The 60,948-nt window shown below is 41.0% G+C and overlaps 1 pseudogene and 4 gene segments (V, D, J or C); all 5 read left to right on the top strand.

Annotated features, from left to right (window-relative positions):
* The first annotated feature begins 5,743 nt into the window (after nucleotides 1–5,743).
* LOC119088476 lies at nucleotides 5,744–6,373 on the top strand (annotated as a pseudogene).
* Nucleotides 6,374–11,885: 5,512 nt separating this feature from the next.
* On the top strand, nucleotides 11,886–12,427 carry LOC114687487. The segment is given in 2 exon segments: nucleotides 11,886–11,962; nucleotides 12,108–12,427. Coding segments are annotated over 2 exon segments (372 nt in total).
* Nucleotides 12,428–45,079: 32,652 nt separating this feature from the next.
* On the top strand, nucleotides 45,080–45,590 carry LOC114687476. The segment is given in 2 exon segments: nucleotides 45,080–45,131; nucleotides 45,244–45,590. Coding segments are annotated over 2 exon segments (396 nt in total).
* Nucleotides 45,591–52,370: 6,780 nt separating this feature from the next.
* Nucleotides 52,371–53,073, top strand: LOC114687475. The segment is given in 2 exon segments: nucleotides 52,371–52,622; nucleotides 52,736–53,073. Coding segments are annotated over 2 exon segments (384 nt in total).
* A 5,143-nt stretch (nucleotides 53,074–58,216) lies between these two features.
* Nucleotides 58,217–58,745, top strand: LOC114687474. The segment is given in 2 exon segments: nucleotides 58,217–58,262; nucleotides 58,404–58,745. Coding segments are annotated over 2 exon segments (381 nt in total).
* The last annotated feature ends 2,203 nt before the right edge of the window (nucleotides 58,746–60,948 follow it).

Genomic DNA, 60,948 nt, shown 5'->3' with positions numbered 1-60,948 from the left:
TACAGCTTCTAACAGTACTCTAAATATTGATAACTACACACAGAAATAAGTGTAGTTCTCACACCTCATCACAGAAGGTTCATTTTGAAGCGTACAGAGGCCACTGTAGTGTTTGACAACTGGTCACAATGCAGAGAATAAGCGCTGTGACATTTCTAGTTCCAGTTAAGACATCTACAGTGCAATTCCTACAACTAAGGCTCATGGAACACCACAGAAATGTAGCAGTAGGGATTTTAAGAACCAAAGGACCAGGACACCAGCTAAGAGTGTGACATGAGGGAGAAGACTTAGTTATTGCTGATGTGAATGCAAACAGGTATAAACAATGTGGAAACCAGTATGGAGGTTCCTCCAAATGCTGAGAATAAATCTACCACACTAGCTATACCACTCCTGAGGAATTAACCAAAAGAATCTACATCTGTGTAAAGAGATACTTGCTCCCATCTGTTACTGGTCCTGCCTCAACTTGATATGCCCAACTTTGTCCATTCCTCTGGGAGGCCTTACCCTCTCTGAGGGGTGGATGGAGGGGGAAGGTGGGGAATAATCCAGAAGAGGGGAGGGAGGGGGAACTGTGGTTGATATGTAAAATGAAAAAAAAGCCTTTTAAATAAAAAAGAAAGGGGAAAAAGGAGATATTTGCTCTTCCAAGTTCATTGCAGCTCTATTTATAATCACTAGGAGTTAGAAACACTCTAGATGTCTCATCAGCTAATGAGAGAAATCTGAAAATGTGGCACATTTACACAATGGGGTATTATTCAGATGAAAATAGGAAAAGTGAAATTATGAAATTTTCAGGTAGGTGGTTGGAACTAGAAACAGTCATACTGAGCAAGATAACCTAGATCCATTAAAGAAGCATAGTGTTTTCTCAAATATGTGGATGCTAGACTTTATTATGTGTGCTTTATTTGGAATATCCATACGTGTTAGGTTTCAATAAGAGGTCATGAGGGAGAAGGGGATCTTCTGAGGAAGAGGAAACAGAAAAAAAACTGCCATAAATGGGAAAATGGAACAGGCAAGATTAACAGAGCTGGGGATGAGAGGACAGGGTAGAGGAAGGGATGTGGGGAGGGATAACTAGCACTAAAGGCAATCTGAAAAAATCAGTTGGAAAAATCTGTGATAGAAACTTCCTAAAACACATACTCCAAACAAAGTTGAGCCTAGTTATAATCTGTGAGGATAGACACATACTTAGAAGGACTTATGACATTGTTATTTAGCAAAATACCAATAGCAGTTCCCCTAGTGCCTAAGGCCTCTTGAACCATGGGATTTTTGGCCATGTTACAGTACTCGGCATGAATTCCCTCCTGTTGTGGAGGCTTCTAATCCAATCAGAAAGCAATGCTATTCTGTAGCAGTCAGGCCACAATTACACCACTGAGCACATATTACTGGACGTTCTGTACTGAACATTCAGGGTCCAGCTCTGGTTAATACTCTTGGGACCTTTCTTCCCCAGCAGCCTGCATAGGACCTTTCAGTGCTCTGAAACCTAACCAGCAAGGAAGACTTTCCTTGGTAAGTTCCGGGTTGACTTCTCTATGTCATGCAACAGTAGAATGTGGAGGCTTTAGACTTAGAACCTCACCATCTAGTTATAGTGGGCAGCCAAGAACCATGCCAATAACCTGTGTTGTTTTGTACACCTCTATGGCTTCCCTGAACAAAAACTCCCATGCCTGATACTGAGATTGTTGTTTAATAAGTTCATCTAATTTCTCCAAAACTAGATTTATGCACATAAAATCATAATACGAGTATTAATGTGATAAATTATTATACTAAGATATTCTTTTTAGAACATACAGGTGACAAATTATTCAGACTGGAAGAATATTTAATGTGGGCATAATGGAGCATGTGCTCCAGAGTCCCTATACACAAACAGACTCAAGGTCTAAGGAGACCCCAGTGGTATGATCACATGGTCCAGAGTTTTAAATTGTGTTTAAAAAGTAAGACATTTTGAAGACTGTTCTTCACCAAGTACTCGTTACAGTTTTCATTTTCAAGGTGATTATAAAGTTATCATAAACATCTTTTGGATCTGGCTAGAATGAATGACTGAGTTGGACTTATTTATGTTACCTACTTTCATTCATTGTACACATAGGTGATGTCATCAAGATTTCACAGGCTTTATCTAATGGTGTTTTCCATTATGTCTATTTTCCATTATGTCTATTTTCTTCTGTTTTTTTTTTTAACTCAAAGTAATGTTGATTATTTCCTGTTATTTTTCAATGTTGGAATCAGTAACTCCCCTCCCTATATTACTGAATATAATTTGATTCCTTTGGCACAAAATTGTCTCATTGAATGCTAACTGTTAAGGTACTCAATGACTTCATTTTGTTTGACAACATACAGAGAGAGAGAGAAAGAGAGAGAGAGAGAGAGAGAGAGAGAGAGAGAGAGAGAGAGAGAGAGAGAGAGAGAATTGTGGTAGTGGAATTGTAATGCAATGATCATAATTCCTGCCCCCTGGTGTCCATGCATGGCATAGTCTCCTCAGTGGGCAGGACCTAAAGTGTCAGGTGATACTTTTAAATTATGTTGTATTTTATAAGAAAAGCCAAGGGACTGAAGAGGAACAGAGTCTCTTATCAGTTCGATGTATGTTGAATTTAACTTTGAGTTCATCAAAGTGAAGATTGTCTGTAGCAGATTTGCTGGCTTTTTTTAAATGTACATTTATAATGCTTATTTGAGTTTGTACTTCTTAATTTACTCATGTGGTCACACATCTGCAATATTCCTAGAAACATCTACCACATCTTTTTCTTGGGCATTTTGATGTCATTGGGTAGAAATCTTGTAACTATGCAGTGTTCTGATTCCTATGTCCCTGGTCCTTGTTTTGAAATGTGTAAAATGCTGTAATTTTCTCACTCTAAAATATCTTATTCTCCTATTTTGGTTCATAACTTTATATTCTTCTTTTTCTAAAAACAACTTAGAAAGCATTGAGCTTCCTTTGTGCATGATGAAAGCCTTGGATTCACACTCAGAAGTCAGCAAAGACAGGGGGAAGTCTACTGCAGCTGTGAACTTGTTATTTCTCAAATGGGCCTCTAGAGGATGCTCCTTTCTAAAAGGTAAATGGTGTTTTCACAGATTAGAATAAACTCACAGAAACCTTCCTTCTCCACCTACCCTGCCTCGCCCCTCTCTGCTTAGAGCCTCTCCTGTCCCCTTTAACATTACATTACCTGTGTTCTACTACCTACCGCTTTCTCTTAAGCTCTCTCTTCTGGCCCTTGTGGCCATGTTCTAGTTTCCTGGCTTCTGCATGGAAGGGGAATTTAGTGGGTTCTGGGAGGAGTTGTAGGGGGAACAGGGTGGTGGTGGATACTATCAGAATACATTATGTTCTTGTATGAAGTTAAGAGATATTTGTTTTTAAACCTCCTCCAGTAATTCAGTAGGTGTTCTGACAGAACATATTTTATGCAGATGTTAGAGACAGGCCAAGGGAAAGACAGTGTCTCTTCTGGATTGTCTCCCCAGTGTCCCTAGGTTGAAGGTATCTAAATCTGTTAGAGCTTGGAGCAACTTCTCTGTCTACCTCTCCAACTCTTCAGGCTGTATTTGCTTGCTGGGAATCTTCAAGAAAAAGTGAACGGCTTCCTTCACACCTTGGTGACCTTCTGTGCACCCTGAGGCTCAGAGTATCTCTACTGCCTACTGTCACTCTGCTTTAGGGTCTCATCCATAGAAAGAGCACTGTGCTGTTTCACTGTGAACAGAGACCCTCCTTTAGGCTGAGATCCCTACACAGCACTGATGCTGCAGGAGAAAGCAGAGCCCAGATAGGGCCCCTGCCTGATTGATGGCTGCTTCTGTGCAGCTACAGTAGCTGCTCAGGCCCTGAGGAACAGCTACTCATTCCTTGTCCCTAAGTATCCTTTCTTGCATATTTAATACCCTCACTTTGGTCTCCAGCATCTCCTGAAGCTCACACTAAGAGCCAGCCTGTCTCAGGCTTGGAGGGCTTTCAGACTGAGTGCAGGAAAGATGGAATCTCCTCCCACCTGAGAATCCTCTGACAGGGGACTGAGGGAGTTGGGTGCTCCTGTGCTCTGAGTCACAAGTATAGAGCTGAACACCAACAACTGGAGACCTGCAGAGTAAAAAACCAGGGTACCAGTCTCAGACACTTTTAGGCAGTTGGCATGTCCCATAAATGCAACAGTAAAGAGAAAGTGGAATCTTGAGAAACGCTTCATTCCTATGGGATAGATCTTAGTTGCCAATTTTTTGTTTCTCATTTTGCAAAGAAATGTCTGGTTTCTCCTTTAGTAGAATTTTGACTCAGGTTAAAAAAATGTCCTTCACAGCATTTTTCACCTGAGTCAAAATTTCTATGAAATTATCCTACAGTATTTGAAGTCATTAGCTGGTCTAATACTGTTCGAGAGAATAGTGGGCTGAAATGGAATAAGGATGGGTGTGTGTTGTGGAATACTTGATCATTCTGTGTGAAGATGTGTCTCTGTCCTCCCTTGCCTGTCTAAGGCATCTTCTGATTGGTTTAATAAAGAGCTGAATGGCCAATAGCTAGGGGAGGATAGGCAGGACTTCCAGGCAGAGATAAGAACTCTGGGAAGAATCTGATGCAGGGGATTAGAAGTGAGACACAAAGAAAGTCACACATACAGTATGGAGGAGAGGTAATGAGCCACATGGCAGAACATAGCTTAATATAAATGGGTTAATTTAAGTTTTAGGAGATAGTTGGGAATAAGCCTAACATTAGGCCATGCTTTCATACTTAAGATAGTCTCTGTCATTATTCAGAAGCTGGCGGTACAAAGAAAGCAAGGCTATTGCTGTGAGTTATTATTGAGGCAATTGTGTATTTCTTATGACTAGTCTAATTTCTCCAGCAGTCATCTTTATGGGGAAAACCTTAAAATACATTCCTGCATTGTTATGAACTCAAGTGCATTGTCCCCTTCATTCACCACGTGCAATAGCACACCAGGGCTGCTGCCCTGTCACTCTGGATGCAGGACTCCCACATTAGCTTCCCCAGTCCACTTCCTTCTTACGTGGTCATATTTTAAACAACATTTAGAACAAACCCTGACTGTTGCAGGAGTGTTCCAGTTTTTAAAATGCATTATAAACCTATGAGACCATTACCTTACTCTATTGTTATGTTCCCATTTTTTTTTCTTTTACTGCCGTGATTTCACTTCAATACTTCACAGATGAATATTCTTTTTAAAAATGTGTATGAGAGTGTGTCTGGCCCATGTGTGCAGGATTTGAGGAGAACATAGAGAACGTCATGTCCCCTGGAGCTTGAGATACAGACTCTGTGAGCCACCTCATGTGGATGCTGGGGATGGAACTAAGACCTCCTGGAAAGTCAAGGACCCTTATCTGCTGAGCCATCCCTCAGGCCCTAGTAAAGTGTCCTTAGAACATGCATCTGTTTCCTGAGTTAAACTTTTAGTGTTGTGTCTCTGAGTGTGCCAGACAGTGTGAGGTCCTGTTCTGATTCCTGGATTCCTAACTTCCTACAACCCCAGGGTCATCTCCAAATGTTCCTCCTCCACATTGCCACCTCCACTATGCTCTGCCCAGACTCTCAGCCAGGTCTGGTTTGGGAGGGGCTTCAGGCTCACAAGGCTGGGAGAACTCTGCAGTGTCTTTCCTGGCAGGGTTCCTGGGTGGAGCTGACTGGTTGCAAGAGGAGGGACATTCAACAGCCATCCTGACACCACAGCCCAGGCCTTGGTTCCTTGCTTCTGTCTCCAGCAGCCAGACAAGCACCATGAAGAGGCTGCTGTGCTCTCTGCTGGGGCTGCTGTGCACCCAGGTTTGCTGTGAGTCTGGCTGTCCACATTCAGGGGACAGAGAGGATTCTGTCAGCACATGGAGGGTGGGGAAGCAGCTCAGGAGTCCCCACCTTCTCAGAGGACATGGGGTGTGTTCAGGGTTCTGTGGATGCTCAGTGACCCCATCTGTGTCTCTTTCTGTTTCTAACCAGGGGTGAAAGGTGAACAAGTGGAGCAGAGTCCTGTGTCCTTGGTTCTGCAGGAGGGAGAGCGTGCAGAGCTGCAGTGCAATTTTTCCACCTCTGCAACCCAACTGCAGTGGTTTCACCAAAGTCCTGGGGGACACCTCATCAGCCTGTTTTACAATCCTTCTGGAACAAAGCAGAGTGGAAGACTGATGTCTACAACAGTAGCTAAAGAATATCGCAGCTCTCTGTACATTTCCTCCTCCAAGACCACAGACTCAGGCACTTATTTCTGTGCTATGAGTGCACAGTGCTCCCCACACACCTGCAGCCAGTACACAAACCTTCAAAGGTGTGTGTGGCCCTTCTCAGTCATAAGACATCCAGAAACCACAACAGAACATCTGCTTGATTTAATATCCCTATTCTGTATAGGCAGAGTTTTAACCTGGGATAAGCTTTTGGCCATGAGGTTAAGGATTTGGATGCTTAAATTCTCAATATATATTCCCTCCTGAATCATAAACGTCCATCTTAGAACTAACAGAGAAGCTGATGGGAGGACAGAATCAATGTGATCATTTAAGCCGCAGTGTGCTGAACTCACAAAGAATGAGGAGAAAGGGAATAAGAGACAAAGGCAGGCTTCCAGGTGATGTTGCTGTGGACAGGGTCTGGGTCAGTGAGGAGAAAACAAATTGTAGCAACAGAAGAACAACAAGTCGTGGAAGACACAGAGTATGCAGACAGCTGGATGCTCCAGTATCCTTTCTGTTGCTGTGATGAAACTCTGAGGAAAAACTACTTATAAGGTGGAAGGATTTATTTAGCTTTCTCTTCCAGGTCATAGTCCATCATTGGTGGTAATTAAGGCAGGAACTCAAACAGGAGATTACAACAGAAATCATGGAGGAACTCTGTAGCTAGGTCACTCACAGACTCAAACTTATGCAATCCAGGATACTTTCCTACAGAATGGTGCCACCTACAGTGGGCTGGTCTCCATTCAATTCAAAATTAAAAACCAAAATGGTGCTTCGTGTTTTAGTGCTATTTTATAGAAGTCATTGGGGGATAGTGAAGGTATTGAATCTTCTAATTCACTCTTTTGAGTTATCTTTTCATATATTTAACTTTGCTCATCATTGCTGTGAAGTTTTTTAGACAGAAATCTGAATATCTTTAAGAAAATAAAGAGAATAGTAATTCTCTTTACTCAAACATGTATCTTGTTCAGATTCTTACAACTCAATTCTTACAACTCAATAAAAGAGAATGAATGACTCATTGTATACTGAGCCAAATCAGCAGGACCTATGCACAGGAATGAGTGTGTGATAAGGACAAATGATTAGAATGTAGTTAGGGATTGTGCTGTTTAGTAAAGTGCTGGTTGTAGGTTCTCCTCCACCATTCATGGCTTTCATAGAAGATGGAGGTTATTGAAGAAAGCCACAACCAATCAAGATGCAGAGTTGAGGAGTCTAGTCTCAATGGCGATGTCTACAATCTAACTCCTGCACCTAAGGCTCTGAAAACATTGACAAAAGAGGGGGGGGGATATTATAAGAAGCAGGAGATATCAAGATTGCTGTAAAATTGTGTCTGTTAAGAATGTCAGAAGCTATATACGTGAAGACTCACCAACATGACTGTCTAAACATGAGCTGAAAAAGAACAACAATAGACATGCAAGGTTTAATAGACATGGAAAAGCCTCTCTCCTAGCTAATGAGCTACTGGTAACTAAGGAATGCTGATAGTGGGAGACACAAATTTTCCCAGAGAAGAGTTAACAATTGGTTATCCAATACAGACTGGTCAGCCTTGAAAACATACATACAAGTCACATTATATAGAACAGTGGGTTGTATTTATATATTTAGAAATAAATTTATTTATACATACTTAGGCAACAATTATTAAAGAAAGAGGAGAGAAAGTGAAAAGAGAGATAAGGGGGAGTATAGGAAGTTTGGGAAGGAGGAATCAATATGATTATATTATACTTGAAAAAATAAAAGAACGGATAAAAGTGAGTGAAAAACTATAAATTTTATGGTTTAATAATCACCATGTCTACAGCCTATATAAGGGGTCAATAAAATGACTCACGTGAAATCCAAACATTTGCTTATTTTATGAGCTTTACTGTAAGTAACAAGCATTGTCATTTCCTTTTGTGTTATGAATGGCTTCTCCAGAACAAAGTAGTTTTAGGTAAAGTAGAAAGATAGGGAATCATGGGGGAGGCATGGAGAAAACGTTGGAAGGTGGAAGAAAGAAAACTAGGCTATAGCTGACTTCAACAATGACAAAATCTCTTTCCATCTTCTAACACTCAGCACACAGAAGCTGTGGCCTGAGGAGGTCAGGGATTCACTTCAATTTGGAAACCCATCTTGGCAATGTGATGCTGGTTTTGGCAGAAAGGAAGCTGCAGGACTGAAGGGAACAGGAAGAAGCTGAGACTAGGCACTGTGAGTTTGCTTTATCTGATTTAAGTGTGTCCTGATTCTTACCTCTAGGAACAAGAAGTTTGGGTGTGGTGGTGCACACCTTTGTTCCCAGCACTTGGGAAGTAGAGGAAGGAGGATCTCTGTGAGATTGAGGCCAGCCGAATCTATGGAGCTAGTTCCAGGACAGCCAGAGCTACACTGAGAAACCCCATCTCAAAAAACCAAAAAATGAATAAAAACAAAAGCATAAAATAAAAATTAATTAAATACAAAGTTTGTAACTATTTTAGATTTTATAGAAACTCACAGAAGATATTACTTATGTTAAAAAGACTTAGAACATTTTTTGTTATTTATTTCTTTGTTTGTTTATTTATTTATTTGTTAGTTTTTACACTCTACCCTCAGTGTCCTCTCCCTCTTCTCCTTTACTCCCTCCCTTCCACCTCCCCTTTCCCCCTCCCCACATCTACTCTTCCTCTTCTGCTTCTTTTCAGAAAAGGGCAGGTCTCTCATGGATATCAACCAGCCATGGTATATCAACTTGCAGAGAGACTAGACACCTTCTCTCCTGTGAAGGCTGGAGGAAGCAACCCAGTCTGAGGAGTATGGACCCAAAAGCAAGCAACAGAGTCAGAGACAGCCCCTGATCCTACTGTTAGGAGTTCCACAAGAAGACCAAGCTACACAACTGTAACCTAGATGCAAAGGGCCCAGGTCAGTCCATTGCAGACTCCTTGGTTGTTGGTTCAGACTCTGTGAGTCCCTATCATCCCAGGTTTGTAAGAGGAATTGCTGAACAGTTTTTTTTTTTAATAAAAAACCTAGAGTCAGAAATTAGGGTGGAAACTGAGAGATCAGAGAAATAGGACAAGCCACAGCCAACCTCACCTTACCAACTCCTCAGTTCCCAGAGAGACCTACTTCCTGTATACCCATGCCTATATCCTTTCTATGCCTGCCATCTTACTTCCTCTCTCCACCAATCTACATCACTTTTCTCTTTCCACCCAGCTCTATCACTTCCTGTCTGTCTGTCCAGATCTCCAGACCTCTATGGTTAACTAGTGTTGGAATTTAAAGGCATGTGCTATCACACCTGGCTCTGTTCCCAGGGTGGCCTTGAACCCACAAAATCTGGATGAATCTCTGTTTCTGAAAGCTGGGATTAAAGGTGTGTGCTACCAATGCCTGACTTCCATGCTTAATATATTGGCTGGCTTTTCCCTCTGATCCTCAGATAACCTTTATTGGGGTCCACAGATAAAATATCATCACATTTCCTCTTTTTTGTCTAATATAAAAAGTTATAACTAATATAAGAAAAACTGTATACAATAAGTAAAATAAATATATACAATATATACAGACAATAAGTACATCAACAATGTCTAGTACACTTGCATTTGACAAATTCAGTGAAAATATTCCATCACATATCTTATCTTTGTGAATCCAGGAAAGTTATTTAGCTTCTCTGAGACTGTGGATTGTAGCATAGTCATCCTTTACTCTACAGCTAATATGCACTTACAATGGGTACATATTATGTTTGTCTCTCTGGGTTTGGGTTACCTCACTCAGGATGATCTTTTCTAGTCCCATCCATTTGCCAGCGCATTCCATGATGTCATTGTTTTTAGCAGATGAGTTATGCTCCATAATGTAAACAACAAAAGTTGGTTATTTAAAAGTTGTATTATGGTTTATATTGTGATCTTAATGAGATCTTGGAGATGAACCATAAAGGAAAGATTATGGCTGAATAAGGCTGTTTGTCTGTGTCAGGGTGACAAGAGGTCAGCTGTGATGGTGAATTTGTCAACTTGATGCAAACTGGAGATACCAGGAAGAGGGAACCTCAATCAAGGACTTGTGTCACACTTCTTTGGAGGCATGTTTGTGGACATCTTCTTATTAAAAATTGACATGGGAGGGCCCAACCCCCAGTGAGCATTGTCATCCCTGGGCAGGAGGTCTGGGTTATATAAAAAACAAGATGAGCCAGGCAGGAGGAGCAAGTTAGCCAGCAGATTTCATGTATGTTTCTTACCACTTTTCCAGTTTGAATTCCTGACAGCTTACTTCAGTGATGGACTATGATCAGAAATGTAAACCAAATAAATTATTCCCTCCCCAAGTTTAATTTGGTCTTTATGTTTATTCATCTTAGTGACAGAAAGCAAACCAATTCAAACACCAAAAGGGGTAACCCATTCCTGGTACTGGCATTTTTATTTGATACCCTGTGGTATCTAGTAGATTTATTTATTCTTGTTCCAGGGTAACTCATTCTTAACTCTTCTTATTTGTGTGTGTATAATCTTCTAGAATGAAGGAAATTTTAAAATGATCCATTATTTTTTTCATTATAATTATAATAATAAACACACACTAATTGTACAAAGTAGTTGGGTGTTGCAAAATTTTAGTATAGGCATTTGCATAGATTTCCTGATATTCATCTCTAATTCACCCTCTGTTGTCCTCTCCCTTCCCCTGTCTCTGCTCCTCCTACCCTTACTCATTTGTCTAACTTCAATTTTCAGAGCGTCTTTACTTTCTTTTTTTCCTTCTTTTCCTTTTTTGTTAGTTTTCACATATGAGAACACATGTGTGGTGTGTCTCTACATGTCTGCTTTATTTTGCTTAACATCATGTCCTTCAATACTATCTGTTCCCCTACAGATGGCACCAGTTCATTTTTCCTTTCAGCTGCATTTTGCTCTGTTGTTTGAAGTACAATATTTTCTTCATTCATAAGTTGACAGGTTATACCTAGGCTGTATGTGGGCAATAGTGAATGGTGCTGTAATAAACATGTATATGCAGGTCTCTCACTTATGTGATGACATCAGTTTTCCTGGATAAATGCTCATGAGTAGTATTAGTAGGATCAGTGGTCTTTTTCTCTTCCTTCATTCCTTCTTTCCTTCCATCTTTCTTTCTTTCATTCTTTCATTCTTTCATTCTTTCATTCTTTCATTCTTTCATTCTTTCATTCTTTCATTCCTTTCTTTCTTTCATTCCTTTCATTCCTTTCTTTCCTTCCTTCCTTCCTTCCTTCCTTCCTTCTTTCTTTCTTTCTTTCTTTCTTTTCCTCTTTCCTTCCTTCCTTCCTTTCCTCCTATGTTCCTTCCTGCTTGATTTCTTTCTTTTAATACTTCAGAAGAATAACAGTGCTATTCTTGCTGGATTTAGCAACACATATTCCTACCAACAGTGTATAATGGTAGAATTACAATGAGGGGATCCCTGACTCTCAATGACTTTTTTCTGAAACACTAAATTTGAGCAAAATGGGAAAGTGTTTTCTATGTCAGAAATAGCTTAAGACAAAGTGTCTATGAGGGGTGGAGTCTGTTGAAAGAACTAAATGCCTGTGAAGGCAGATTCAGTGTTCTGTGGGGAGATAAAAGGCCACTGGAGTTCTCCCCAAGCTTCAGTCTAGGAGGAATGGACAAGATCCTGAAGTCATCATTGTTAGTCCTGGCCCTTCACCTAGCCTGTGAGTCACGGAAGAGAAAATTCGGGATGTGTAATTAATGTGGAGGGGTGAGAGAAGTGGGGACAGGACAAAACCATGAGTGCTGAAACCACAAGCAGGTAGTACAACCTGGGAAACTAATGGCATTTGTTGTGTCTCTACACAGGGGTGAGTGGCCAGCAACAGGACAGACATGACCAGCAGCAAGTGCAACAAAGTCCCCAATCTCTGACAGTCTTGGCAGGAGGGACTTCAGTTCTGAACTGCACTTATGAGGACAGCAGGTTTGACTACTTCCCATGGTACCGGCAGTTCCCTGGTGAAGGCCCTACACTTCTGATAGCCATACGATCCGTGTCGAATAAAAAGGAAGATGGAAGATTCACTGTCTTCTTCAGGAAAAGTGATAAACAGTTCTCCTTGCACATCACAGATTCTCAGCCTGGAGACTCAGCCACCTACTTCTGTGCAGCAGGAACACAGTGATCTCCAGGCACCTGCAGCCCACACCCAAACCCCAGCTGAGGCTCCAGCAAAAGCCTGCTGTGGGGCTGAGCCTGGCAGAGGTGCAGAGGGGTTTTCATTTGCAGGAGCAGGTGACAGGGGACACAGTGAATGTAAGGATTAGACTCATTCAGGCCACAGACAGACCAAGGTGAAGTCATGGCTTGTTTTTCTCCAGCATCCCTGTGCTCCTCAGGCACCACTGAAGTTTTAGATCCATTTCCTTAACTATCTTAGTCGAATTGTTTCCTAAGTGGTTGTACAAATGTTTTTCTGTATGGTTGGTTCACACCAAGTGGAAATTATAAAGTTCCCATCATCCTACACTCTTATCAACATGCTTATTAATGTGTAGATATTACAGCACAGTGTCAGCCATTTTGTGCCTTATGTGATAGAAATCACATAGAATTATCTTTCACCTTAATCTCCTCTGATTACCAGGGAAATGGTGATGTATGTGACCACTGACTACATCTAATTGCTCTTTTGTGCTTTTTATATTCCATCTACCTTCAAGAAATTCATGTATGGAAACCAGGATGTACTTACAAGGATGCAGGTGTGTTTACAATAGACAAATGACATGTGTGAGGGAAAGAAGAATTCAATTTACTCATATCATGAAAATATATAATATTTCACTATATAATAATATGTAAAAAATATATTTCACTAAAGAACTATTGTCATAAGTGTATTTCATAGATGAACAAAATAAGATTTTGAAGGTGAATTTTTTAGCTAACAGAAGCAGCTGCAGTCTTTATGGCCATTACCAGTGCACAGAATGGAAAAAGGACTTCTCATTGTGTAACACTTCCCAGGGTTTACTCACTTAATGCTACATACATACTAACAAGATTTGCACTGGAGAAAAATTTAATCAGCTTATAATTTTAAATGTTTTCATGGTACATAGCTGAAGGTTGTGGGAGCCCTAACTACCTAAGAAGCCAAGTCAGGAGGCATGGCTGAGCCTAGGATTGGAAGTCTAGCTGAGTCACATAGTGAAACTTTGTCTGACAAAACCTAATCCAGCCAAAACAATGCAGAAGATATTTAACTTAAGCATGTAAAGCCTGCAAGCTCTCCTTCCTATCCACAGTGAGTAACTTTTCAATATTCAAAAGAGAGGGTGAAGAAGGAAAATCAGTCAGTTGGCTCTTAGCAGTAGGAGATAAATCTCACAATACCAGTGGGTGAACTCCCCAAGTCTTTCCAAGTGTTAGATCCTTGTCAAGTTTAAACTTGAGCCAGAAGTTGGGAACAGTATTTGTATCAGATTGGAATAGGTGTCACTGAATATAAACACCTAGCTCAGCAGTCAGCAGGAGAGCAAAGGCATCCTTGAAGATGCGGAAGAGAGAATTGAGAAATTCTGGGTGCTTCAAGACAGAATTCTGAGCTTCCTACAGATTTAAATGCTGGAAAATATTTAAAGAGATTTAAGAGACAATGAAGAGAGGTTAATTTATAATAACATAATTATCACCATTTGGGTGTCTTTATGTGGTAGTCGAAATCTGTCATGTGGTAGATGTCTGAGATTGAGGCCAGCCTGGTCTACTGAATGAGTTTCACGACAGCCAAGCTTAGGCGGTAATGGTGACAATTGAAATCGGGAAGGTGGTGAAGATGTGTTTTAACAAGGGAGCCAATCCAAGTTCCAGCAAAGAGGAAAATGTGGCAGCCTGGTCACATGGATTTTATTTTAGAATCAAGGATGAACTCTGTGTAATCTCCCTCTGTAACCAAGGAAAGCTTTTGAGGCCAGGCATGTAGCAGAAGTGTACCTGAATGGAGGTCCAGAGAGGCAACTCCATGAAGTTGTGAAGGTTAAGCCTGGATTACCTTGGAGAAACCAAGATATTAGAGATGCAAGAGTCTTGGGGTATCTTGCAGGAAAGATGATAACAGGTAGTGCAACAAGCCCAAGAGAAAGAAATGTGTTGCAGTCAACAAAGCTGAAAGGAGTTGGAGATCTGAAGAGCATTTTGACATCAGACATGGAAATGCAGAGTTTGGAGTTTGCCCAGATGGTTTTCAATTTTCTTTGGTCCAACATTACTTTATTATGTTCCCTTTCCTCCCTTTTGGAATAATAATATATATTCTGTGCCATTATATGTTAGAAGTATGTGACCTGCTTTTTTGATTCTGATTTTACAGGGCATCACAGTTAAGAGATTGCCTTGTGTCTCAGAAGAGATGGTCTTTTAAACAATGTTGAGACTGTGCTAGACTATTGGGACTTTTGAAGTTGGAACAAATGCTTTTTTGCATTATGATATATCTACAAGCTTATGGGAATGAGGAGTGGAATGTGGTGGTTTGAATAAGAATGGCCCCCAGTGGCTCATAGATTTGAATTGTTAGTCACCAGGAAGTAACCCTATTTGAAAGGACTAGGAACTATAGCCTCTTTGGAGGAACTGTGTCACTGGTGATGGACTTTAAGGTTTCAAAAACCTATGTCAAGCCCATAGTATCCCCCCTCTCTTTCTCTCTCCTCTGCCTTCACATAAGGATGTATGTGTCAGCTACTGCCCCAGTACTTGCTTGAATGCCACCATGTTCCCTAACATGATGAGAATGTGTTGATTTTTGCTGACCTATGCAGATCTGTCTGCTCCACCTGGGATGTGAGGATCTGAAAGAATGGGGCCAACTGCAGGCTAATGTTATAGACAACCATACTTCAGTTTCTGCATACTTTTATACTCAAATGCAACAAAGAAAACAATGACTCAAAGAAGACTGACTGGGTGCAACAAAACACAATCAGAAAAACATGTAAATAAGCACCAGTAAGCACATAATAAATATTAACAGAGCAGCCTTGGAGAGAACTTTCTCTGGACAGGCCAATTTAAACATAATTGCCTGGCACATACTATAGATTATATATGAGGAAGCACAATATCAAGGCAGAAGGCCATATCAAGATTCAGAATATATTCACCAGATTGGTTTCTATAGATATAATCTGACATCCAACAGTAATAAATATGTCTTATGAATTGAGTAGAGATGTTTAACATAGGAGGCATGCAATCACACCCAAGACCAATCCAGGGAACAAAATGCACTTCAGTTAAATGGCCCTCTGATTTTTTTTTTTTCCTGAAGCCTCTCTCATGGTTTCTAAAGGCCCTGTTCACCATGCATTATTCTTTTGACTGTTTCAAGAATAATGGAATAGACCTTTGAAACTAAGCAAGTTCCAAATTAAACACTTTCTTTTTTTTTTTTTTTTTTTTTTTTTTTGGTTTTTCGAGACAGGGTTTCTCTGTGCAGCTTTGCGCCTTTCCTGGAGCTCACTTGGTAGCCCAGGCTGGCCTCGAACTCACAGAGATCCGCCTGGCTCTGCCTCCCGAGTGCTGGGATTAAAGGCGTGCGCCACCAACGCCCGGCAACACTTTCTTTTATAACAGTGAGCTTGGTCATGGTATATCTTCAAGGCAATTGAAGAGTGACAAAGTTACCTCCCCCACCCATTAACCCTAATTCCTATTTTCCCAAATGACTGAATTTTTTTATATGATTCCTGAAGGACTGAGCTTTAATCTTTTTTTAAGATTTGATTTTTATTTACATTTGTGCATATGCAGCCCATGTGAGTCTACACAGACTTGTGTGTGTACATGGGTACACCTACCTGTGTGTGTGTGAAGGACAGAAGATGATGTCCAATCACTCAGAGCTGGAGTTGCAGGTTTTGCATGATGCTTAGCTAGTCAAGTGGGTCCTGAGATCTGAACTTCTATCTTTATGATTAGCACCAAGTGCTTTTCCAACTGGACCATCTCTTTACCAACCACAAGTTTTATCTTCACTAGGAAGTATTGTTTGCCAATTAAATCTCAAGGACAGACAATGCAGCATTTAGAATGAGACCAACTGTCCAGCCCAGTACTCAAACCCAATGTGCTCCAAAGCCCCATCTCAGAGGCTGTGGCCATGCGGCATAGAGAACATCCACCAGCTCCATGGAGAAGAGAGCAGGGGCACAACCCTGCCATCCTGAGCTCCCCAGGCTGCTGTGGCTCCCATGGTCTCCTGCTTAGCCTCAGAGACTGAAGTCCAGGGTATGTGCTACCTGTCAGTACTTAACAGTGAGATGGGCAGAAGAGTACCAGAAATTCAGATACCAGAAACTCTTCCCTGATGTATATGGTGAATAGTTACTTAAACTCAAAGCAAGAACTGGAGCTCTTTCAGAGATATAGGTTTTACTTTCTCTTCTGAATGCCATTTGGTTGATTTCATCCATTGGGATAAAGAGAGCAAATGAATGATTAAGAGCTACATTTTTCAATGATGATACAGCAGTACTCAAAATCCAACCTCAAATTTATGTGGCATTAACATAAATTTCAGGTTACATGTATCATGTACATATAACAGGCTGCAGTCACAGACAGGCCTGGCAAGATTATCATGAGACCGTTTTGTAATTAAAATATACAATGAATTTAACAAGTGAGACTGAATGCTTCAGGGCAATGATATAGAAGATTCTAGCAAATATAATAAGTAAGTTCTTGTGTGGCAAAATAAGACATTTTCTGAGTAAGACTAAATGTTAGACTATTACAAGCAAATCAGGTTTTGTAAAAGTAGGTTTTTAAATTAGTGTAACTTCTCTCTGTCTCTGTCTCTGTTTCTCTCTCTCTCTCTCTCTGTGTGTGTGTGATTATGTATGTGTATATGTGTGAGAGAGAGTATGCATGTGTGTGTGTGTGTGTGTATGTGTGTGTGTGTAATCCAGTGGTCAGCATTGGTTATGTTCCTCTATTGCACTCTATATTTATTTATTCATTTCATTAATTAATTAATATATTTATGTGGTAGAGATTCTCACTGACACTGAAGCTCACCAATTGGACTACACTGTCTGACTAGTGAGACCCCATGAATTTCTTGTCTCTGTTTCCCAGAGCTCTGACTGCAGGTGCACCCACATCAGCTGGATTCTTAAGTGGCTGCTGGAGATCAACACATAGGTCCTCTTGATTCAAAGCAGGAAAGTGACACACTGAGCCTCTCTTTAGTCTGTAAGGACTATGAATTTACTCATGTTACAGTTTCACAGAACATAAACAGGTATCTTCTGGCATTCTGATGCACTGCCCTTTACCATGTGATTTAAAAGTAACTCTGTTAATTGCTGAATTTATATGGAACTGAGCAGTAAAGGAGAAAGATTATTTCAGATGGCAGTGCTTCACAGGGAAATTCACAGCCCTTTAAGGACCTTTTTTTTAAAAAATTAGGCTTTATTAGACAATAGATGTACAGAAGTAAACATATGACAACGGTCTGGAAGTGAATTAAAAATTGCACATGCCTCTTGATGAATCTGACATTGGTTCTCCTAAATTATCCCTCTAAATAACAACCAAGAGTTCAAGGCAGCTTTATGCTCAGCAGGGACGGGTTTTCCCATTCTCCCTTTTAAGTGCTGCCTCTTTTAACTACCAAGAAAGACAGGAAGCAAGTAAAAGTCTGTGGTGAGCTACACTGTTTCCTCTGTACAAGGAGCTTGTGACCTATGATCATACAAAACCCCACTTCCTGCTTGAGGCGATGTAGGAAACACAGTACACATGCAGTCACTTGACACTGATCTAAGGCCGAGGAGACATATTCATAGGAAGGAGATGTGCCACACACCTCCTCACAGCCTGCTCTGTGTGCTGGTGGCCTTGGCATTCTCTGGTATGGATGTCTTACATATAGTTAAGTATATTAAGCAGGAAACATCACCCTAGGCATATAGCAGTTCACATGGACGTGATGGGGAACAGGATTAGAGAGAAGAGAGCAGAATATGTCTTCAGTTAGGTTTGTCTTGGGTCTCAAGGTAGCCAATTCCAACAGTGTTTTGTTCACACTATTACAGAATGAACTTTTTTCTTTCTTTTGATTTTTCTGCAGGATCCAATTTGGGCCAGAAAGTGACTCAACTTCAATCAACTGCAAGTACGAGGGAGGGGGAATCAGTCATCCTGGACTGTTCATATGAGACAAATTTGAAATATTATTATCTTTTTTGGTACAAACAGCTTCTTAGTGGAGAGATGATTTTTCTTATTCGCCAGTTTTCTTCTTCTACTCATACTGAGAGAGCAGCCGCTACTCTGTTGTCTTTCTGGAATCAGCCAAGTTCATCAGACTTGTTATTTCAGCCTCACAGCTAGAAGATTCAATGAAGTATTACTGTGTGCTCTGGGAACAGACTCACAGTGTTTGAAATGATAGCACAAGCTGAACAAAAACAGGAGCTCCTTAAGCATAGCCTCTCTCTGGGAGCCCAGATGAGAAGCACACCTGCACATCCCAGACCAGACAGTCCAAACCATGGCACTTCTTCTGTGGTCTGCATCAGAAGTGCGTTTCTAAGTAAAACCTCATTTTATGAAATTTATAATCAGTTGGTGTGTGTCTTTCTTTTAATTCTTTGTCTTGAAAGTATTTAGCTAAAAATAGACCACAGAGCGCACATGCAGTATTTTCTATACTTGGGAATCTTACACCACAATAATCTAAAGTATTAGTTTTTCTTTAAGTTGGTCACAGCACAGAGCCCAGACTAGGCATCTGGAAGAGCAAAGAACATAATTTCCTTGTGAAACTGAGAGAAGCAGAGCCAAGAGTAAAGTTGTCAGAGACACATTAGGAGGAGTTCACCCCATGAAACTGCTGCTGGGGAGTCCCTGCAAATCACTGTCTGCATCTGGTACTGAGCCTGAGATACAGAAATTCATCTAGACCAAAATAGGGAAGGACAGCTGCATGAGGGCAGCATCTGATTGTACTCATACTTTTGGAAACACAGTGAGTCTCATAAATCAATTGGAATCTAGAAGGATAAACCTCCCTCATCTACTCAGTCTCACTCATTTGATGGAAGTTCAGAAGAAACCATGGTATTATCCAACACCCTACACTCAGACTTGACCTAAGATAAAGAAAAACTCTAGAAGTGAGGAGTAGAGAAAGAAACTGAAATATGAGTTGTAACCTCATTGAAATCTTATGTGCCTTGGCCTCTATCAACTGAAGTACATAAAAAAATATAAATGTATATAAATATATCCCACCTGTTTCTCAACTTCCCTGTAACTGCTTTTTCGAAGTCCAACCTTTAAACAGAACATGGGGAAATGTGTTCCAGACATGTTTTCAAAGATTTATTTATTTATTTTATATTGTATGTGTAACTGTTTTTTTCTGCATATTTGCGGTTGTACTTTGTGCAAGTCTGGAGCTCATGGAGGCCAGGGAAGGTACTAGATTTTCTGTAATTGGATTTACTGGTGTGAGTTACCATGTGAGTGCTGGGAACTGAATCTGAGTCCTCTGCAAGAGCTGCCAGTTCTCTTAACCACTGAGTCAATGTTCTAACCCCTGTTTCCAGATAGTTTACATTGAGACTACAAAGCTACCATAGGGCTTCTGGGTAAACTGTGGGATTAGATGTTGGTTTTCTGAGACAAGAGGAAATAGAGGCAAGGTGAAACTGCAATAGGTCATTGAAGAACAAGAACTAATACAACAGAAACTATCCAACATGGTACTTTCTCCACAAAGAACCATCCAAGGAATGTAACAAGCTGCTCCTGCAGTTACCACCAGCTGCAGCCAGCAGTGAAGTGTGTGCCTGCATGGTCTCCCTGAGAGCCACAGAGAGAAAATTCAGCTGTCCCAATACATTTTTCCTGGTGTCTGTTTCAGTTCCTGGCTCTGGATTCCTGCCCTGAATTCTGACTTGGTTCTCTTGGTGATGAACAGTGAGGTAGAAGTATGATCTGAAATACTCTCTTTCTTATCCAGCTTGATTTTGAAATGTGTTCTATCACAGAAACCCAAGCCAAAAAAGAACAGGGCCTCACCTCAAAAACTTCTGACAGAAATGTGGTCTTTCATGACAGAAATCCTCTTCTGAAAATACCAACTGATAACTTGTTTGGATTCATGAGAAAAGTTATCTTTGCCATCTCTGGAGACTGATATAAAGTCATTCCAAGCAGAGGGAGAAACCACCTCATCCTGAAGAGGATGAGACAATGATTGTGTGCATGATGCCTTTTACTTTATGATATTGGGTGTTTTAATCTATTATTTTTGCACAGTTTTACACACACACACACACACACACACACACACACACACACAATGCGCTTTGATTGTATTCCCCTATTAATCTCTCTGACTACTCTCCCTCTCTCCACAAACTCCTTCATCTTCCCCACAAGTATCATTTTTGTCTTATATTTATATCCTTTTCCTGTCACCCACTACTTCAAGTAGGATTTCTTCCATGACCATGGACCTGGGCAGGGGAGTTCCTGGAGAAAGTGAAATTCTTCTCAGCGTTACACCACTGAGGAATATGACTTCCCCAGTGTAGCTCTTCAGATAGGGCTGAACATCCTGACAATGATAGAATGCTTAAAGGTACAATCTTGTGCTTGTAGACATTGCTGTTGTGATTTCACAGCAGGCATGACCATGTCATTTCCAGAAGATTGTCTTTATTTGTATTTGTAAGTTTATATTTTGTTAGGTTGCTGTCTTATAATTTAATCTTGCTGTCAAAGCTTTTAGAACTCACGTCTTACAACAATTTCTCTATTGTCCTAAACTGTGTCTCACATGCTTCCTTTCTCATTTTAATTTCAGTCCTTCTATCCTCCTTTTCCTTTCCTTATTCTCTTTATGACTTACACATTAACTCAAAAGAAGTACATTTTCACACAAACATTGTCTTTGAACTCTATTGGGGATTTGGAAAAGTGCCCTAGTGTTTTCCACTGTAAGTCAGCACTGGGACTTCTGCTGAGTCATTATGTCTGGTAGTTCAGGCACATTCCCTCCTAAACAGCAGTAGATAACATAAATCTAAGTAAAGACAAATCACTAAAGGATTCTGTAAGGCTACAACATTTATTTTGGCAGGAGAATCCCTCAAAGGAATGCAAGGTAAAGCAACAGACACTTAGAGAACCCACTAAATGTAAACAATGAAATTTTCTTAATACATGTAAAATTCAAATTCTCAACTCCAAGCCTTTGCCTTGCCTGCCCATGGTGTTGTTTCATCAACTCCCAGCTTGGTGATATTTGGCACTTCCTATAATTCTTGAATCAAATGCAACAGCCTGTGAAGACTTTCCTTTTTCCTCGTTGAATATCAGGCTCTAGCCTATTCCAAATGTAGAAAAGGGAATTATTTATTTTCAAAATTTTTATTTATAAAGTAAATCATTTTATCAGTCTTAAAATGTGGTACTAAATGTAATGAACTTCTAGAAGAATTAGACTCATATTTGTGCATGGGAAAGAATAACAGCTCCCTGAGATGGAAGTTTCTGGTTCCTCAAAGACACATGAAAGGAAGTGGTTGGAAGGTAAGAGTGTTGCTATCTGAACAGGCCCCACAGAGGAAAGAGGAGGACCCAGAGAGCTACCAAAGACTCAGCTCAGAATTGGTTTAATGAACTCTCAGCCTTAGAGTACCCTCCATGCCTAAAGGATAAAGCTTTACGTCCTCCTCCTCTGAGGCTCATCTTCTGTCTTATACTGACACCCAGTCCTTTGTTCCTGGGAATGTACTCTGTAAAACCCTAGATTACCACTAGCATTTCTGCTACATCTGCTTCCCTTGTCCCCTCCTACTGGCTCCTTGGCTCTCCCTTTGATGCCATTTTGGTTTCATGTCATGTTTATTCTGTTACTGTATAAATTTCTGTTTCTTTTCTTTTTGCTGCTCTCTTTTCTTCTTTCTCATGTCCTTTTCAATTTCTCTAACTAGTGGAATTCCTCCATATATCTATGTATGTATAAACATTAATATCTAGAGCCTGTATATGAGAAAAACATGCCATATTTGTCTTTTTGAAACTCAAAAGAAAGTAGTTTTTACTGAACCTCTGCCACCAGAGATTGAAGAATTTTGATATTCGAGCTGAGCTCCTGGCTGCCCTCTGGTGCTTGTGAGTTAAATTGTGAGAACACGTAGTGGTGGCAGCAGCTGTCTTTTCTGATCTGAAGTTACAACCTTGTGATAACCATGGCGGGAGGATTCAGAAAGAAGGTTGGGGTTTTTGATCCACTGCTGTCTTATGTGACTGTGATTCGTGTGGGAGTGCCTAATATAAATCCTGGATGCTCTGGGTTGGAGAGCAGGAAAGTGCTTAAGATATGAGGCTTAGCCTGGTTGCCCAAGGTATGCTGTTTTTGTTTACTAAGTGAAATTTGTGTTTATGTGATGCCAATTTTTGTATTTTGGATATGTCCTGGGAGGTAAGAACAAGTCAGTGATGGAGAAGAAGCCACTGTAGGAAACATGGCACAGTGAGCTCTTGTCATCTTTCACTCAGCCTTCTCCCTTCCAAGGTAATACAAGGTTTTCCGATGGGCACCAAGACATGTGATGGAGCATAGACACCTGGGAGAACCTGGGAAAGCTGTCCTTAGGATGTACTGCCAAGTACATCTCAGAAGACTCCCCATGGGCTTTGTCTTGTGGGCAGACACTGCAACCTCAGTGAATGCCTGCTGGTCTTCAATGGAGGACACGGTAAGCAGACCCAGCAAGTGTCTGAGGTACTGGAGCTACTGTGCTGTGTGATTTCCATGTGTTTTCCTGTTTAGTGCTTACTGGACATGCCAAAGTTCTTGAAGCTTCCCTCCTTGAATAGCATAGTGACATTCCAAAGACAAAGATTTGGCTTGAAGTTCTGGACCTGTCACTTATTAGTTGAGGGGAATTTGCAAGACTGCTTTATAATTTTCATGCTTGATTTCTTTATTCCTAATGTGATTGTTGGTAATGTCTACTGCAAAGTTCTTTATGATGAATAAATGAAGTGATGGCTGTCAATAGCCTGTGCCAAAAAATGTAGACAAATTATTTACATAAAGAGAAATTGAATCATCTTTGGTATATGCAGCCTACTGAGCCCATTTGTTTTGTCCATATGTACATGTGTTCAGGTGTGAAAAAGTACAATTGGTGAACCTCTGTGAGAGCTTGTGTCTGGGGAAAACTAATAAACTATTCTACTTCTCTCATCAGCTTTGACAATCTGTAGGTCTTCATCTAGGAGTAGAACAATGTGGACACAGGGCTAGAGTCTCTCTGTCATTTTTTTCAGTATCCTGTAGAATGTCTGGCAGTTTTCTCTGCGAAGCAGGAACCTGAAGGACCATCTTTTCAAGCAAAGTTCAGTGGTCATCCTTCCATGGGTCTTGCATGTCCAGTCGATCAAGCAGTCCAGGCAAGAACAGTTTCTTGCTTAAATGGCTATCTTTGCCAACGTGAAGATAAACTCCATATGGAGTGTATTTGATGCCCATCCTCCTCTCCAAAGTAAATCCAGTGCTGCCAGGAGCAGACATGTCTCACTGTCTAGAACATCTAAATTTTTAAAACATTTTAAATGCCATATTCTGTAGGTCTTTGAAGTGTTTGAAGATGCCTATCTATCTGAAATATGTATATCTAGAAGACTTAACTAACATGGCTATAAATATGATTATCATAGATGAATAATTATTAATCTATTTTTTAATTATTCATTACAATTTTAAATGAGTTACATAAACTTAATACCTCAAACAAGAATAGAAATATATATACAGTGTAACAAAATTAACTTTAAGTTTGTATCAATAAACTAAAATTTATACCAATGTAAAACATTTTAAACATAAACTAAAATCTATACCAATGTAAAACATTTTAAACAAGTTGTTGTTCTTTAAAAGTAGGTTCATTAATCTACCCTTTTATCTTATTATCTCTATCTCCTATATATCTATATCATATCCACTTTTCTTTTATAGAAAGAGATTGCATTTATAATCAATCTGTTTTAAATAAAAATATTGGTTTTTCTCTGTCCCACAACAGCGAGTCTTCTGATTTGGGACACAAGAATCTTTTAACCATTTTTTTAAGCAATATGTCTGGGTTTAGAGGGGGAGTGAGCCAATTCCACCTCTAAAACCAGCTTGGTATATTTGGGAATTTGGGCATAGCATCTCTTACTACTTCCTGCTGGAGTGGGGTGCTGTATCTTATGGGGATGCAAAGAAAATTTTAGGCTTATGGGGTAGTCCGTGAGGCTGTATTGTGTGAGCCAGTTGCCTTGAAACCATTCTGGATGTTAGATTATCTGGGCCATGGTGTCATCTGAGACCTTTCAGGGGGTTTTGGATGGTCAAACCTGATGTATCTTAATCTGGAACAAATCCATAGCCTCTGGCATTCTGTGGAAACAAAAGCAGAACCTCTTTTCCAAAGCAACATATCCAAATTTTGAAGTCAATGTACCTTTAAAATATACATATTGGTTTAATTCAACATCTTTTTCCACAAATGGTTTTTTTTTTTTGCAGTTAAAAATCTCAAAGACAACACAATCCAGATTCTCTGTGTAATATTCATCTTTATGTGGCTTTTTTATATTAATTTACCCTTTGTGTCTCTTTCAAGCCTATGTATATTTTACACACATTGTAAACTATTTCATCTGAATCAGTCTTATTGTGAACCTATTGCTTTAAACTGCAGCATTCTAAGACTGAAATAGCGCTGTGGCTGCTGGCTATGCCCACTTTAGCTTCCCAACATGGCGGTGGTATGTTTTCCACCAGCTCTGTGAGCCAGCAAGTCTCAGAAATTGTGGCTCTACACTTTATCAAAGTAGTGTGTAGCCCAGAAACCTCTTTAAAAAAAAAAACTAGTAAAGGCTAAATCTACCACACAGCGTATTGTGCCGCTGGCAGATGCCTCATTCCCGTCATCCTGCCAGTCAAACGTACACGCCAGGAACTTGCCAGTAGTTCAAACCCACGTTTTGCCGCGTCTAGCTGCCTGCATGAGCCATGAAGCAGGAACCTGGTTTGGGCTCTGTTCAGAATTGTTTATTAAATATTCTCAGGTTTAAGGTGGAATTTCGAGCCATTGGGCACCATTTGTTGCTGGAGAGCTTCTCTCCAGGTCCCACCAAGCCCCACAGTCCCACAACCCACGTATAAAATAATCACTCAGATGCTTATATTACTTATACACTGTATGGCTGTGGCAGGCTTTTTGCTAACTGTTCTTTTTTTTTTTTTTTTTTTTTTTTTTTGCTAACTGTTCTTATATCGTAAATTAACCCATTTTTATAAATCTATACCTTGTCATGTGGCTCGTGGCTTACCGGCATCTTCACATGCTGCTTGTCCTGGTGGTGGCTGGCAGTGTCTCTCCCCCCTTCTTCCTGTTACCCCAATTCTCCTTTCTCCTTGTCCCGCCTATACTTCCTGCCTGGTCACTGGCCAATCAGTGTTTTTTTTTTGTTTGTTTGTTTGTTTTTTGTTTTTCAAGACAGGGTTTCTCTGTGTAGCTTTGTGCCTTTTCCTGGAACTCACTTGGTAGCCCAGGCTGGCCTTGAACTCACAGAGATCCACCTGCCTACAGTGTTTTATTTATATAGAGCGATATCCAGTATATAGACAAAAAGGGGGAGATGTAGTGGGTAGCCATTCCAGCTTTGATCTGGAAGTTCCAACCCCCATTTAGGCTTCGGCAACTGTCATGCCTATAAGGTGGTGCCAAGGGAGGCACCTGGAGACCCAAGATCTGGATTAGCGAGTTCTCTCTCAGTTCCTGGACCCTGGACGGTGGAGGTGGACTGAGCAGAGCTCCAGAAAACAACGCTGGACTGGGATACACCTTCCCCAGACCCGGCAACCAACCTATCCCTTCATTTATAAGTTACCCACTAAATACATCTTCCTTTTAACTACGTGGAGTGGCCTTAATAATTTCACCAATACCCTCAGCAAGATTCCCTGCCCAGATGTCATTATGGTCCTAGGTAGCAGCACAGGCTTCTAAGATACACATGGCCCCTGTGGGGCATATTCCTTTAACACCAACAGGGTCACAGGTGGTGGCCCAGACTGCATGTAGCTGCAAGGCCCTCACTGGTAAGAGGAGTCATGTATATATCAACACAGACTCTGTCAGGGCCATGGAGAGTACATGGCACTTGGCAGCAGCCCAGGCAGAGGTATCATCACAGCCCCAGGTGGCAAGCAGGCCATGGATTTCTTTCACACTCCCTTAGTGAATGTTTTCATTTCCTGAGAGGCTTTAGAGCAATACTGCTGTGTTTGTCATTAATTTGGTGCACATGATTATTTCATGAAAAGTGTATACAGAATGCTATATTTTAGACAAAGCTAAATATAATACCACAAGAATACAGTATGGATATTTTTTTTCCATCATGCAATGGATATCCATAGACTTGGTAACACCATCCATATCCAAAGCCCTGTGTAGCCCTGGCTGGTTGGGAACTCACTATGCAGCCCAAGCAGGGTACATAAGACTTCTGGTATGACAGGAAGTTCTAGGGCTACTGAAGTGAGACACCACACCTGAACCAAGAAATTCATTCTAAGAGAGAAGAGTTGTAAATCATTTTTATTAATAAAAATATAGCCATTTTAATCTATAGAAGCTTAAATATGAACAGTGGATAGCCTTAGCAAAATGCCAAAATAATGAAAACAAAAAAAGAACAAATAAATTGCAAAACCTCAAACCATAACAAAGAAAACAAACAAACAAAAAAAACCAAAGCAAACAAAATGCAACCAAAAACCAAACAAAAAATTAAGCTCAGTAGCATTCACTTGCTGCAGATTTAGCCGCACAAACCTGCAATCTATGGCTGGCCTTGGAAACATGGTAGGAAGGCAGTCACCTAGTATAAGAAGCCTTTTCAAAGCTTGTATAGCCAGGCCTCCTTGGGGCTTTGTGGGTCAAGCCCTCACCAAAACTAAGGATGAGACATGTTTGGAGAGCATTCTTTGTGGCCCTGTGGGGAAGCTTTTGGTAAACTATCAATGTCTTGGCCACTATTTGATTCTTTTAGCTAACAGAGTTGTGTGCTTACTAGAGACCCAACAAATCTGTGCGCAGCATCTGAGTGCCCAAGAACATCAAAAGATGACCCATATGTCATCTGTACATCCTTTCCAGGACCAGTCACTTCAGTCCAGCCTGTGAAACTGAAGAAAACCCATTCATTTCACACATGGAGGAAAATTGATCGAGACTAGGAATCAGGAGCAGTTATAATCTCTGTGGTGCATTATCTTCAGCAATGCTTTGATTGACATGGGGTCAGCTTTAACACTGAACGGGAGAATGAAATATGATGCTTTTGGGTGTGGTCTGTCTGGAACATCTTGACATCAACGCAGTCTTCCTTGACAGATTCCCCACCATATAGGGAGGGCTCAGGACTCAGTCAGCTTGCCAAAACTGTCAACATTAAACTGTCAGATAAAGTCTTGCTCATCAACATCTCTACCCTCCATGTTGTTGTACCCTCACAAGTTGAATGTCAGGATTCTCAGTAATTCTTGTTTCAGTTTTTTTTGTACCTCAAGTTCATTTTTGATGCTTTCTTTTCTTCAGGAGTACTGAGTCAACAAACCCATGGACCTGATTGGGGCTGGATCACCTGGAAGTCAGCTGGTATTTGCCTCACTGATGAGTTCATTCTGAGGAGGAGGCCTTGATCTGAGGGTGGAGAATGTCATGGGTCCAAGTTGTCTGTGGCCTCTTTGAACTCCTCAGTTCTCCCTAGATCTGCTATGTGAGGAGGAAAGGCCATCAGACCCAGAAGCAGCCTGGCTGGGGCACAGACTAGAAAAGATCAGGGCCTATTCACATTGGAAGCCAAGGTCCAGAGCCTCAGTCCTGCCACCAATGCCCTGGTGGCTGGGGATGGAATGCAGTGTGGCTCACTTTCCTGTGATACTTTATGCTCCTTCTGCAGCAGCTGTCTGTAGGAGGCTCTCATCCTGGGCTCTGGCCTGTTCCAAATGAGAATGGAGATTTTCTGACCTAGAGGAGGGGGACAGGTAGGAAACAGGCTGGTGGGGCCTGCTATGTCAGCCATTGGGCCTGAACCAGCTCTACACAGCTAGAAAATCCAGCCTGATTCTTCAGCTGAAGTCATTCGCTGCATTCCCCAAGGGAGAAAGGTCAGAGTGCACCTGGGCCTGGACTGATTTTTTTTCTCAGCTTTTAAAATCTTCTAGAATATGAATTGAGAACTACACTATGCTGGACAAGAAAATACAGCACATTTCTCCAGATACATTATTTTGGAAAAATAATTAGTGTAGCAATTGTCTGAGTGACAGTTGAGGACAGATATGCATAGCCTTGAATAGACACCAGGTGAATATGAACAACCTGGGAAACTAAATGTAGACCCTTTAGGGGAGCCTATAAAATAAAATCATTGAAGGTTCTAATTATTCCTACAGCACAGAAACCTGTCTGAGTCCAACTCCTTAACCATTAAAACTTCTTATAACCAGAAAAATCTTTCCACAGGAAAACGATGCACACTGCAGAGAGCCTGTAATGAGCAGGAGTGTGCTGCATGCAGATCTGCCCAAAGGTAGAAACTTCTCTATAAAGGTGATGTTCTGGAAGGAAAATAAAGTGGCAGAAAAACACACTGTCCTCCACACCTAACCCTCCTCCTGCTGGGTTTAGGATAACTATAGGCGATTTGTGAGGAGACACAGGGGACAAGCTACTGAGAAGACACCAAAGAGCTCAGAAGTGAATGAGGGGTACACACTCCCCAGAAACACTAAGGATCAAACATAGTGTTTCCTGGAGAAGTTCTTGTTAACTGGGCCAGCACAATACCATTCTTTCCCTGCCTGTGGCTGAGAGCCATTCAGATAGGAAGAATCTTGAAAAGAACAAAGATCCAGGTACAGGTGACCTACATGGTTCTAACTCCTCCTCCTACCTCATCTCAGAGACATTGCAGTGATGTGGCAGCTTTTTTGCCAAGTCCCTGTGCTGGGTGACCAGCTCCTTCTGCTCCAGTGAGTCTTTTATTCTTTCATCCAGGCTTTCTTGCTCCTGTTCATTAGAATATTGTGTTCTCATGGTGGGTTACTCACCCAGATGCACACACATAAACTCATAAACACACACAAGTACATGCATGTGCATATACAAGCACATTGTAATGCAGTAACATATTCAGTTTATCAGTTAATGCTAATACAAGGAGCAATCACCAGGGATACTATTGAGAAGAAGGTTAAATTTGTTGGATGAGAGAAGAACACAGTGTGCATGAGAGACAGGCAGCGCAGTCATTGGAGTGCTATACTGTGAACCTAATGCACACACAGGTGGACCTCTGGGGTCCTGGCCCATTAGCCAACCCTACTTAGGAAGTTCTCCAGACTGTGCAGTATAGGAATGTTCCCCAGCACAGGACCACGGGATGGTGGTGGATGAGCCCACTAGTCTTGTACACTGCTTCCCAGTGGCCCTCAAGGTGAGCAACTTCCTCCAAAAGGAGCTCCCTTTACCACAGGCTGCCTCACTTAGGACCCAAAGTAATGAGGTAAGGAAACCAGAAAATCTCCTCAACCAGAACACAAAAATCAACAATTCCTTCCTGTAAGGTGACTGTCTCAGGGATGTGTTTGAATAACAAAAGTCTGCCTAAGTTATGGCTATAGCACGAATCTTAAAAGGTCTTACTAACAAATAAACCTGAAGCAAGGTATTGGGGTGAATGCTAGAAGATCAGAGAAGCAGAACAAGCCACAACCACCTCACCTTGCCAATCCCTCAGCTGATCCTCTTTCCTCAGACTGGAAGCCTCCGAGTCCTCATCCAGAAGGAATTTCAACTGAACTGTGTTCAAAAGCCTAAAAGCTTAACCAGCCCTACTTCCTGGTTTTCATGCCTTATATACCTTTCTTCTTTCTGCTATCACTTCCTGGGATTAAAGTTGTGAGTCACCATGCCTGGGTGTTTCCAGTTTGGCTTTGAACTCACAGAGATCTGGATGGATCCCCACCTCCCAAGTGACAGGATTAAAGGCATGTGTGCCACCATTTTCTGGCCTCTATGTCTATCTAGTGGCTGGTCTGTCCCCAACCCTCCATGAGGCTAATTTTAACTCAGAGTGAACAACTTTGAATAATAGCAGTTACTGATTGCTACAGATAGAGCACATGTTGAGTGCTCTCAACTATCACTAGCCTAAGTGGGGTGCACTGAGACAGCCCCATTCTCACACCACAGCATGGCTATGGGACTTCTGCTGGACTTAGATGCAGCTATAATCACACTGCAAGTCAGAATCTCTCAATGAACAAAATCCAGTCCAAGCTCCAAGGCCAAGTTTAAGTGAGCCACGATTAGGCAAAGGTGGAAAGAAAATGATAGCAGGCAATGTGGATGAGGACAAAACAGGGTACAGAGAAGACACAGTAAGCCACCTGACCATTGAATGTACAGCACCATTCACCCAGAGCAGACAAGGGACATGAACCCTCAGTCAGCCTATCCTGCCTCTCAGACACCTCGATTTGCCACAGTGGCCTCCTCCTCAGCTTCCTGTACCACATTCTTTGGTTTGCTCCAAAGCCGTTTCTTTCTTACAGATAAATATTTTCCCCTGTACAAATACCTCAAAACCACTGAATTACAGTAGGTTTTTGTGACCTTTTTTTCTAGAGAGCTAGGTGGACATGCAGAAAGATAGGCAGTAGCTTACAATATTTGATGGATGCAAGTGAGCGAGCGCAGTACTTTCTCAATACAGCTGGACACCATCATCATTAAAGATTTTTCCTGAGTAAACAAACACACAAATATGCAGAAATACACACACATACCAAAGTGAACACATCAGTGTACACAATCACATATTTTCACATATAAGCACCCATACTCACAAACACTCATACAATACAAGCACTTACCCCTACACATACAGGAAACATGAACACAAATAACCACACTCAGTCACACATGGGGATACATACACACACAAAGGGACACTATTGTGCAAACAACTGGCAGTAGACATGCTCAAACACACATAGAGGTACACACACACACTCACACACACACAGAGGGATGAACAGAAATGCACTACACAACACAGACACACACACACAAACACAGACACACACACACACACACACACATACACACACACACACACTTCTTCATACAGAATAACCAGGGAGAAGACTACTGTCTTTCCTAACCTCTTCTGATGCAAGTGGAAGTAGTGGGCCCTTCCTGCTGTCTACAAGGCTCTTAGACTTAGCTGGGTTCTGCTACCCTGGCCTGCACTTATTTATGCTCCCATGAACTTTATCCATCCCGAGACTCATTGTTCCCACAGGTTTCAAGTTAACCCATCATAATCTCTTCACTCAACCTACCTTGTTCTCCACAGAAGACCTTGATAGCTTAAGTGAAAGGAAGTGAACCATGGTCAACACCCAGAAAGTTTTCAACAATTACAGTGCATATGATATGAATTCTGCTACATGTCAGTCAGAAGAAGGCTAGTGACATCACCTGCAGTGCTTTTCAGGAACACATCACTCTGCACAGCTATGAGAGGGAATCTCTTCTGAGACACAGCCATGCACATGATATAGTCAGCAACACAATGTCAGCAAGGAAATGCACTGTGGGATTCTGTGTAGTGAAGCCAATGAGACAAACCAGATATTTTCTATGGTGTTAGCTCTGTGCAGTGAAAGGAAAAACAAATCTGCTTTTTATTTTTTAAATAGCTGTATTGTTTGATTTTTGTTATTTATTACAAAACACATTAATTCCAAAACAATACGTAAGTATAAAATAAAGAGAGAGCTACTATATCCTTCCTCTTTCTGAGCTATTGAAACTTGTAACAATTAGAAGAGACAAGACAAGACAGAAGATCTACTTTGGAGAACACAGGAGATGCAGTGTTGTCCAGCCAAATTAACCAAAACAGAAAATTTCAGGTTCCCTGGGAGACCTGGGCTAAAGGGAATAAGGGAAAGAGTGACAGAGGACAAGACCAGATGTCAGCATCTGGCCTGTGCACACACACCAATGTACATATCCACACACACACACACATGCATACATCACACAAAGACTACATAAATCATAAATGAGCAGAAAACAATGAAGAGGATATCATGCTGAATGAACAGTTGAATTTAGACTCTGCACATCAGGTGTTTCAACTGAGGCACACAATACTATTATTCATCCCTTAGGGACTGAAAATTCCTAGGGAAGCACACAACTTAGTGATACTATGTTGAGGTAATTGGAGAAACTATTCTCTTGGAGCCTCAAATCTGTAACCCAATCCTCAGCCTGTCAAAATAATCCCATATCTATGGTCATTAAGTCTTCTCAAGACTGGAAGCTGCAAGATGGCTGAACTGCCCAGGACACCAAGAACTGGCAGGAAAGGCAGTCTGTACCCAGGTCCACTGGCTCTAGTAGCTCTCAGGCTGAACTGGGGACCTGTATGCCACCCACAGCTGGGAAGTCAGAAGCCTAGGGGTCACTGGAAGTCACTTGTTGCCTCAGCCCTGGTAGAGGATGTAATTTAAAGCATGACAACCTCAAGCTTTGCCAGGGCACTCTCCTTTCCTATTATTCCTGGTACACAACCTAAAGGACTCCAGTGGGGGAAAAGCCCAGTGATAGCATTGAAATCTCATTAGTTCCACTGTGTTTCCTTTCCCACTCAGAGTGAAAGCAGAGGGTACCCAGCATAAAGTCTACAGCCTTGTCAATTCATGACTGTCAAACAAACCATCATTAATCCATGATGTAGGTCAGTCCTTTAGGAAACCAGAGAAGCATGATAGGCCTGTTGCTCCCCAGATGCTCCCAGTTCCTGAGCCCTAGGCCTGGGAAGCTCAAGGGCATCATATCCAGAAAGCTCCCTAGTCCCTTCCATGAACTCACTGTGTCTTCCCCAGGACCATTTATTTCTCCATGTTTTGCAGTGAGACCTAGGGCCAGCTTCCTTCTTTCTCACTCTGGTCTTTCCATGCTGTCCATTCTCTCTCCCAAGTAGACACCTCAGTCTTGACAACATGCCTATAGGTGAACCTTATAGGTACTGAACGAATGTCCTAAGCTCACATGGTGTTGCTACAACACTAGTGACATCACTGGGGACTCCAAGAGCTCTCCAGGATACAATAGAATGTCCAGGAAAGGGCCTGCTGATGTCACAGGTCACAGCCTCTGCATCCTTGCTAATTCGTTCTCTCTGAACTGAACAGAAGCTGATGTTTCCTTTCCAGGAGTCTCTCCTCTGACACAGGGGAAGGCATTCATCACCTGCTCCTTCCAGAGCTAAAGATTTCTCTCTGCTTCATTAGAATCTTTTTACTACTTCAACTATGGGGAGTTGAATGCTCACTTTATAAGCACAGCCCAAGAATGGTCCTTCTTATCTTTTTAACAGCCAAGTAACACTTCATTGTGTAAATGTATCACATTCTTAAATCTGTTCTTTGGTTGAGGGACATCTAGGTTGTTTCCAGTTTCTGAATATTACTAATAAAGCTCCAATGAACATAGTTGAGCAAGCATCCATTTGGTAAGATGGGGAGTCCTTTGGGTATATGCCCAGGAGTGGTACAGTTGGATACTGAGGTAGATGAATTCCAAATTTTCTGAGAAACTGCCATATTAATTTCCAAAGTGTCTGTACAAGTTTACAATCCCACCAGCAATGGAGGAGTGTTCCCCTTGCTTCAGATCCTCGACAGCATGAACTGTCACTCCTGTTTTTTAACTTGGCTATCCTGCCAGGTGTAAGATAGGATCTCAAAGTCATTTTGTTTTGCATTTCCCTAATGGCTAAGGATATTGAACATTTCTTTGTTTCTCAGACATTTGAGGTTTCTCTGTTGAGAATTCTCTATTTAGATCTGTATTCCATTTTTAAAAATTGGATTATTAGGTTTGTTGAGGTCTAGTTTATTTATTTTGGAAATTTGCCCTCTGTCATATGTGGAGTTGTTGAGAATCTTTTTCAATTCTGATCATTTCCATTTTGTCCTATTGACAGTATCCTTTGCATTACCGAAGTTTTTTTCAGTTCATGCAGTCTCATTTATTAATTGCTGATCTTAGTCCCTGTGCTATTGGTGTTTTGTACAAAAAGTTGTCTCATGTGCCAGTGGTTCAAAGCTATACCCCACTTTATCTTCTATTAGGTTCAGTGTATCTGGTTTTATGTTGAGGTCTTTGATCCACTTGGACATGAATTTTGAACAGGGTGATAGATATGGTTCTATTTGCATTCCTCTGCATGTTGACATCCAGGTAGACCAGGACCATTTGCTGATGATGCTTTTTTTCCATCATATATTTCTGACTTCTTTATCAAAAAATTAGGTGTCCATAGGTGTGTGGATTTATGTCTGTTCTTTGATGTGATTCAACTGATCACCTGTCTTTCTTTTTTTAACACCAATACTATGCTGTTTTTATTACTATTGCTCCATAGTAGAGATTGATATCAGGAATGGTGATACCTCCAGAAGTTCTTTTATTGTACAGGATTGTTTTAGCTACCTTTGGTTTTTTTTCATTTTTCCACATGAAGTTGAGTCTTCTTCTTTAAGACCTGTAAAGAATTGTGTTGGGGGGCAGTGGTGGCGCACACCTTTAATCTCAGCACTCGGGAGGCAGAGGCAGGCAGATCTCTGTGAGTTCAAGGCCAGTCTGGGCTACAGAGTGAGTTCCAGGAAAGGAGCAAAGCTACACAGAGAAACCCTGTCTCCAGAAAGAAAAAAAAAAGAAAAGAAAAACAAAAGAATTGTGTTGGAATTTTGAAGGGGACTGCATTGAATCTTTAGATTGCTTTTGGTAAGCTGGCCATTTTTACTATGTTAATCCTTCCAATCTATGAGCGTGAGAGAATGTTCCATCTTCTGATAGCCTCCTCAATGTCTTTCTTCAAAGGCTTGAAGTCTTGTCATACAGGTCTTTCACTTGTTTGGTTAGAGTCACCTCAAGATATTTTATATTATTTGTGGCTATTGTGTAGGGTGTTGTTTTCTTGATTTCTTTCTCATCCCATCTGTCTTTTGTATATTTGGAGGGCTACTGATTATTATGAGTTAATCTTGTATTCATCTTCTTTGCTAAAGGTGTTTATGAGCTGTAGAATTTCCCTGGTAAAATTTGGGGGTCACTTATGTTTACTATCCTATCATCACCCCTGCCTTCTTCAGAGTCTGACCATCTGCATGTGGACATTTCTCCTGTTCCTGGGATCACACAACTCTCAGTTTACACTCTTCCCTGATGCTATTTGTTTTATTCAGATCCCTGTATTGTAGTCTGATTCATTACAGAGTAAATCAGTGTCTCCTCCACTTTTATTATTATTATTACTATGTTCTTATTATCACTTTCAGTAAAATTTTAGTCAATGCTTATAGATTTATTTTGAATTAAATTATATAAATCTAATAAATAGCTCATGATAAGAAATAACATCTTATTAAGAGGTTTAATATCCATGATGTATCACTTTCAAAGTGATTCACCTTTACCCCCCACTCAATCTAGACTGTCATGTCTTCTGACCATCTTTTGTGTGACATGTGGAGTTATGGCCTGAAGTCACCTTTGCTGATGGTGTTGGTCCACTAGGGGGCACTGCAGGCTTCCCAGAAATGACTTTCTCAAGTTCCTGAAGGGTTGGGCAGTTAAAGAGACCAGAGAACATGTGAGGCTGTCAGTCACAGCAGCAAAGTTTGTTCCTGGTTGTTAGCTGTGCTGTTCTGTGGAACTATAAAACTTGAGGTGACTGGAAATCCACTGTGAGGATGATTCCATGAGGACAGACAAGGAAATAGAATTTTACTAGTCAATATGACCTCTGAAGCTCAACAGAAAAGATCTAACTCCATGACTTCAAGTTTTAAAATTTTATGATGAAAATCTTCAGAGTTCATGGACCCAGAAACTATTCCAATACCTGTGATAGCGAAACTTTTCATTGACTCCTCTCAGACTAGCAGGAGCATGAATAATTAGTCGAAGGGATGAAAATAATAAGGCACAAAAAGAAGAAGAAAATACAGAGAATACTATTGAACTTGACTAGCAATGTGTGCGTCTGCAGGGTACAGGGAGGGGACTGGAAAAGGACAGAGGTAGGAAATGAATCAGGGTGAATGTTGTGTTTATAACCTGATTGTTTTAACAAATGAAAGTTTCATTGGAAACATTTCTTAGCAGTTGGTTATCTGCTGATTTCAAGAAAGTATATTTATTCCTCAACACACATTGCACACCATCAAAGAGTTTTCTTTTATCAGAATTTTCATACAACTGATTTCTCAAATTCTGTAAAAATTTGTAAAATAGTATACTCTCTCTGTCCTTCTAAGTTCTATGATATACAGAGACCTCAGCTCTTTCCTGATTTATCATCCCCTCCTTCTCACAATTTCCCTCAAATATCTCTTACTTTAACTGTTACAACATACAAACAAACAAATAAACCTTTTTAGTTTTCAAGCTGTAGATGACATAGCTTCCTGTTTCTGCAGGGTTTTCATCCAAAGCTAGGGAGCAGTTATTGAGGCCTCACGGGGCTGCTGTGGGTGGGGTTTTCCATCAGGATGAAAGAGCTCAGATTTTATTGGTGCCTGGTGAACGAGGGAGAGCCTGCTCGTGGTTGGAACTAAGTTAGATATTGTCTGAAAGTGGAGTGAAGGAGTCTCAGAAGTTTTAAAGGATCCATGGAGAGGAGCCTGGGAGCTGTGCTGGGGCTGCTGTGGGTGCAGGTTTGCTGTGAGTTGTGACTCTCCCAGATGGGTTAGGGGTGTTCCAGAGCTGCCAGCGGGAGGGGCAGAACACAGGTGACCCAAAGCTCCTCATGACTGTCTCCTGGGATATATGACAGGGTGGAACCTGCAGAAGGATTGTCATATGATTTTTTTTTCCTTTTTCTCTGAGCAGGGGTGAGAGGGATGCAGATGGAGCAGAATCCTCCAGCCCTCAGTCTCCAGGAGGGAGCCGGCTCTTCTCTGAGATGCAATTTTTCTACAACCATGACAAGTGTGCAGTGGTTTCGGCAGAATCCCGGCAGCAGCCTCCTCAGGCGGTTCTTCATGACTCCAGGAACAAAGGAGAATGGGAGGTTAAAGTCAACATTCGACTCCAAGGAGCGCTACAGCACCCTGCACATCAGAGATGCCCAGCTGGAGGACTCAGGCACCTACCTCTGTGCTGCTGATGCACAGTGCTCCCAGCAAGCCTGCAGCCTGGCCCCAAACTGCAGCTGTGTGTGCAGCTACAGCCCTATCACAGGGAGATTCTGCAGGAGGTTTTGCACAGCTGTGGGGTTTCCAATTTATGCTGCATCTCTGTCATCTCCACTAACATAGACAGTTCAGGATTGCTGTTTCCCATCAGTGCACCCTTTCCTTACAGATTCCCATTTTCAGGAAGAAGTTCTCATGAAGAGTACTGGGACAACTGACAAAGATGACAAGGTTCACAATGCTGTCAGGTAGATCCCCTGCACAATGTTCACTGCTCTTCAATTACTGCTCTACAAAGGCATCAAACAGACGTGCTGTTCAGGGAACAGATAAGAGTTTACTCAGCGTTTCAGTCAATTGCATTATCTTTCCATTATCAGAAGAATGGGATTTTACTAGCGTTTTTGAGAATTTCATATAATGTACTTTGATCATATTCACTTTGATCTCCACCAGGTTCTACCAGTCCCACCTCTCCTCTTTACTTTCCAGCTTTTCTTTCTTTGTTTCTGGAAAAAACAAAACTTTTAAGTACAGTTTGTGGTTTCTTGGATGTGTGATCTTCCCAGGAGTATGGTTGACCTACCGGGGACATACCCTTAAAGAAAACAGATTCTCACTTTCCTAGTTGCTATCAGATGCCAATATCTCCTTAATTAAGGATGGGACTTTGTACTCATACGCCATGCTGGAATTTTGTGTAGCTGAGCTTGTGTAGGTTTGTGTGTGCTATTCCAACTGCTTTGAGTTCATATAAATTAATTTTCCTTATAATTGAACATTCAGTGATAAAATGCATCAACAAGGAGTCTCAATTGCATCTGAATTATATTTGGTTTGAGTGAAAAATTCCCCCATAAGCTCATATACTTACATGCTTTGTCCTCAGTTGATGAACTATTTGGAAAGCATTAGGAGGTGTGGTCTTGTTAGAGGAAGTGTTGGATGGAGGAGGTGTGTCACTGGAAGTGGACTTGAGGTTAAAAAGCTTATACCTGGCCCAGTGTCTTTTTCTCTGCCTGCTGTCTACTCCTCAGGATTGAAAATCTCTCAGCTATTTCTTCAGGACCATGCCGGCCTGCTGCCATGCTCCCAGCCATGATAATAGTGGATTTACCCTCTGAAACTTTAAGCAAGCCCTAAATTAAATTTCTTTTATAAGTTGCTTGGTCATGGTGTCTCTTTATATTAATAAACAGTAACTAAGATACAAATAATGAAGTCATCTTCACCTTATCAGATCTCAACTTACAAAAAAAATGTCTGAGAAAGTATTAAATCATTAATATATAAGTCTATGTTTATAATAAAAGAAGACTTACACAATATTAATTTGTATGAGTACTTAAACCATTTCAGAAACATTGCTCTACTACAATCATCAAACCTAGATTTAATAAAGCCCGTGTCTTCAACTGTTGACTAGATGTGTTTGCTGCTATTGCCACAAGAGCTCAAGTGTCAGCTTTGTCATTTCCAAATTCAGAAACTGTCACATGTTCATTTGGAGTTTTACATTTCTGAGGAGGACCTGACATCATCCAATTATACACCTTGAAAAGGAAGTTGCTAGCCGGGCGGTGGTGGCACACGCCTTTAATCCCAGCACTCGGGAAGCAGAACCAGGTGGATCTCTGTGAGTTCCAGACCAGCCTGGACTACCAAGTGAGTCCCAGGAAAAGAGGCACAAAGCTACACAGAGAAACCCTGTCTTGAAAAACCAAAAAAAAAAAAAAAAAAAAGAAAGAAAGAAAGAAAGAAAAAAAAAGAAGTTGCTAAAAGAATGATATTTTAAACACTAGTGAGTGAAATTATACAAGGTAAAGTCAGAAAAGTCACAGGATATAATAAATCATTGCACCAAAACCCAAGATACACTAACAGAGCAATGTCAGTATTTTTTAATTACAATTTTATCATTTTTGAACTTTTTATACAATATGTTTTGATTATATTCTTTTCCATACTTTAAGTCCTCCCAGATCCTCCCCATCCCTCTATTTGCCCAATACTTTGTTCAAATAATCCTCAAAAAAAAAAAAGGCAAAACAACCTTCCTTCAGAGACAAAACTTGCTAAAGCATAACAACTACAACAAAAGCATGCACACAAAAGTGTTCGTGTTGGACGTTGAAGCAGAAAGTTCATAAGCTTAGGGCCAGCCTAGATTTCATAGCAAGTTTTAACTTTATTCAATGAGATAGAGCTTATCAGCTCCTCCAAAAGTCAGTGAAAGCCCAGAGGTAATGCAGAAATGGTTCTATTGCACCCTACCTTGATGCTATGTCAATGTATTCTAAACTGGACCAGCCTTTCTGCAATGCTCTCTCTAGGGCTTGTGCTGTACATGCTTCAGCTGTCATAGGCACCCAACTGCAGCAGACTCTCTTTGCCCGCCAGCCCCAAAATCATGATAAGGAGACTTATTATTAATTATGAATGCTCAGCCTTAGCTTAGGCTTGTTTCTTGCTAGTTCTTATAAATTAACCTGTTTCTCTTTATGTACATTTTGCCTCATGGGTTTTTACACCCCCCCTTCCTTCTGTGTATCTTACTTTCCTGTTGTCTCCATGGCTGGCAGCTGCCTGGCTTCTGGTCCTGGGCATGTTCCTCTCTTTCTTCCTCTTTCTCTTCATTTTTTTCTTTCTCACAAACCTAGATTTGTTCCCCTCCATTTTCCCTCTGCCTGCCAGCAATCCCCATCTCTCTCCTGCCTAGCTCTTTGCCATTCAAGTTTTTTTTTTAGACCAATCAGGTATCTTAGGCATGCAAGGTGAAACAGCAACACATTTTTACATAATTAAACAAATGCAGCATAAATAAATGTAACACATATTTACATCATTAACTAAGACAGCAGAAACAAATGTAATACACTTTCACGTAGTTAAAGTAATATCCTGTAGCATAAGCAAATGTAACACATCTTTACATAGTTAAAATAATGTTCCACAGCATCTGTGGCCGTGAGGATAAGCATTTAGAATGCAGTTAGGGATTACACTAGTTTAGGAAAATGGCAGTGGGTAGTTCTCTTTTAGAGTTCCTGACCTCTCTAGTCATGAGTAGTTGGTGATGTTGACAGTACCAGGTGTGAATTCCCTCCTACTGAGTGAGCTATAATTCCAGTTCAATGGTTGTTGGTTACCTCCAAGACAGAAGTGACACTATTAAAGATTTGGATGCTAGTCATTGTTGTGGCTCTTAGGTATTACAGCTGGGTAGGACTATTGACTGCCTTTTTCCTTGGCTGGTTTTGGAAAATCTCTGGATACTATGAGAGTCCTCAGGCAATAGACTCCTAGGTCAGTTGTAGCCCATTCTTCCAAGTCCTATGTCAAAAGTGTGTAATATCTTTAGGAATGGGGACTTATCCTCAAATCTTTGAGTCAACTAAAGACAATAGCAATAGTCTATGTTGCTTTGGGAGTCCTGTCTTGAGCCGTCATGACTGCACACTTGAAATGAGGTTTCTCATGCCAGGTGTTATGCTGAACAGTCTATGGCTTTAGGGGAGCATTATCACTCCAAGTGGCATAACATCATTTTGATTATTTATTTATGTATACACATGCACTTATATATATTACATATAATTTGGGGGTAAATAAAAAATAATGATTGCCTGTGACTTTTTCAAACACCCGGAGTGTTATTTATTCATCCTCTCTCCCTCTCCCCCTACACTGATCTCTGTCCTCACTCCCCACTTAAAGCCCCTTCACACTTCCCATTTCCACTTCATAGAAACTGTGTCTTGTTCTTTCTACAGCTCCTTTTCCCCATACCTTATTAGTCCCTGTTTACTGTCCTGAGGTTCATCTAGGCCATTGCTATTGGAGAACATTTCTATAGAAATGGTGGGTTTTGTGGGAGTTCGGGTTGTCTTGGCCTTTAATAATGCATGTGTGTTTGTGGTATGATGTAGGAATGAAGACTTCTTTCGTTGTGTCTGATATTGTAGCCTGCCTCTGTTGAGTAGAATTTGGTTTCTGTTTTTGCTATTGCTCAGATCAGGTTGGTTTCAGATGAAGTTTGAAGGGTTGGTAGGTCAGTCCTTCAGATAGAGATACCCATTATTGATGGCGGGGATGAGAATGATTCTAATTCATCTGTTATCAAGAAAATGTGTGACTATGCCTCAGGTCTATGTCTATGTGCTGGTGCAAAAGCTGTTCAAGTCCAGCTTTTCCTGGGAATGTGGGAATGGCATGCAGAGGTTCTGGGCAACTTACCACTCTAGGTTGGTATGAAGGCTGCAGTACACAAAGTAGGATATCTCAGAGTGTGGGGAAGATGTGAGTGGATGGGATCTGAAACACTCAACTGGCTGGGCTGGTGCACAGATGGTGTAACCATAGCTAGGCCTGGGAATGTGAAGATTGAGTGGCATATTGGGGATCTGGAGCACTCTCCAGGTTAGACTGATTCACAGGTTATATGACACAGCCAGGTCCAACAATGTGGTCCTCACATGGGTGAGTACAGAGCTAGTGCTCTCGTCTAGTTGAGTAGATGCACAGTCTGTATGATCACATCTAGGTTGGAAGAGTAAGGATGGCAGAGGTGGGCAGAATCTTTACTAAAATAAGTGAAAAACGAACTAGATTTCTGCAGTTTGAAGTCTGACCACAGGGTGGCAGTGCACCTCAGCTGATGCACCAAAAGGACATCAGTGAATTTTAAATGAACAGGCTTTTTCTTATTGGCTGGGCAAATAATTCAGCATGGATGGTTGTTATAACAACAAAAGGCCAATTGGAACTTTCAAGATGCTCAGCTGGCTAGAGACCGAGCACCTACAACTGATCCGAGTAGGAAGCACAATGAAGACAGCTGTTTATGCTTTATTCATTTTCCTCTGGCTGCAGATGTACTGTGAGTTGAGGATTGTGAGATGACTGGGTATGTTAGTGGGAGTTCTGTGGATGCTCAGAAAAAATAGTTCATTTGGGTTTTCTCTATTTACTACAGAAAAAAGATGAGGAAGAAAAAGGACTTGATAACTTTTCTCCTTTCTCTCCATATCTTTCTGCATAGGGGAGAGCAGAGGTGAGAAGGTGGAGCAGCATCCTTCCACCCTGAGTGTCCAGGAGGGATCCAGCGCTGCCATCAACTGCACTTACACAGACAGTCTCTCCGTCTACTTCCCTTGGTATAAGCAAGAGCCTGGGAAGCATCCTCAGTTCATCATTGACATCCGGTCAAATTCAGAAAGAAAGCAGAACCAAAGACTCACCCTTGTATTGGATAAGAAAGCCAAACACCTTTCCCTGCACATCACAGCCACTCAGCCTGCAGATTCAGCCATCTACTTCTGTACAGCAGATACACACTGCTCCCCAGACACCTGCAGCCTGTCTTAAAACCTGACACCAAGACTGGAGTGGCACCCTTTTTGCCATGTCAGACATTCTAGGACAACATTTGTAACATTGTTTGAGAGTAGAAACTAACATACAGATATTAAAAATACATACGAATAGGTCAAAATGACCAAGGAAGTTTAGATTATATTGTTGATTGATGCTTAATTTTTTTAAAATTCACATTGATTGTGTATGTTAGAGGTGTATTGTTCACTGTGGTATCTTGGTTTAAATAAACAGTGGAAAATGAATTGTTTAAGGAGTAGGTTGAGAGAGCAACATCTGAATAAAGGATAAGCTTTCATCTCTTTTCTGTGTGAGCTGATTCTAGCATGTCCATGTGTATGGCAATCCAAAAGCTCTGTATAACAGATTCTTACAGGAGTTGGTGACACTCTGTTTCAAAATCATGCTGTGTGCTGTGGCCCCAGTGCTCTAAATGACAAACCTGACAAGCAAGGCGTGCCCACTGGTGCAGTGGTGACCTGACGATTTGTAGGGGTGACCACCTACTTTCTCCTGGGATTGAGGCCTGCTTTGTAGGAAGAGGTACATATGCAGTGCGTCAATCTGTGCAACAGTCTAAGGCTGTGAAATTGTAAAAATAAAAAAAGAAAGAAAAAATATTGCTTTAATAAATGATTCTACATCTTATATAGGAAAAGAGTATGAACAACACATTCTGAAGCAACTTCAGAAGTTGTAAGTGAGGATAATCCAGATGGGCTCAACATTCATTACCTTGAACTGTAAGAGACAAAGGTTCTGAGCCAAAAGCTGGCATTTACAATACATTTATAAGTTAAAAACAACAAGAATTAGGAAACAGATGTGATGTGGACAGAGGTGAGAAAAAATAGCTTTGTGAGATGACAAATTGTGTCAATGATAAAATATTACGAAGACCAAATTAAAGGACAGAGTGAGCTACCAGAGAAACATGACAGCTATGAAAGCTAGATTCATGAGTAGAAGCTTTAACAGTTGAAAGAAGGAGCTTTTCTGAAGACACTTATGTGAGCTGGCTGCTTGAAATGCCCTTGTCAGGTCCACAAGGAAGAATCATAAATATCACCCCAATTCCAAATGATAGTTAGCTTTGTGCTTCCTGAAAACATGCACCACTGGTCACAATGGCATTTACTGAAGAGTTAAGAAAATAGTCATGGCCTACATTTGATATAGAGCATGGCACAACATGGGAGTCCTGCATGCCAGCCACAACTGCTTCCTTTGTTGTGGCTCTCCTGTACGTTAATCTTCAAACCTTGTTTCAAGACACCAACGACCTTCTAAGTAAATGGGCAACATAAACCCATTATTTCAAATTTCTTGAAGGTAAAAAGCACAGATTTTAATGATTACACATTCCCCGGGCCAGTTTGAAATTACTCCATTTTATTATAACTGAAAGAAAATGTAAAGATTTATTTTATTTTATGCTTATGGATGTTTTACCTGCTTTTGTGTTTAGGTACTATGTGTGTGCCTGGTGCTCATGGAGATCAGAAGAGAGAGTCAGTTTCCCGGAAACTGGAGTTACAGATGGTTGAGAACACTATGTATGTTGTGAGAATCAAACCTGGGGCTTCTGCAAGAGCAACAAGTGCTTCCAAGTGCTGAGCTATCACTTTAGGCTCACATAGTATCTTGATACAAATTCAAATCAGTGAATATGAACTGGTAAAATCGACTTCTTGTCTTTAATTTATCCTATGGTAAAAACCAAAACAGAGAACCCATCAGTTGCTCTACTATAAAATTTTCATGTCAGGTTGAATCCTAAGAATACCAATATTGAATATATTAATGACCATTGCTTATATCCTTTCTATTTATAAGGGGCACTTAAAATTTGACATGTGCCTTATGAATGATTTCAAAATGAGAGCACATTTCTGACTTCTGGGAGGTATGCAAAAGACCATAGTTTAGTCTCTGTCCACCAGGGGGAAGTGTTTCTTGACACAAGACCATTATCTTTGTGAATTATAAGCTTCCTAGGTTCATCATTTAATGTCATTTCATCATTTCTTCATGTGAAGACTTAAGAACATTACTTTGGTGACACTAAAGATGAACACATCTTCAGCTTTAGTGACTGTGATGCTGCTGTTCATGCTTGGTAAGTGAAATGACTTAGAATTTGCACTCTTTCTTCTATGATGTCAGAAAAATATTTAATCATCTAAGAGCTTTGTCCTTAATGTGACACAGATATCCTCTTCTTCCTCCAGGGAGAACCCAAGGAGACTCGGTGACTCAGAAACAAGGTCATGTGACTCTCTCAGAAGACAATGTCCTATTTATAAACTGCACTTATTCAGCCACAGGGTACCCAACTCTTTTCTGGTATGTCCAGTACCCCGGAGAAGGTCCAGAGCTGCTTTTGAAAGTCACGACAGCCAACAACAAGGGAAGCAGCCAAGGTTTTGAAGCTACATATGATAAAGGATTCACCTCATTCCACTTGCAGAAAGCCATGGTCAAAGAGTCAGACTCAGCTGTGTACTACTGTGCTCTGGGTGACACAGAGGCAGAAACCACTGTGGGAGCTGAGCATAAACTCAGCACAGGGGCCTGACTGCTAAGCATCTGCCTCTGAGATTGCCTTGGTTTCTCTATCCTGTCTACCTCTCCATTTCTTTAGGCACAAAAATCATAGGAATAGCCACAGCAGAAGAACAAGAAGTAGAGTCTTCCACACTCAACTCTTGACTGGGACTAAAGCAAAATCTGACACAAAAGAATCTTTGCAGAGCATGAGATCCCCCAGTAAAGCCTGTGATGAAGGAAGTTCTCTGCTTGTTGTAGGAGATGAAGTCTGTCATCTACATTTTCTTCCACAGCTCTCTGGTAGAGCTCACTGTATTTTATATTTTCAGGGGAGAGGACATGCTTGGAAAGGGGGCTTCTGTATAATATTTTCTGAAAGTAAGGAGGGATGAGTGACAGAAGTTTCCAGTGTCCCCATTCCTAGGATTCATGTAGAGAAGGAAGAGTAAGATGGAGGGGGAAGTATCGCAGAGAGGAAGGGGACTTCCAGTGCACACAGAAAGTTCTCCTTTTTGTTAATAAGATCATGCTGATGCCCAAACACAAGAGTTTGAGAATCACGGATGGATCTTTTGTGAACTCCGAGTGGTTACAGGGCATTTGGCTCTCTAAAGAGCCTGAGAAGTAGTTTCAGTGCTTGGGGGAGGGCAAGTATACAACTTAATATCCTATCATGTAAAATACACACACCATAAACCAGATGCTGTCTACACTCTCCCAAAGTGTTTAAATGGCTTTATGCTTTTTTTTTCTAGAATGCAACACAAAGTTCAGGCTGTGATACACAATGTTCAACAGGATTTGTACAGGCCTGAACTGTCAATATCAGCTTTTTGTGGGGAAAGTCCCAGCTCTCTGCTACAGCAAAGCTGGTCTCTTTTTGACTTGCTGAACCTCTCAGATGTGGTCCTAGACTTTCTGAATAGGAAACACTCTCTGTACAAAACTTGGTAAACCAGACTCTTGACAATCTTTAAGTCTCAGCTCAGGTGTCACTTCTGTGAGGAAACCCACAGATTCTGCTGATCTTCCCATGCAAAGTTACATGCCCCTTACTCTGTCATAATCCTCCTGTTACTCTTCATGATCCTCCTGTTACTCTATCATGGTCCTCCTGATACTCTATCACAGTTGCCCTGTTACTCTATCATAGTCCCCCTGTTACTCTATCATATTCCTTCTGTTACTCTATCATAATCCTCATGCTACTCTATCATGGTCCTCTTGTTACTCTATCATAGTCCTCCTGTTACTTTATCACAGCCCTTCCTATGATATCATAGCCCACCACATACTCCATTATATCCCACCTCTATCTGCATTATAACTCTCATTTTAAAATATCATAACTCCTTTTTTCCAGTAACACAGCCTTCCTCCATCTCTACCACAGTCCTTCCCCTACTGCCATAGCTCCCACTTACTCTATCATACCCCCTTGCTCCATCATCACTCTCCCTTATTCTACCTACTCTATTATAGCACTTTGCTCATCTCTCTGATGTTGAGACTCATAAAATTGAACTACGCAGTGCATTTGTGTGTCAGTGTGTTCATTGTCAATTTCACCAATTAGAATAAAAATTTTAAGATGTCAAGGTCTTCTTTTCATAGCAGCTTTATTCTTAGCATATAGACTTGTGAATGGTTCACTGTAATCAGTTCAGAGTTATCTACTGACTGCATGAGTCAGGAGGTAAACAAGCAAATGTCACTTGATTCTTCTTTGTCCTTTCCCTCTTCTCCTTATTCCTCCCTGTTCTCTGCTTAGTTCCATGGTATACTAAGGTGCTCTAAGAACTTTCCATCCACACTTACATTTAACTTTCCTGGCCTCATGGACATCTGTCTAATAATTGCATCTATCTATTCAGAGTCCTGGACTTACCTCACATAACTAACCTCTCCTTAGCAGCTATAAACAGAAGGGCTGAGTCAAGCCCTAATGCACGTATCTCAATGGAGAAACGTCAAAAAGTAAAAGCAGGTATAATTAAAAGAGGTGCAAATATATAAAATAGCTCTAGAGTCAGGAAATTATGAACACATTGTAAATTTTACTTCAAACCAAAGCAAGCTAGAAAGGTCATAGAGAATTAAAGTAAGACCTTGGGAGACATTTTATAGGAGATTTGATATTTTTTATGTTGTATTTTTTTTATTTTCTTTTAAAAACTAAATATAATCACACCACTTCCCCCTTCTGTTTCCTTCCTCAAACCCCTTTATTGGATGTCCCTTTGCTGCCTTAAAATCATGGTCTCTTTTTATCTGTCATTATTACACAAACAGACAAACACAGACACAGACACACTGAAACACAGACAGACAGACACACACACACATGCACACATCCACTCACATACATGAACATGCTGCAGACATGCCCAAATACATTAATAAAATCTGATCAATCTTTTTAGTGTTACATATAGGTATATAATTTCAGGGCTGGTCATTTGGCCTTGGTAACGAATTAGGGGCTTCATTCCTGTGGAGGACTATTTCCCACTCCCAGCACTTCTTAGCTTCTCTAGTTGTTTCACAATTGGTAGTGTCTCATGAGATTTCCCATTTCCATGTTAGCAAGTCTGTTGGTGCTCTACTTCAGGTCTTATTTAGATACAGAGAAAAAGTGAGGTGCCCAGCCAAATTGATACATTTACAATGTAACTTCTTCATCGAAGGCTCAGGGAGCAGCAAGTAAGAGAGAGTGGAAAGATTGAAGGAGGGAGAGGACCAGGAAAGTTGCCATGGAATTGTGTCTCTTTAAATGACAGGAAACCTCACTTAAGAGATTTTATTTTAAAAACATATGTTTAAGGTTACTGTAGTGGCCAAAGCACTGGTTAAAACCTATCTTCCCTTCATTCTCTCTGCTGTGACTGTAATGTTCTTCCCACATTTACTAGTCATCTGGGTGTGCAGCACTAATTTCATAGGATTATTTACTATTGAAGTACATCCAGATTTGTTCATGAGTGTCAACAGAAGTACTAATTAATGTCCATAAATAAATATATTTTCTAACCCTTCATGAAGAGGTCAAGCAGACCACTTTTGGGAATGCTAACTCTTTCAATTGTAATTCCAAGTTCCTGGTGTGTCTTCTGCTTATACCACAGGACCTTTTCCACCAGGGCCCCAGCCCATTGGGTTGGACTCATTATAAGAGAATCAGACCCCACACAAGTCTGTCATCTTTCCCCCCAGGAACCATATCTGCAAGGTCTCAGTCCCCATGGTCTCACTCAGCAAGACTGACCCAGCTCTAGTGTGGCTCTGCCCCCTCTCAACCCCTCCAATCCATCACCTTGCAGCTTCAGCTCAGGATTCAGGATCAGTGGGCTAAAGTCTCATATCAAAGACACAATCAACAGCCTAACTCTAGATGGAATGTCTCATAGGAAAAAGAGAATAATAATAAAATCCAAAACAATATGTCCTTTCTCCAAAAACCTAACATGTTCTATAGGTTCCCAATGAGAGTGAGTTAGAAGAAAATGGAGAACTTGAATCACAAATAACTATGAAGATGGTAAAAGAATTTGTGAATTACTGAAAAACTCCCTAAATAATGAGTAGTATACAGAAATGAAATCCTGATTGATCAAAAAAAAACCACAAATAAATGGCTTAATGAAATAATGCGGATTATTCAGGATATGAAAACTTATTCAATGAAGAACTAGAAATGCGGAACTGGAAACGGACAGAGGTAGAAAGTGACAGTTATGTTTCCTGGAAGCTTCCATCAGAAAACCCATGTAGACAGAGGGACAAAGAAAAGTCTTATACCCAACACTGGAGGAAAGAAAGGTCTAATTATTTGGGAAATTGGTATTTTTTTGAAGTTACCATAGGAGAGGCAATATGTCACCTATTCAGACACTATCTAATTGAGTATCCCTACCACCTACTCCCATATTCACGTAACCCTCCCAGATTCATATCCTTTTAAGTAACTGCTAAGTCCAATTACGGATGCCCATTTATAAGTGGATGTGGGACTACGCACTGGAGCAGGAGAAACCCACCAATGTGACTCCCAGCAAGAAAACAGATTCTCCTTCCCCTCACAGTCATCAACTCTCAACAGTTCCTTAGCTAGTGGTGGGAATCATGGACTCTCACATCCATGCTGGAATGCTGGCTTGATATTGTGCATCTATGCTGGATGACAGCTTAATATTGTGCATCCATGCTGGAATGACAGCTTGATATTGTGCAGGCAAACACAGTTGCTGTGAGTTCATGAGTGAATTGGTCATATATACTCCAGAAGTCACCATTTTTTATAGTCTTTCTAGCCCTTCAAGATAGGCCCCCAACCTCATGTGTGTGTGTGTGTGTGTGTGTGTGTGTGTGTGTGTGTGTGTGTGTATGTGTGTGTGTGTGTGTGTTATAGACGTACCATATATGGTTGAGCATTCCACAGACAGTTCTTCTCTGCACTTTATCCAATCTTGAGTTTCTTCATCAGTGGTCCTTCATTGCGTAAAGAACCTTCTCTGATGAGGTCTGCACATTTGTTCGCATGTACACATACATACCAGGCTAAGATAAACATATGAGGGAGAGCTATTTTTTTAAGCTGCTGAGATTGTGTGACCTTACTTAATATTCTTTCCTGCTTATTCATGAGATTCACACTTAAAATGCATTTTGATACTGTGTTCATTTAGCAAAATAATGGGTTTATCTGTAGGATCTATGAGCTTCCAGCCACAGGTTCTTGATAGGACTTACAGTACCATCCAGTATGTGTTCAGTCAAGGGTCACTACATTGTGAAAATGTCTAAGTCTGTTTTTCTTGATTGAAGATCAGTCTCTAGCATGCTTCCCTTGGAGGGGGAAGAAATGCTTCATTGGAGCACTGCCATCTTGTGTCTGGCTCACATATGCGTGATGTTTGTACTGGCTCCATTGCTGCCCTGCAGAGTTCATGTGTTAAATTATGACAAAGCCTAGTATCATAGAAGCATCCATCCCCAAATTGAAGTAAAATTCCTGGTGTAGCAGTCATGCCAGAAAAGATTCAGGGAGATAGGCTCTTCTTTCAGCTGTTGCTTTCCTGGTTTGTTTGGACTTGAAATGAACAATGCACACACAGAGCTGGAGAGTTAGTCCTGTGCTTTGGAAACAAAGCCTGGCACTGATATGCAGGTGGGGGACATTTCTTCCTGCTAAGTGAAATTGTGTCTACTGCTCTGTCCCTCGCTGCGTTGTAGAAATATTATGAGGAGTGGAGACAAGTGTTGATGGAGAAAATATGTCATTTAAGGGCGATTACACAGTAGAGTGTTTTTAAATTCTCTTTATTCTGGTGTGTATTCTATTTACAATACCTCCCAGTGCTCCAATACAACACAGCAATATAGCAATTTCCCAAGTAAGAAACTTTCAGAAGAATGACATGCTGTTGGCCACCATCAACTCTACTCTCATTAGACTACTCAACATCTACGCACTTAAAACTGCTGGATACTAATGTGTCTAGGTCCAGCTGTTCCCATGGTTTCTGTTTCTCTGGACTGTGTTTCATTGCTGCTTCCACTAAGGAGCCCATGTTTCATGTAAATATTCTTTTATTTTTTCTTAAATCTTAAACCTTTCAAGGTGTGTGTGTGTGTGTGTGTGTGTGTGTGTGTGTGTGTGTGTGTGTGCTTTAAATACCTTCATTAGTCAGCCTAATTTCATCTGCAGATGCTCCAGTCTACTGTTTCTTTGATGCTGTATCATCCCAGGACTATCCAGATCAAATGATATTGGGGTTTTGCTGTCTTTTCTCCATATTGCATTATCATTACTGCTTATCTGAAGTCACTGAATCTTGATAATTCTCCTTAAAATTGATAAGCTTGTTTCATTTATTTAAGGCAAGAGTTTACATTTTAGACTACTATTTTATGTATCCTTTTTTTCCCTTTCTTTTCACCAAAGTCACTATCTTTATATCCTACCAGAACTTCCCTTGATTGGATGCTCACTGATAGCAAAGGCTTATAAAATACAGCCAAGGGTGTCTGATTTGAATGTGTCTGCATAGGTAATGGTTGTCCTGGGACACAGTGAGAGGGCACCACATCTGAATTGTAAGAGCATGTGTGGACGTCTTCTGTAAGAAAGAATCTGTAGGCAAACACACTGCTAATGATTTCTTTGTTCTGAGTTAAACAAAGGGTGGGGTGAAGGTAGAGAGGAGAGGAAGAAATGGGAGAGAGAGAGAGAGAGAGAGAGAGAGAGAGAGAGAGAGAGAGAGAGAGAGAGAGAGAGAAAGGATATCTCAGACCCAAGAGCATCTGGCCAGAAGGATAACGCTGAACTTCCAATTGATTTCCTTTGTTCTGGCTCTCTACAAAAATGCTAATGAGGAAATACCAGGGAAGGCAGAGTTTTGTCTGCCTTCCAGGAGTCAACAAAACACACGTTAAAGATTCAGTCTCCGAGTTTTGACTTTGTTTCAGGCAGCAGGGCTGCTTGCAGCTTTTGCTTTTATACTCAAGTGGTAATGGTATCCAAATTTAATAGTTTTATCATATGATCTTTTTTTTCAAAATAAAATTGCCCTTCCATTTTGCATGGTCTATTTTTCATTAGGTTAGGACTCAACATAGCACAGATTAGCTTAGAAACACGAGGTGTGCTGTAGACAGAAAACACAAGGATTTACTTCAGAGTCTTTTTCCTGCACTGGCCGCCAGAGGGCGACGTTGCACAGACCAGCCGCCTCCATTCTTGCAGTTGATCCCCACTTTCAACTCAGTCCCTCCCTGCATCTTGTAGAGTTCTTAGAACATCTGATGAGTGAAGACAGTCAGAGGCCAGGAAGTTCCCAGGACCAGGACCACTTCTGCAGCCTTTTGTTTGTTTGTTTTAGAATTTTATCTAAACAAGGAAGGTGTCTGGACAACTTTGTGCCCTTTGTCCTCAAGAATTGGGAACTGCAGCTGCTTTCCTGCTTGTGCCAAGCTTTTCCAGAAAGGCACCAGAGGTATTTCCAGTGCTCAGCCATGCTTCTAGTCCTCATCTCATTCCTGGGGATACATTTTTTCCTGGGTGAGTAAAATAGCATTGTTTGTAGATGCACATGATTCACTGTTTTTCTCACTTGAATTTTAGTAAGAATATTTTTCTACATCACTTTTACTGATTTATCATTGATTTTCCAGGGGATGTCCAAGCACAGTCAGTTACCCAGCCTGATGCCCATGTCGCTGTCTTCGAAGGAGACTCGGTGGAGCTCAGATGCAACTATTCCTATGGTGGAGCTCTTTACCTCTTCTGGTACACGCAGCACCGTGGCCAAGGCCTCCAGCTTCTCCTCAAGTACTTTTCAGGAGACCCTGTGGTTCATGGAGTGAATGGCTTTGAAGCTGAGTTTCAGAAGAGTAAATCTTCCTTCCACCTGAAGAAAGCCTCTGTTCACCTGAGCGATTCGGCTATGTACTTCTGTGTTCTGAGTGCACAGTGTCTGAGGCTGCAGGGGGAGCTGAACAAAAACCTGTGAGATGCTGGGGAGGACTGTAGCTGGTTGACTTTAGATCGTCCATGCTCCTGTAAGTAACCTAAATAAATTTATCAGTTTCCTAAGTCGGACTTCTCTGGAATCATTACTTTGGTCTGTCATTGGTGCCCTATCTGAGGTGTACAGACATCTGGTCACCGATCCCCCGAAAGGTGACATAGCAGGGCCAAAAGCATAAAATGATGCCTGAGACATGGTTGCATCCTTAAATGTTGTTTTGTAGACATCCAGAAGTTTTCTAATGACTGATTATCTCCAGGAGACTTGGAGATACAGCTCAGTTCCACATAAACAATGACCACAGTGGACACCTGTGTAGTGTGCACTAGAGGGAGAAGTGTTGACTTCTTTCTACTTCAGACTGAAGGGCAGTGTTAGGAAGTGTACAGCTTGCACTCAATGCCTCAAGAGCCTCCGATACACTCTCCATATGTGACGCTTAGCTTAGTTACCTAGACTCAGTGCAGAATCACCATGAAGAGAATCTCAATAAGGACTCAACTGGGTTAGGTTGGCTTGTGAGCAGGTCTGTGGCAGATTACAATAATCACTGTGGGAAGACACAGCCTGAACATGGCCAGCACCTTTTCCAGAGTTTGGCCCTGAGTCAAGTGGAGAGAGTGAGTAGAGTGGGGCATGGAGGAAGATTTCTATGCCCTTTGTTCCTGATTGCAGATGTGATACGACAAGTTGACTCTAGCTTCTGCTGTTGTGACTCCCATGCTATGGTGGACTGTAACCTGGAATTGTTAGGTTCCTTCTAAGTGATCACTGTCAGGCTGTCTTGTGATGGCAACCAAAAAGGGAGCTAGGATGCCCTCCTTACTTCAGCCTATGGATCTTCATTAGATTTTGGAGTACAGAGTAAAGAGACAGAAGGAAGGAAAGGGACCATAGTCTGACCTCAACAGATGAAACTATTTCAGACAGTGAAGGACAGACACTCTCTCAAGGGAAATGGGGGTCTGCAAGGAAGGAGGGGAATATCTGGAGTTTATAGAGGGGGTTGGGGTAAGGAATCTTGTGCAGTAGCAAGGGGCTACAGACAAGTCTGCAGTCTCTCATTCCCACATTGTCTGCTCATCTGAGACCAAATATCTTGGGAACTAGGCTGTCAGCTCAGCAATGCATTTCCTTTCTGGAGATCACTGATACCGGGTGGATTAAGAACAGCTGAAACCTCACAGGAATGCTGTTTGTACAACTGAGGCCCACGATCATGTGTGAGCAATGCAGTATTATTTCTTCTTCTGTGTTACAAATGTTACATAAATGCACAAGTGAGAAAGTGAAAAACCTTAAAGCTTTAGACAGTTGTATTTGCTATTTGAAAAAATTATGACATCCTTTAAGTATATTCTTCTAAATTAATATAGTTATACTGAAATGTAAATTTACAATTAAAATTTCAAACATATACCAATAAAATTGTCATTGTTCTTGCCTTTCACCTAATTGTTACTCCCTTTCCTTCCTTGAAAACAAAGCTTATGAGTTTAGTTTCCCAAATTTCCATTTCTAATATTTATGTATATGTTAATATAGGGTAGCTCTGTGTTTTTAAAATATATGTCAAAAATAAAACATTGTATGCATGATTGTGGAGTTCAAATTTTTACTAAAATAATTTGGAGACAAAGAATATTTGTGATAATATATTTCAATGTGTGTAACTGCTGTGCACTATCTCAATTCAGGAATATGCAATATGTCACTTTTGACAGGCATTTGAGTGGGGAAGCACCAGCAGAAGTAATGGAAGTCTCAGTCAGAAGTCTGGTTCACGAAGGTCAATAGGTCACCACCACACATGAGCCCTCTGCACAGCTCAGTCTTTCTGTGTCAGCCTTTGTCACATCTCCTCCCAAGTCAAGTGTTCAGCCAAGAAGGACCAAGGCCAACAGGCCACCCGGACTTAGAAGGAGTATGCCCCAAACAGGAACTAATACTTACTGTCACAGTTACAACGATCACTGAGATATGATTTTTGAGTGTCCACAATTCCTTTATGTTCCAGATACACCTTATGAATCAGAATCATAATACCATAGCAATGTTTGGAGTGTGGCCATTGACCTTTATCTTTACCGGGTTTCTGAAAGAAAGAAAGTTAACATTTTTTCATGAAGGACAAAAGATTTTTTAGCCTTCTCTTCAAGGAAGCATTTCCATGCTTTCATTACAAAGACCCTACTAGGAATATAATTCTAGCTATTTCCCTGTTTATATTGCAGAGCACAGACTTACACACTCAGAGGTTTGCTCTGCTATAGAATTTGCACTTTAAAACTTTCCTCATGAGGCCCATCAAGATGGCTGAGAGGGTAAAGGTGTTTGTCACCAACACTGACAACCCAACTTTAATCTCTGGAATCTACATGGTGGATGGAGGGAAGTGACTACCACAAACTGACTTCTGATCCCTAAATGCCCTGTTATCTATGTGCACACACACACACACACACACACACACACACACACACACAAATGAATAAACATAATAAAAACCACTTGTGGTTGTCACATTGCTCTTAAAGATGCTCTTATTAATTTTCATTCCTGTCAACAGTGTAAAAGAGGCACTCTGTCCTTGCTCCCTTTATGGTCCCTTAGCACCCCACTTCATTTCCGCCTGTATTTTCTAATAAACTGTTTGCACTCAAATGCCCCTTTCAAGATTGAATACTAGAATAACTCAGTGAAAAGATTTAACCCAGAGGTGGTTCTAGGAGGCAAATACATAGAAAGAGCCTTAGGATTAAATTATTTATGGCTAGATGAAAGGAAGGATCCTTTATTGGAGACAAATGTGGTAATGACAAGTCCTTAAAGGTTGCAGCATCACAGTTACTGTGAGTTGTGATGAATTTCATGATGCTGATTTCTGTTTTTGTGTCGGTTACATGGTATCTTTAGCTTCTGTGGAGTATTGCTATGATAGTCGTTTACATACTGTGGAGTTGTTTGTTTTTAGATGGGAATAGAGAAAAACAAGATCTAGGTGAAACCACACAGTATCCAATGTCTTTCACCATCCCTGTTCAATGATGATCTTCGGAAGATAATGGCTGGTGCCTCCTCTCTGCCTCCTAAATATTGTGCAATTTCACTTTGTAATCAGACACATGGAGTTTTCTAATTGACAGGGAAGAAATTCAGAAAATCAGGAGCCACTATGAACCAAAAAGAAAACCTTAGCCTTTTGTGATGTATGCAGAGTCTTTATTTGCTTACTTCATGCAGTGATGTTCAGTTAAGAAGCACTCTGGTTATGCCAGCACATGGAGAGGTTGTAGATCTTGCTCCAAGGGGGCTGTTGTCACTAGGAAAAGGAGACCTTTAATGTGTGTGTGTGTGTGTGTTTGTGTGTGCATGTGTGTGTGTGTATGTGTGCGTGTGTGTGTATTAATGACTATGGGTGCCTTCAGGGACTAGGAACATTGGATTTTTCTGGCTTTGCCATTAAAGCAGGTTGTGAGCCACTTGGCATAGGTGTTGGGAACTGAACTTGTATCCTCTTCAGAGACAGCATTTATCAATCACTGTCATTCCACAGTGAATACACACTTCAAAAGCTGTGGGGGCTAGAGAGTGGCTCCATTGTTAAGAGCATACTGCTCATCCACAGACATGCCATTTGTGCCTATTCCCTGAGTGAGACTTAGTTCAATCTTTAGTCTCCTTAGAAAAATACTTACTCTGGGAGGATATGGCTCTGTGTGACTATATTTTATGGGAGGATATGATCCTATATGACTATAACTTTATGGAACTCTATTGGTTATGCAAATAATAGTGACAGGTAAAGATATAGAGAAAGCAGAATTGAAAAAAAATCTGTGAAATATATAGTATCAAAACAACAATGAATTTGATGCTACATACAATGCAGAATCTGCTCGGTGCACCTAGGCCTATCCCATGGCAGGGGCAGGGGGAATTATACTCAATTCCATAGGTATTCAAGTTCCTCAATTTCTGTATTTATCTAGTAATGTGAGTTATATAGGTCTATCTTAGTTAACTTTATATTACTGAAGAGACACCATGGCCCAGGTAACTTACAGAAGAAAGAGTTTATTTGGGGCTTACAGTTTCAGAGGTCTAGAGTCCATGACCACAATGGTGGGAAGCATGGCAGGGAGTCCATGGTACTGGAGCAGTTGCGGAGAGCATACATCTGGAGACACAACCACAAGGCAGAGAAAGTGACACTGGGAATGGTTTGAGTCTTTTGCAACCTTAACCAAAACCATACATACCAATTCTTCCTGGTTTTACCATCTGGGAAACAAGTATTCAAACATATGAGCCTATAGGAACCATTCTCATTCAAATAACCACAGGGTTTCTTCTTATTATTTTTTAGGTGTTGGAGACTGACCCCCCAAAACCTCATGCATAGCATACTATGTGCTCGATCACTGAATAACACCTATAATATTTTCAATAATGTGTATGTAAAATAAAATTTTCATTTTTCTTTGAAAAATTTTTAATAAGTTGAGTTTCTTATGATAAATGTTTCAAATGTGAAACAAATGGCTATTTCAAGTTGTGATATTCCTTTATACAAACAGCATTCATTTATTAATTGAAAAAGTATCTGTTAGCTATCTTTTAGGTTTATGACATCTGTCCAAGTGTAGGGTAATAAAATGGAAAAATTTGTCTCTTTTCTCCAAAGTCATCTGGTAGTGATTAAACATGTGTTGGCATTCCTTACTTGTGTGATTTTTCCAGAGGATTACCACATAGCCAAAACTGGCTACATAAGAAATTTAGGAATGGCATGGAATGGCATTCCCAGGTAAGACAACATACAAGGTGCAAATAAGCCTATCACGACTATTCTTCAGATTACAGAAGCAACATCCAATAGCTACCAGGTGTCAGACAAAATAAAAGAGCCAAAAGTGGCACTCCATCGCTGACTTTTGAGAATGTAGGTCAACAACCTTCTGAGCTTAGCAAATTGCCTAAAACAGGGGGTGGAAGGATGGTGCATCAACCTAGCACACACGTATTTCCTGTTTAATTCTCAGCTCATATTCATCCTTTCCCTATAACCTGAACATTTCCTAACTTAAGAAATTAAGATTTACACACTTGGGTGGCTCAGAAAATGAACTCTTTCCCTGGACTAGCAATTGTACTCTTCTTAATGTTTGGTAAGTGGAATGACATGTGGAGCTTTTGTCTTGTTCTATGATATTGATGTAAAATTTAAGAACAATTTTTCCTACAAGGCAGAATACAGATCACCACCAAGGTGGCCCACAATAATTGTTGTTATTAATTTCTCTTTTTAGGAGAGAGCAATGGAGACTCAGTGACACAGACGGAAGGTCGAGTCACAATCTCTGAAGGGATGTCTCTGACTGTGAACTGTTCCTATGAAACCAAACAGTACCCAGCCCTGTTCTTGTATGTCCAGTATCCCGGAGAAGGTCCATGGCTCCTCTTCAGAGTCTCAAAGGCCAACGAGAAGGGAAGCAGCAGAGGGTTTGAAGCAACATACGATAAAGGATCCACCTCCTTTCACTTGCAGAAAGCCTCAGTCCAAGAGTCAGACTCGGCTGTGTACTACTGTGCTCTGAGTGACACAGTGGTGGAAACTGCAAGGGGAGCTGAGCACAAACTCTGAGAAGCAGGGGACTGATGCTGAGTGTGTCTGAGATTACTCATTTAGGGACCAGGGGAAGGTCTGCTATTGTTAACACTCACCATACACGCAGACACTGTTGCAGTGTAAACCATGCAAATTAACACTAAGAACACATTAGGAGAACAGGAAGTGAGCATGCCTTAACTTAGGTTTGATCAGAAAGAGTGAAAGCAGTCACACACCACGATGATTTCCCTTTTGTTTTTGTTTTGTGAGATGGGATTTTTAGTAGCTCAGGCTGACCTTGAACTCCTTCCTTATGAAGCTGAGGTTGGCTTTGAATTTCTTTTCTTCCTGCCTGAACCCCCAGAGGTCTGTAGTTATAGGCATGACCCACCATACTAGTCTGAATTTGTGATTTCTTAAATACAAATCTCTTGCTGAAATTTGTCTATGTGTTCATCATCACATATAATTCTTATCCCCGGAATCCAACTCATGCCATTAATGGAATTATCATGGCTTATATGACTGCACATGCTCCATATCTTCCTGGTAAAGTACAGTAAGAGATGGTTTATTTATCCTTCCTCTCTAGGTCTAATGGTTTACTTGTTATTCCTAAAGATTCTTACATTTGACTGAATTTAGAAGTAGAAATCTTGGAGGAAATAGGTTCATGACATTTTTATTTGGCTTCCTTCATTCTTTTGCCCCAAAATATATCATATTCTGTAGCGTCTTCCTTTTGTTTTTAGTGTTTTTTTTTTTCAGTACAATAGGTCTGTGGTTGTGATCTGCATGGAGAAAAAAGATGCTGAATCTTGGGTGCTTTGGTCCTGGGGAAAAAGTGAGTTAAGATGAAGGGATGAGTGTTCTCAATTCAGTTAACAGGTCAAATGAAGAAGACTTAAGAAGAGTTAAGTACCAGGGAAATTAGATGACATTGTTAGGAGAAAGAAACTTGGATTGTGGTGGACTTAAAACTTAATATAGGCTATGAATTAGATAGAGTGGACAACTATTCCAAAGAGATTCATAGCCCTAAAAGAAAACTAGGGTCAAATGGATGGGTATTTATCTGCTAATGGAAGGAAGGATTCCTTCTTTCTGTAGTGTATTGCAAAAGACCAAAAGGGATCCCAGACTCAAAATGTAACAATTATTTTTTCTTTTGTCAATGCTAGGAATTAAACGCAGGCATCTTGAATGCAAAGCAAGGGCTCTACTGAGCCATAGTCTTAGCACTAACATGTTTATGCTTTAAACTACACCATTGATAAAGTGAACAGAGAATCCCAAAGTTGAAGAAAATGTTTGCAAATTGTGTATCTGCTGAGACAGTGCCAAAAAGAATGTGTAATCATGTCACTTTTTTATTTTTTATTATTTAAAAAATATATTCTCTCACACAATACTTGCCCACCACAGCATCCCCCCACCTCCCCTCTCCCTTAGATCCACTGCTCCTCAGTTTCCCTTCAGAAGACAGCAGGCCTCGCAGTGATTATGAAATGAACACGGCACAAGATACAATGACACTCGGCATAAATCCTCACATCAAGGCTGAATGAGGCAACCAAGTGGAAGGAAAGGGGGCTCATGAGTAGGCAAATAGAGACACCCAATTCTCATCATTAGGATTCCAACAAAAACCCAAACTAAACAATCATAGCATGTATGCAGAAGACCTAGCACAGACCATGTAGGTTCCATGGATGCCGCTTCAGTCTCTGTGAGCCCCTGAGTCCTGTGCAGTTGATTCTGTGGGCTGTGTTCTCATGGTGTCCTTGACCACTCTGACTTCTCCAATTCTTCCTCCCCCTCTTCTGCAAGGTTCCCCGAGCTCCACTTAATATTTGGCCGTGGGTCTTAGTATCTACTCCCATCAGCAGCAGGAGGAAACCTCTTTGATGAGAACTGGGCTAGGCACTGTTCCTATGAGTATAGCAGAATACCACTAAGAATCATTTCATTGCATTTTGGGGGGCAGGCCGTGCATGTGTGTGCATGCATGGGTGGAGGTGAGGGTCAGTCATGTTCGGTTCTACCCTAGGTTTCTCAGCTATCCTGCATCTGGATCCTGGCCATCTAGGCAGTGATGGTCATGGGCTCTTCCCTGTGGTGTGGGCCTCAAATTTGATAAGTCATTGGTTGGCCACTCCCACAAACTGAGCCACCATTGCCCTAGAGCATCTTGCAGGTTGGACTGGTTGTGGGTAGAAGGTCTTGTGGCTGGGTTGATGTCC

This window comes from Peromyscus leucopus, chromosome 9, assembly GCF_004664715.2.
Source record: "Peromyscus leucopus breed LL Stock chromosome 9, UCI_PerLeu_2.1, whole genome shotgun sequence".
Lineage (NCBI taxonomy): Eukaryota > Metazoa > Chordata > Mammalia > Rodentia > Cricetidae > Peromyscus > Peromyscus leucopus.
Note: the sequence above shows the minus strand (reverse complement) of the source record. Positions and strands in the feature narration are given on the sequence as shown.